We start from the raw sequence: 72,089 nt of genomic DNA on the forward strand, positions 1-72,089 counted from the left end.
TGGGGCGTAGAATATACCAACGCCTGGTGTGCGGCGGGGAGTATACGTTCGCTCGGTGTAGAAAAAAAAATAAAAAGAAAAAAGAAAAAAAGTGGGGCGGAGGTATTATGCCCGCCCCATGCATTTGAAGTTTGTAAAGAGTGGGGCGGAGGTATTAAGCCCGCCCCACACAGAAGAAAAAAAAAGACGGGCGTGCATTATACGTTCGCCAGGTGTGGGGCGTGTACTATACGTCCGCCTGGGGTGGGACGTGGACTATACGTCCGCCTGGTTATGGGGCGTGGACTATATAAACGCCCGACTATATTTGAGTTTGGTCTTGGTCGCGGACCAAATTTGGTCTGGATTTTAATCTTTGATCAAATTTTGATCGATGGTCTGTCCCACTACGCCTATCAACTGGACACTATATTTGGGTTTAGTCGTCCATTGTGGACGCTCTGAGGAATGATGATGAAAATTATTGTTGAGCAGAGTCTGACATTCGCAAATAATATCTTGATTTTTGAAGACAAATTAATAAAAGCAACTCATCAAAATATCTCTAAACTTCCTGATGAATGATGATGACAATTATATTACCGACTGTTTGTTCGAATTTTTGAATAGAAATCAGTTATTTGAAAGTTAGGGATGGCCATGGGGAAGTAAGCAAATCCCAGTCACTACATCGTAAAAATAAAAATACTCTCCTTATTGTACACATGAATTGGGGCGGATAGCTATGGGGAAATATCTATAGAGAAAATGGATCATTTGCCCAGAAATATTCAAATTCAGGATAATATGGACGACTACGATTTTGGTCTGGGTCAAATGGACGAAAACATTTAAATATGAAAACTGTCTATTTTATCCATTCAACTGTCGGAGATTAGATTAGAATCACTGCCAACATTAAAAGCATGTGATATCCTTCACTAATAACACGACGAACACTAACAACACCATATCTTACGGTTAATCCACCATCATGACCTCCAAAAACCTCCACTAAGAGAAGAAAAAATAGAAGAAGAACACTAAAATTCAAATTAAGCTTAAACTGGATGCACCTAGTTGCATCTTGTGTTATTCTTGGATGAAGTCAAGCTTAATCTGAATTGCATCTTGTGTTATTCTTGGATGAATTTAAATTTGTAGAATATTAAGCTGAATGAAACTGGTCGCATCTTGTGTTACTCTTGGGTGAATCTAAAACTGAATGAAATTGGTTGCATCGTGTGTTACACTTGGGTGAATCCAAATTTATCCAACTTCAAACGGAATGAAACTAGGTTGCATCGTGTGTTACACTAGGGTGAATCCAGATTTTATCCAACTTCAAACTGAATGAAACTGGGTTGCATCAAGTGTTACTCTCCAAATTCAAACTGAATGAACCTGGTTGCATCTTGTGTTATTCTTGGATGGATCTGGACGCATTCAGTTTAAGCCAAGATGATCCTGATTTCATCTAGCTAGCTTTAAAAACAGATCCATAATTCATTGCAACCAACTAATCTCCGTGTCTTCTTATGCAATACTCAGACAAATTAACACAACCACAACCATTTCTCTTCCTTTTGAATCAACAACTACAGCTAAATCGGACCCATTGATAACAACGTCATCTTTTATTATTGCACAACACATCAACACCACCATCTTCAAATCCAAATCATCTTCTTCTTTGTAATACAAACTCAATATTCAGCAAAAACCCTAGTTCCAATTTCTTCCCAATTTAACAGCAGCATACAAACCTCTTCTTCTTCTTCTTCCTTGTTTTCCAGCTCAAGAACAAACCCGATTTAATCTCCTTCTCCATCTTTGCATCACTGCCAACATCAAAACCCTAGATGCCAACTTCGGACATCAACAAACCCGTTTTCCTACTCAAAATCGAATTGGATTGCATTTGATTGGATTACAATTAATTTTTGATTCAAAATCAACTCAAAACCCTAGAAATTAATCTTACAAGATTGAACAAAAGATTAGAGAAGATTATGATGATAAATAGGAATACGAATTCTAATAACAATAACCGAAGCTAACTTCAGATCCGATATTGAATCTCGTTTTTTCTCAGTCGATGATGGAGAAGAACAATGAACGATTTTTAGATTTTAACTATTTAATTTAGGGGCATATAGGTAAACTTTCAAAAATTATGTTGGGAAAAATACCCAAAATGGTTAATAGAAAAGTATCTTTTTGATTCCCGTCCATTTAAACAATATCAAATTTTACAAGTCTTTCTCACCCAGGAATTGTTGTTTTAGGGATAATTGACCAATTTTGTGATATCTATATATGGGGCGGATTTTTTCTGGGTTACTAATATAGTAGAATCTCTATGTAAGAATATCCTAGGGACCATAGAAAAATATTCTTATACATAGGTTATTCTTATTTAGGGGTCTATCTTAAAAATATGAAAGAAAAATTTCTTATACGTGTACCTAGAAGAAATAAGTACATTTATACATGTAGGAAACACCAAAATGTATTTAGGTGAGTCCAAATTTGTGCACCCCTCTAAAACCGGGTGCACATTCCTGCCCTCCTTATTGGACGAAATTATTAAGTAAACAATCTACCTTTAATCAAAATATCAAGCGAAATTTTTGTTATTTCTCTCTCCACTTGTTTTTCTCTCTTCGCAATTCGCTCATTACCCTTCTTCTTCCAATTTCTTCAACAAATCCACTTAACTTATGTTCTAAAGAAAATAGGAACTATGAATTTTAAAGTTGATTAAAACTCAAAAACCCTTTATGGAGTGTTTTAATCAAAATTGGATTTATGATAAGCTTGTACATAATTGATAATGATTTTCTTTAGAAATTAGGGATACTTCGTATATATGTTAAGATATGATTTTGTTTTGATATTTTTTTTTCGTTTTCATTGTCAAAGTGTTGCTGCAAAATTATTTAGGAAGTCTAATTTCACTTTAGGGAAATATTTATCATTGAAGATCTTCTTCTTGATCACTCAACAACATGATCATCATAAACTATTTAAGTAAGAGTATTCCTTAGGATCTCAAAACATAAACCTTTCACATACCAAGTTCGTTCTTTTTTAAGCTCAATTTTTTTAATAATCTAAACCCTAATTCATCATAAACCAACACCCAAATCTTGAAATTGCTTACAAACTACAAAATAATATATATATATATATATATATATATATATATATATATATATATATATATATATATATAAAATGAAGAATGCAAATTTAGGAGTGATCAAGATTTACGAAGGAGGAGGAATATATTCGTATTAAGGAACAGAGAGAATGTATTCGTATTATATGGAAAACAGTTTTTATTAAAGTACAAAACCAAAAGTAGTTTTCCACCGAAAAAATCCTCTAACAGCGAGGGGAGGAATGTGCACCCCGGTTTTTAAGGGGTGCACAAATTTGGACTCTATTTAGGTAATACAAACATTAATTTAACTTTGTTAATGAAAAAGTGGGGGTACAACAACCTCACCCAATATTTCGCTTAGCAATCTGTATGGACTAACTCCAATATACTTTTAAGAGAATCAACAAGACAGTTAGACTCAATCTTAATAAAAAGTATGTCAACGAGGTATATTTCAATTTCTCGATTCAATCCTTACTCAAACAAATAGAAATCTGCTAGCCTGATTGAATACAAGAGAAATAACTTGAACGCCACCAAAGACCAATGTTCAAGGATCAATCAATTTCAATCAACAACCAAAGGTTGGATTTACCAATTGATCAATTCAACGCACAACATGTGATATTTCAATTATATAACGAAATATAATGCGGAAAAGAAATAACACAGACACCAGAAGTTTTGTTAATGAGGAACCGCAAATGCAGAAAAACCCCGGGACCCAGTCCAGATTGAACACACACAGTATTAAGCCACTACAGACACTAGCCTACTACAAACTAACTTCGGTCTGGACTGTAGTTGAACCCCAGTCAATCTCACATGGATCCATGGTACAGTTGTGCTCCTTACGTCTATGATCCCAGTAGGGTACTACACACTTGATTCACTTAGCTGATCTTATCCATAACTAAGAGTTGCTACGACCCAAAGTCGAAGACTTTAATAAACAAATATGTATCACACAAAAAAGTCTACATGAATAGATAAATCTGTCTCCCATAGAAATACCTACGAGTTTTGTTCCGTCTTTTGATAAATCAAGGTGAATAAGAACCAATTGATATACCGGACTTATATTCCCGAAGAAAAACCTAGAAATATCACAATAATCATAATCGACTAGCGAAAAAAATATTGTGGAATTACAAACGATGAGACGAAGGTGTTTGTGACTATTTTTCTATCTTGCCTATCGGGGAAATTAATCTCAAGCCAATCCTACGATTGTACCCAATCGCGATAGAAAAAGCAAGATCAGATCACGCAACTATAAAGAAAATAGTTGGGTCTGGCTTCACAATCCCGATGAAGTATTTAAGTCGTTAACCTATAGGGTCTCCATAGAAACCTAAGGTTAAAGTAGAATCGACTCTAGCTTACACAACTAGTATCACACAAGACGTGTGGTGATTAGGTTTCCCAGTTGCTATAGTTCTCCTTTATATAGTCTCCGAATCAGGGTTTGCAATCAATGCTACCTTGGTAACAAAGCATTCAATATTCATCGTTAGATGAAAACTTGATTAGATTCAAGCTAATATCTTTCAACCGTTAGATTGAACATAGCTTGTTATACACACATGAAATGTGACTTCATTTAGGTTTGAGTAATTGTACCTAAACGTGTACAAGTCGTTGGTTCAACAGTAGTTAACAAGTGGTTAGCCATATGAGCACTTTCATATCAACCTTATTCATCTTCACCATAACTAGTTCGAATGACTCAAAAGAACTAGTTAGAGAGTTGTTCAATTGCTTAGATCTCATAGAAGAATACAAGACACAATCGAAGCAAAAACATTTTTGATTCAATCGAATCGATTCATGAACATTACAACCACAGTTTGCAAAGATTGCATTCCTTAATTTATAAATGTATTAGTTCACGAACTAAGATGTTTTTAGAAAATAACCCACTAAAGTATGCATACCGGTACGCATGATAGACACATTTTTGTGTTTAATTTGATCTCAATACTATATATTATTGGCACTCGAGTTTGTACTAATTTTGGTGTTTTATGTGTTTGTAGGAACCTTTGGAAAATAAACATTTTTTAGAAAATTCGGCTCGAAAAGTTGGTAAAAGCCCCGGAGGACACGTGTTATCCGGACTCTCACTGTTGGATAAGGGGCACCTCAATTACTAAGGGGTACCCCAGGTCACCCCAAAAGGCATCTTCTATTCGCACCCCAGTACAGGATTAGGGGGAGGTCATCTTCTCCATTTGAATTTTGTTTTTTGCGGGAAAATGGATAACACTTCTGCAAATTTTTGATCGAATTGTTGAACGTGTTCTAGGGAGATCCAATGGCTGATTTTTGGTAGATAGTTGTGATATGGCCTATTAAACACACTGTGGGCGTTTGGTTCGACCAGAATTGGCTAGAATCATCTAAACAATTCACGGGCTGAAAACAGGGCAGTTCATGTATATCACGGGTTTCACGTGATTTGGAGAAGATTCAACGTGTTTTGTGCGTGCATGGAAGACCCTCACAGCCTGTTGGAGCGTGAAGGAGTCAAATATGGTAATTTTGAGGCTTGAAAAAGCGTGAGAAGATGAAACAGGAAAGAAAATATTCCCGGAAATATTTTCTTTGCTGCCGAGTTAAAGAGAATTATATGGAGTGAATGAGCGAGATTCGATGGGTCTGTTGGCTATAAATAGGTTGCTGGGGTTGAGTAGAAAGGGTGTCGAGAGTTTGGGGTCGAGAGAAGGTCCATAGAAGCAGAAATCAAGAGTTGATGAAACTCTGTTTCTGCTGCTGCTGCTGATGAAGAACACCAAGAACACGAAGAACAGACTCGCAAGGACAGTGGTTTATCAACAGTGTCTAAGACGCAGAGCCGTGGGTCGCAGTGCAGTATAAACATCAGCAGCACTTGTGTTTTATCGTTCACTGTGACGCTTTTTGTGCGTCGCAGATTACAGTTTTACACCATTTTCTCCTTTTCTCTCCATTGTAAACACCATTTGAGCTATAAAAATATACTTTGAGCGTGTTTTCATTATGAGGAGCTAAAACCCAACACTAGGATGACGGAGGAGGCTGAATTTCATCCTTGGGGTAATTTATTTTATTCTTTTTTATGAGTTTTGCATTAATCTAAAATTGAAATATGATTTGAATTAATTGGTTGTTATTTAATTTGATGATGTATGCTTAGCTTAGTTGTTTTGATACATCATGCTTAGGACTTACAATCAATGTTTTAAGAACCTATCTTGGCAAAATCAGAGTCTATGTTAATTTTATTGAGTTTTATTTGTCAAAGAATATATGAATGAACCTTGTGTAGTGAATTCAGCCAAATCCTTAGTCCCAGTACCTCTCACCCATTGTTAATATTTTTGTATATATATTTTTATTAAATCTAAAAATTCCATTTCCTTCACAAGTCTGAAGCGAATCCTATTTACTACAACCTCAAAAAAAATATTTAATCATTTTGGCGCCGCCGACGCGGATTTGTGCTTAGGTAGAATTCTTAGGTTTTTATTATTTTTTATTATTCCATTTGTTCTTTTTACGTCTCTTTGGTCGTGTCTTTGTATTACAGGTTTGAAGTTGGATACTAAAGACCTTGGAATCAAAGCTTAAAGCTAGAAGAGAAGGAAAAAAGACAAAGCAAAAAAAAAAAGAAAAAAAAGAGAAAAAAAAAAGAGAGATTTATTTATTTTTATTTTTTTTAATAGACTTTCCATTTTTTTTGTAATTATTATTATTATTTTTTGTATTTCTTTTCATTGGAATGGACTTTGGACAATTTATTTTAATTTTAAACCCTACAGAAGGGTTATATAAAAAAAAAATAATAAAAAAAATATAAACTGTTTGCAGGGAAGGACGACGATTACAATATCGTCTCGGCCCCTCGGGTTCGCACACTGACACCGGAGTCAGTGGCCCGAGTCGACTAAAACGGTTCTTCGCCCGTCTGGTACGGGAGGTAAACTTCTAAACACCCGCGAATCTCCTGTCAGCGGGTTTACTGTCTGCCTTAAGGTGATTATATGTTGAGGACTGAACCGACTGCTTTAATTTCCTAGTAAAGGGCAAGAACTGGCCATATAAGTTAAGGGTTCGGATTTCATCACCGTTCCCTTCTTGCCCGCCTTAGGTAAACGAAACCTAACGTGAACCCAAGCTTAAAATTTGATTAGAACGAGACCGATAGGGTAACGAGTTTGGTAGGAAAATCTTTCGAAAAATATTGGTTACTCTTTTAAGCATACTTCAAAGTTCTTGATGGTTTCTGTAAGTTGAATGCGTGACTGCGCCGCCTTGTACCGGTGAGGCTTTGGGTATCAAAGATCCACTAAGATTCCCTCGCCTCGATTCAACTTACTTTAATTCGGATTGATTCCAGAGGGGTTTGCTTAAATTGTAACGAATTCCCTATCGAAGGATTAGAAGTTGGTCTAGAAACAATCTAAGTGGAGCCATCATGCTTTTTTTTTTTGCTAGAAATCAGTAGGTTTGATTTGGTCGAGTCAGCCTTGTTTGTGATTGTGTAGAATTCCCTTGCAATTAAGAATGTCGAACTGGTATGACAGAAGCCAATACAATGAGTATCGATCTGAATTTGAATATGTACATTATCATTTTTATGACCATGGTGGGAATATTAGTTGGGAACGCCAACCTTTTCAAGGTTATGGTTCATACCATGGTGAGCCCAATTACTATCCACACGCGAATTGGTCTTACGAGCAAGAAAAATGTAGTACTGGTTACTCGTTTTTGGAAACTAGTCCTGATTATGATATTTCTGAACCTGTTCCATCTCTAGAAGAGACCCAACAACGGATTGAAAGGACGTATAAACGTTTAGTTGCAATGAATAGTTCAAAAGAAGAGTGTACACGATATTCTGAGATGATAAACGAGAGTGGTAAACGTATAAGTGTTATGCTCAGTGAAATTCAGGCACGTCTAGAGGCAGAAAATGAATAGTTGGCTAATGCTGCTCGAAATAATCTAAATTTCCAAAATAGGGTTTCTAATTCTACCCTTGATATCAATAGTGAATATTTGCCTAATTTAGAGGACGAGGCTAGAATAAAAGACACTACTTATTTAGATAAGGTTAAATCATCTTTGTACTATTATGATGATGAGGATAGTAGTAATGAAGAATCTGAAATATGTAGGCCTAGTGATCAGGAATCTATTAATCCAATTGAGCTTTATAATGATTATATTATTTCTAGTTCAAATCCAAATAATTTTTATGATTATTCACCTATTCAAAAGGACGAGGATTTGATTAGGGATACCACCGTTTTAGACGATGTAGTTTTTCCTTTTGATTACGAAGCCGATAGTGGTTTAGAGGAACGGGTTTATTCCGAAAATGTTGTTTTAGAGTCTAGCGACTTAGAAACAATAGTATTAGATGAAGAAGATATACCCGTAGAGATGAGTAAAGATGCACTACCTGATAATAAATTAGAAGAATCAATTGACCATTTTCAAGAATCTAATGATCCAGAAATTAGGGAGATTGTAACTAGTCTATCTAGAGACACTGAAAACTCTAAGTTTGGGGGTGATTATCACCTTCCTAGTGCCTTACCTTTAACTCTCAGAAAGTCCCTTCACTTAGGACTTGATATCTCTGCCTCGACAATTTTACAAGATTACCTTCATACTCGTTTTCCCGAACCTAATGCTGTCCAGGAAGAAGTTCAGTCGTTAGAAACCCATCCTCCGGATGATATGGTTTTCCAAGGCTATGATCCCCAGATTGACTTTGTTTTCCCACCAAATAGTTTTCTTGCAAATGTAGGAACGTTTATATTCCAAATGTGTCGAATATTAAGTTGTGAGACTAAACCTAAATGCTTTAGGAAATTAGAATCGACACATTTGCTTAAGAATGACCACTACTCTCATTGTGGTCAATTATGTAAGTCAAATATTATTGACTTAGAGGATCCTCGGTTATTTAGGTTATTATTGTGCGCTTCTAAGATCATATTTGAGTTTTTCCATACTTTAGGACCTAATGATTCGGATCCCACCTATGAAGAAACGCAACCAATGAAAATTTCTATTTAGACCCTTTGATAGAACCTGAACCTGAACCACAATTAGATATAAATTTCTTAATCAGGAAACTAAGTAAGGGCATGCTATTCTTGTTCACTTTCTTGGTTCATTACAGTTTCTTTTGGTCAGCTCTATTTAGTTTTGAAGACCCACAGTTATTTCGGCTGTTACTTTTTGATTCTATGAGGTGACTAATTCCTTCTGATGTCTGGCTGAAGACTTTAAACTTAGCACTTCTTGGGAGGTAACCCAATCTCATGTATCACGGTAATATCTTTCCTTAACTCTTTTGCTTCAAATGGTAACAGTTTCTCCTTGTTCATATGCTTTTAATTTGATCTTTAGAACATTGAGGACAATGTTAGATTTAAGTTTGGGGGTATGGGAGAAACTTTTTAGTTGCACTTTTGAAACTTCTAGCGTCACATGGTATCCGGTTAGCTAAGTTTACATACTGTTTCTCACCGAAAAGATAGAACTTGGAATGCTAGAGATAACAACTTATTGAGACATTAGAGAAAAAGACATTGAGATCCTTGAAATTCAGGAGAGAACTTGTTCCTTTTAGAGGGTAACCGTTATGGACCTAACCATACATGATGGAAAGGCAAGTAGGTCAGGGAAATGCCAGAAAGACAAAGCAACCTCACAATGTAGTCTTAGTTACTGGATTGCGACTCTCTCTCAGTAGAAACTTATCATCATCAACAAGCAGAGGGACATCAAAATATATGAAGAAAGTGAAGACGTTTAGGTTTAGAAGCAACAATAGAAGAGAATAATTCAAAAATCAAAGTTGAAGTTATAAGAGAAAATGGTTATGGGAGAAACTTTTCAGTTGCAGAATAAATAAATAAACTCCAGAGCCTAGAAATTTATGCTTATTAAGGTTGGCACTAACCAATCTAAGTGGATGGGAACATCTTGGTTATAGGAGTTGAGGAACCAATCTGATTAGATGGAAACATCGAAAGAGTCTATTCATAAAAGCACAGAGCTCAGGTGTTAGTAATAACATGATAGTTTCACCATATCTTGTTGAGTCCTTTTCACTTTTATTCTTATTTTGTTTTGTTTTTAAACTATGTTTTCCTAAGAGAGTAGGTGGGGCCCACGATTCAAGTTGTTACCACTGCTAGGGTGGAATAGAGTGATTGAGATACCAAAAAAAAAAAAAAAAAAAAAAAAAAAAGAAGACCATACCAATTAGACCAATCGGAATAAACATTAACACTTGGATAGCAATATGTGTGTGTTCTCCCTGTCTCCGTCGCCTAAGCAAGCGTGGAATGCAGGACCCGTGGGAACTATCATGTAATCTGTTGACAAGAAGCATGCGCTTGGATCCAAAAGATCTATTCATGCCGTTAATCAAAAAAAATAAAAATTGTTCTATGTAGTCAATCACTGGTTCCCTTGTATATGCCAGTGTGCTGATATTAGTCAGACCGGTATCTCAGTCCATTAGGATAGGTTCATCCTAGTAGTGACCTTCAGAAAGATATGGGAAACACCGTTCACGTAGTAAACATCAAAACCATCTATGTTTTTCTATTTCCTTCTCATTATCTATCTATGTGATTAGTTTTGACTCCGGATATGATGTCCATAGTGAAACTATCTGAGTAGAGTTGTGTCACTTATATATGAATTTTGGAATTTCGCATCAGGGTACTTCCTCTTATAGTCAATGTTTGTATGCCAACCAAGGAGATTCTTTAATGCATTCCAAGGTTCTGCGTAGATATCTAGGTTTTGGAGTAAATGGTTTTTTGTGGGTACACCTCTGATAAACCCACCCGAGATTAACTCGGTCACTTTTCAAAAATAAATTTTGCTCGAGGACTAGCAAATAATAAGTTTGGGGGTATTTGATAGACACATTTTTGTGTTTAATTTGATCTCAATACTATATATTGTTGGCACTCGAGTTTGTACTAATTTTGGTGTTTTATGTGTTTGTAGGCACCTTTGGAAAATTCGGCTTGAAAAGTTGGTAAAAGCCCCGGAGGACACATGTTATTCGGACTCTCACCGTTGGATAAGGGGCACCTCAATTGCTAAGGATCACCCCAGGTCACCCCAAAAGGCATATGCTATTCGCACCCCAGTACAGGATTAGGGGGAGGTCATCTTCTCCATTTGAATTTTGTTTTTGGCGGGAAAATGGAGAACACTTCTGCAGATTTTTGATCGAATTGTTGAACGTGTTCTAGGGAGATTCAATGGATGATTTTTGGTAGATAGTTGTGATATGGCCTATTAAACACACTGTGGGCGTTTGGTTCGACCAGAATTGGCTAGAATCAGCTAACCAATTCACGGGTTGAAAACAGGGCAGTTCGTGTATATCACGGGTTTCACGTGATTTGGAGAAGATTCAACGTGTTTTGTGCGTGCATGGAAGACCCTCACAGCCTGTTGGAGCGTGAAGGAGTTAAATATGGTAATTTGGAGGATTGAAAACGCGTGAGAAAATAAAACAGGAAAGAAAATATTCCCAGAAATATTTTCGTTGCTGCCGAGTTAAAGAGAATTATATGGAGTGAATGAGCGAGATTCGATGGGTCTGTTGGCTATAAATAGGTTCCCTGGGTGTCTTAGAAGGGGTGTCGAGAGTTTGGGGTCGATAGGAGAGCTCAGGAGCGAGAAATCAAGAGTTGATGAAACTCTGTTTCTGCTCCTGCTGATGATGAAGAACACCAAGAACACGAAGAACAGACTCGCAGGGACAGTCGTTTATCAACAGTGAAACAGACTCACAGGCGTGGGTCGTAGGTGTGGGTCTTAGAACCACAGCGACAATAGCACTTCTCTTTTATCGTTCTTTTGTGACGCTTCCTGTGGTTCGCACATTAGCTGTTTATACCATTTTCTCTTCTTCTCTTCATTGTAAACACCATTTGAGCAATAAATAAATATTTTGAGCGTGTTTTTATCATGATGAGCTAAACCCAACACTGGGACGACGGAGGAGGGTGAATTTCATACACGGGTAAATTTATTTTATTCTTTCTTATGACTTTTGCATTAATTTAAAATTGAAATATGATTTGAATTAATTGGTTGTTATTTAATTTGATGATGTATGCTTAGCTTAGGTGTTTTGATACATCATTCTTAGGACTTACAATCGATGTTTTGAGAATCTATCTTGGCAAAATCAGAGTCCATGTTAATTTTATTGAGTTTTAAATTGTCAAAGAATATATGAATGAACCCTGTGTAGTGAATTCGGCCAAATCCTTAGTCCCAGTACCTCTCGCCCATTGTTAATATTTTTTGGTATATATATTTTTTTTATTAAATCTAAAAATTCCATTTCCTTCACAAGTCTGAAACGAATCCTATTTACTACAACCCCATCAAAAATCTTAATCATTTTGGCGCCGCTGCCGGGGAGAGAACTTGTTCCTTTTAGAGGGTAACCGTGATGGACCTAACCATACATGATGGAAAGGCAAGTAGGTCAGAGAAATGCCAGAAAGACAAAGCAACCTCACAATGTAGTCTTAGTTACTGGATTGCGACTCTCTCTCAATAGAAACTTATCATCATTAACAAGCGGAGGGACATCAAAATCTATGAAGAAAGTGAAGACGTTTTAGGTTTAAAAGCAACAATAGAAGAGAATAATTCAAAAATCAAAGTTGAAGTTATAAGAGCAAATGATATAAGTTGTTAGAATCCATGATACCAAGACATCACAAGTTGCGAAGATCCAAGTTTTGAAAGTCCTTCTCTCATGGCCATGTAAATTTTTGTCTTGTAATTTTTTGTTTTCAAAAAAAAAAAAATGAAAAATGAAAAATGAAAAATGAAAAAAAAAATAAAAAAAAAAATAAAAAAAAAATGAAACATCATTACATTCTTTTTGTTCAGTAAGGCCATTGGAAGAAGAAATTTATAAGTCAAGCAAGAAATCGAAGAGAATAGTTAATTGTCAAGGTTATATGAGGTTCGAGAGTTTATCATCAACAATTGAACACCGAAGAAGGCGTTGTTTCTACTGAGCACTGTGAGAGAGTCGAAGGAAGATGCATTTTGGTTGCTTTGTTAGTCTGCTTTCAATCTGGCACAAAATCTTTCTAGCACTGGTTTAACTCATCACACGTAATTAGTCCAGCTGTGTAGCAGATGTCCCTCTCATTTTTATCTCTCTCCTAATCTTATCCAGCTGTAAAGCAGCGGACGCATCTTACAATGTTTATCTAGCTGTGTAGCGGATATCTCTTTATCTAGCAGTGGTGTGGATGTGTCTCCCCTTTTCTTCAGTCAGCTTTAGAGCTGACACCTTTAATTTCTCTGGCATTCTACTTACTTGGAGATAGGTTGAGAATATGTATGTCCTCATAGCTCTTTGGATACTTGTGACCAATTAGGAGTAAAGCTTTTGTGGGTACACCTCTGGTAAACCCTCCGGACACAACACTCCGCCGCTAGGGCCACCTAGCGGTTTAACGGCCTGTTGCACGTGCTAAGTGTAGTCTTTTTATCTTTTCAAAAATAAATTTTGCTCGAGGACTAGCAAATAATAAGTTTGGGGGTGATTGATAGACACATTTTTGTGTTTAATTTGATCTCAATACTATATATTGTTGGCACTCGAGTTTGTACTAATTTTGGTGTTTTATGTGTTTGTAGACACCTTTGGAAAATAAACATTTTTTGGAAAATTCGGCTCGAAAAGTTGGTAAAAGCCCCGGAGGACACGTGTTTTTCGGACCCTCACCGTTGGATAAGGGGCACCTCAATTACTAAGGGGAACCCCAGGTCACCCAAAAGGCATCTTCTATTCGCACCCCAGTACAGGATTAGGGGGAGGTCATCTTCTCCATTTGAATTTTTTTTTTGGCGGGAAAATGGAGAACACTTCTACATATTTTTGATCGAATTGTTGAACGTGTTCTAGGGAGATTCAATGGCTGATTTTTGGTAGATAGTTGTGATATGGCATATTAAACACACTGTGGGTGTTTGGTTCGACCAGAATTGTCTAAAATCAGCTAAACAATTCACGGGTTGAAAACAGGGCAGTTCGTGTACATCACGGGTTTCACGTGATTTGGAGAAGATTCAACGTGTTTTGTGCGTGCATGGAAGACCCTCACAGCCTGTTGGAGCGTGAAGGAGTTAAATATGGTAATTTAGAGGCTTGAAAACGCGTGAGAAGATGAAACAGGAAAGAAAATATTCCCAGAAATATTTTCTTTGCTGCCGAGTTAAAGAGAATTATATGGAGTGAATGAGCGAGATTCGATGGGTCTGTTGGCTATAAATAGGTTGCTGGGGTTGAGTAGAAAGGGTGTCGAGAGTTTGGGGTCGAGAGAAGGTCCAGAGAAGCAGAAATCAAGAGTTGATGAAACTCTGTTTCTGCTTCTGCTGCTGATGAAAAACACCAAGAACACGAAGAACAGACTCGCAAGGACAGTGGTTTATCAACAGTGTCTAAGACGCACAGCCGTGGGTCGCAGTGCAGTCTAAACATTAGCAGCACTTATGTTTTATCGTATATTCTGTGACGCTTTTTGTGCATCGCAGATTACAGTTTTACACCATTTTCTCCTTTTCTCGCCATTGTAAACACCATTTGAGCTATAAAAATATATTTTGAGCGTGTTTTCATTATGAGGAGCTAAAACCCAACACTGGGATGACGGAGGAGGCTGAATTTCATCCTTGGGGTAATTTATTTTATTCTTTTTTATGACTTTTGCATTAATCTAAAATTGAAATATGATTTGAATTAATTGGTTGTTATTTAATTTGATGATGTATGCTTAGCTTATTTGTTTTGATACATCATGCTTAGGACTTACAATCAATGTTTTAAGAATCTATCTTGGCAAAATCAGAGTCTATGTTAACTTTATTGAGTTTTATTTGTCAAAGAATATATGAATGAACCTTGTGTAGTGAATTCAGCCAAATCCTTAGTCCCAGTACCTCTCACCCATTGTTAATATTTTTGTATATATATTTTTATTAAATCTAAAAATTCCACTTCCTTCACAAGTCTGAAACGAATCCTATTTACTACAACCTCAAAAAAAAAATAATTTAATCAACGCATACTTAAGTACCCGGACTGATCTTGTTTTTAGTTCACAATCTCCAGCAGAAATTCACGGGATGTGAACTTCCGACAGTACGCGTACAGGTACACGGACATAGCTCCGGTCATCCTGAACAAGCAAAGTACGCATACTTTGGTTCAAGGATTTTGGACTTACACAAGTATGAATACACATACAATGTTTATATCCAAGCATGGTTATATATTCTAAACTCTCATTTCAATTATTGAAACATTCTTAGAGGATGTTATATAGTTGCTATTCACAAACTATTTTTCATCAAAGCGATTTTCAAGTAATTGAAATAACCATCATGACTTTCGTCACGGGTAAAGATGAACTTGGCCAAAGAGAAAGCTTACCAATACATATTTCGAGAAATAGATAAGCGACATAAACTCGGCTCGAAATAGTTGATCTACATCCACGAAATCCTACAACACACACCTTGTAATAATTTGTAGATCTAAACATAAAATGATGATAAGAATGCTAAAATTGTAAAGAGACACAAGGTTTACGTGGTTCGATCAATTTGATCTACATCCACGAGGTTAGGTCTTACTATGATTATTTGTAATTACATCTTGATTACATAGAGACTCCATTAATGAGTATTTGGAGCTCTAGGTTCTTGATGGAGGAAGAAGAAGGAGATAATAATAATACAACCAATTATACTTTCTCTCTCTACAGAATGTATCCTCTCCTAAAGTCTGTCTCTCTTTCTGATTATCTATATCCTTTCTCTCTCTTGCCTTTCTCTTTATATAGGTATTTTACATAGTGGGTGACAGTTCATGTGTAGTGGAGTACAACTCATATTCCCCCATTTTCGGATCCCGTGCTACGTTCTCTCAGGATCTCATTACAATTTCGCAGGCTCTGCTACATTCTCGCAAACTCTCTCTATAATTTCGCAAACTCTTACTGTTGTGCGATATTTGGATCCTACATCTTGCCTCTTTTTCCTTGAATATTGCTTGAAGAGCGATCTTTAAGGAAAAATCCGTTTTGTTGTAGTTGTTGGAGGAACGAGAGAAAGAATATTGGACTTGAAAAGTACGTACTTGCATTTATTCTTTTGTGAAGTTCCGAAGCGTTGCGAAGTAAATAAGAAGTATCAACCCTTGAAGTATGCGAAGTATGAAGTATCCTTGAAGAAGTATAAGAAGTACTCAATCCTCGAAATATAAGAAGTATCTTTCCTTGAATGAGAATAATAAGTATTTCCTCTATTCGTGCGAAATTATTATTCCATTTTTTGTGAGGATTCTTGTTGTTCATTAGTGAACGTCCACTTTGGAAATGATTCTTTCCGAGGAGATAAAGAACATAGAATGTTTTCTTGGTATCCATAGTTGCCTCTGTTCTTTATCTATGAGGGTAGAATTTTTGAGAAAATGTTGAATGTGCGAATTGTTTCCTCATTCTTATCTTGCCTCTGTCTCATGTTTTGTGTTCATGCGATAGTATAATCTCTTCAAGTTGCTTATAATTGTGCGAAATAATTGAGCGAAATGATCATATCGTTCGGAATAATCATATTCTGCGAAATAATCACATTCTGCAAAATTCTGACACATTCTGCGAAATTCTGACACATTCTGAATAATCCTACGAAATTCTGACACATTCTGCGAAATTCTGAATAATCTTGCGAAATTCTGAATAATCCTGCGAAATTCTGAATAATCCTGCGACATTCTGCGATATTATTCTGTAAAGTTTTGTAAAATACTTGTGCGAATATAATGCTTATGTGATGATTATGTTATGAAATGTGTATGCGATGTTTATGCCATGAAATGCTTATGCAATGCTTTTATGATGCGAGTATGATGCTTGTATGATGAGAATGCTTATATATTTCAATGTAGAGCTAATGTTTGTGTTACATAGCTCATTTTGCATGCTAAAATTGATGTAGCTTTAAATTGCCTCCATTCTCCATTTCTCTGGCTTTTTCTTTAGCGTATGCATTCCTCTTCGTGTAGTTATTGTTCCTCATAAGTTCTTACTTGTGTTTCATCATTCCTCTTTCCTGCACTATTAGTATCTCATAACAGTATGATCATAATATCAAGTCTTCGGCATTGTCACTGCCTCAGTTTCATTTCCATATACATATTCGCAAGCTTATTTGATTACTAATTTTCTTATGTGGTCTTATTTAGCCTTCCTAGTTAAAGGTCTTATTTTGCCACCTCTTGTCATTGCGATAAAATCGCAGGACGTCTTTGCACTTTCATGCAAAAACCCATTGATTTTTCCTTAACTTTTTCTTTTGTATTATTGCCTCTTCAGGATTGTTGCGGCAATATGACAGGCCTAAATATTCTTGCGAAAATAAATCCCCATGACATTGCCGTCTTGCGACGAAATCGCAGGACGTCTTTACACTTTCATGTAATGACCCATTGATCTCGTCTTATCTTTTTCTCTAGTATTATTTCCTCTTCAGGATTGTTGCACAAATATGACAAGCTTTAATACCCTTGCGAGTAAAAAGCCTCATGACATTTGCGTCTTAAGACACTTATCAGCTCCCTAATGGAGGGTGCCGCCCTTATCTCCCCCCTGGTTGCCCCTTCAAGGAGGCGTACTACTACCATACAAGGTTAGATCCTCCCATCCGGTCTTAACAACAACCAGTTGTTTTCGTAGCCTCTTATCCCTTTTTCCTATATGGCTTATGGTTACGAGACTACACCCTAAGTGGGGTTTTCTTCGGGCCGAGTGCAGTATAAGCCAAGACTTGTCAAGAATGGAAAAGACGCTTCAAACGCCCCTGGCACTCTTGACTCAACCGTGTACCTCGGCGCCTTGATCAGATTCTGCAGTCCTTGGGAGAGTCCTTATTACCTTAGTAGCCCAACCTAAGTCATATGCTTAAGCTGAGAATCCAAGGTGCCTCTTCCGGATGGGCTTTATTGACCCTAAATCTCCATGACTCAGGTTCCGAGGGAGGTGTAACCTTTCCCTGAGCCATGCAACAGGTACCCCCTTATATGACGTACTTTAGGTCTTACATTTTCCTCTTGCGAAATTTTATTCGCGAACTAGGGTGTACGCCATAAAGGTTCGCCCCATTCTAATCTTAGATTTTTATGGATCTTAGATTGTCTCTTGCGAAATTTTCGCGTTTCTTTGTTCTTTTATTCTTTCATTTCTTTCATCCACTCTTTCATTGTCATAATATAATATCATTTGAAGCAAAGTAAATATTCAAGAGAAATTCTAATACATTATAATTCTGAAATCTTTGTAATTGTGAAATCTTTGTAATTCTGCGATTGTTTCGCATTTTGTAAATCAAATCAAAAATATTTTTATTCTCTGCAAAAGAAATATTCTAGAGAAACATAGAAATTGAATTTTCTCAGTTTTCTGTGATTTTGAAATCTCGCAATCTTTGTAATTTTGAAATCTTTGTAATCTTGAAATCTTAGAAATCTTTATAATCTTTGAGATCTTGAAATCTTTGTAATCGTGCGATTGAATCGCTTTTTGTAAATCAAATCAAAAATCTTTTTATTCGTTCTTAGTATAAAGTAAAATGTTCAAGGAAGTGGTACTTATCTTTCATGTGAGTCACTATTGTTGTCAGAGAAGTGAATAAATGCCTTAAAATGTATGAATTTCGTGCAGCAAAAAGAAGTGAGACTTGAACCCTTGATCTGCTTCTTGGATTTTCTCGCACCATACCAACTGTGCTAAGCCTCTTTTGCGAAATAATCAAATTCCAACTGTGTAAGAGGCAATTCTGTATAAATTTCGCATAATAAAAATAAACATGCGAGAAGCAAGAATTGATCCCGTGACCTGCTGCTTGCATTCAAGCCTCCTGACCAACTGTGTTAACCCTCTCTTGCGAAATAATCAAAGACTGTGCGAAGTAATCAAATATCAACTCTGCGAAATGAATATTTGCGAAGCAAAAATTATTTGGTCGCAGGGAGAATCGAATCCATGTCCTCTAGTTTGCATACTCCTTCTCTGACCATCTGCGCTACTTATTGCTTGCGAAAGAAACACACAATGTTGTACTTTATTCTATTTCTTCGCCTTTAGGATTTCAAAAATGTGCGAAAAATTAAGCTTGATGAGGGATTCGAACTCAAGTCTTACAACTCACTCTAGCGAAGCTTGACCAACTGTGCTACCTCTTGTTTGCGAACTAATGAAACAATATTGCGAAATTATTCATTTTTCGCTATCTGTAAAAAGAAGAAAACTATGCTCACTTGCGACCACAAAGGTACATATTGTTCTCTTGACCAACTGTTCAAGAATCTCTTTGCGAAATAAACGCACAATGTTTTTCTCTTATTCTTTTATTATCCCATGCAAATGAGAAGAAAATGAAAAATATGTGTCTCTGCGAAATTCGAACCCGTGACCTATCGCTTACTCGCTCCAGCTCAGACCATCTGTGCGAATTTCTGTTTGTGATAGAAATTGCAGCATCTGCCTCTTATTTATTCTTCGTCCTTCCTTAACTTCTTTCATATTTTCCTTCTTCTCCTGAACATGAAAATCTTCCACTGAAACTTCCATTTTTTCCTTAAATTTCACCACAACAACTAATTTTTTTCTTTCACTCTTTTCATTTCTTTGAATTGTTGATGATGTTTACTCCCTGAAAGTGTGATTTCTTCCATAAAATTTCCATTTTTGAACTTAAATTTTGTAGATTTAGAAAAATATGACAGTAGATAATCTTCATGAAAATTTCTTGAATCAACAAGTTACAGGAAGGATAAATCCTTTACTCGTTCCCTGTTTCTAGCGCCGAAATGTAGTTGCAGGAAATCCTACAACACACACCTTGTAATAATTTGTAGATCTAAACATAAAAATGATGATAAGAATGCTAAAATTGTAAAGAGACACAAGGTTTACGTGGTTCGATCAATTTGATCTACATTCACGGGGTTAGGTTTTACTATGATTATTTTTAGTTACATCTTGATTACATGGAGACTCCATTAATGAGTATTTGGAGCTTTAGGTCCTTGAAGGAGGAAGAAGAAGGAGATAATAATAATACAACCAATTATACTTTCTCTCTCTAAAGAATGTATCCTCTCCTAAAGTGTGTCTCTCTTTATGATTATCTATCTCCTTTCTCCCTCTTGCCTTTCTCTTTATATAGGTATTTTACATAGTGGGTGACAGCTCATGTGTAGTGGAGTACAACTAATATTCCCCCATTTTCGGATCCCGTGCTACGTTCTCTCAGGCTCTCATTACAATTTCGCAGGCTCTGCTACATTCTCGCAAACTCTCTCTATAATTTCGCAAACTCTTACTGTTGTGCGATATTTGAATCCTACATAGACAACAATACTATGGTGATATGTATCATTCCCCCTTAGTCAATACTTCATCTCTCATGAAAACCACTCCCCCTTACATAATGATCCGGAAACCATATGTATTTGTAGTGTGAACTACACATTAATTCTCCCCCTTTTTGTAAAAAAAATTGGGAAAGGTACGACAACTAGTGAGATCCTAATGAAATTTCCATAGAGACATTTCATGACCAAAAGAAAGTACATATCAACTTTTTAGATGTAATCATATAGTCGAAACTAAATGCATTCATCAAGGAGTTTATAAAGATACAAGATAACCCCTATAATATTCCACAACCTCACTCCCCACAAAGATTTGGCAATTAAGCACAAGTTCAATTAAGAACTCTCCCCCATAAAATGTCATTCCCGAAAGAATAACAAGGGCGACCTTACTTTCACAAGAAACGAAGGATTTCTTTGGACATTAACAAATCACATAAGAATATGAATTTGTATCCAAAAATCTCAATTAAATTAACCACAAGCGAACCCATGATTAATTTAATCGGAAATGCTCACATAAGAGAACTTACGGAGCCGCACAGTATTTACATAAAAATTATGGATCAGGGAAGATCAATACTGCGGAATAAACAAAGATTCATTCCACTTCTCATCATCATTTTCACAATGACATATAATAGACTTAATATTTGTAAACAAAAGTTCATCCTTTCTATCATCAATATTTGCATAATGACATAAAAGGCTTAACTTTTGTTTGTCAAAAGTTCATTCAATCTTTTATCAATATATGCATATCGACATATGAAAGACTTAACTTTTGAACACGTATGGGACACTCATAGTTCACGGACGTAAACACACATATCCCATAAAAAGTTGCAATATAAAGATTAATACTGCAAAATCATCTTCCAAATAAACTTTAGAATTTAAACAAATAAATCTAAAAACATTGAAGATGAAAATCATTGGACATAGATATGTGTAATCACAATAATGGCTATTCCAAACCCTAGTTATCCTTCTTAAAAACACAAGAATAAAATTCTCATAAGAAGTTTCCTAAACATAAAAGAAAATCAACAAGCCAGAAAAACAAAGAAAGACTCATAAACCACCAAAACCGAACTCGAACTGTAGTCAAATAGATGTTTCGGAATCCTCACGAGCATTGAGATCTTTGATCTTGTGATTGACATCATTCACTGTTTCTTCATAGAAGATATCCTCATTAAGAAGTTCTTTATCATGTGTCTTCATGATAACAAGGTCAGAATTACCTTTTTCAAATCAGTTCTTAACATATCAAGACACTTCATAGTATTAACGAGTTGCAGTTTTGCTTCCTCAAAGTTTTTAAGAAAATCAAGAACCAATTCATTGGAAATCTCTTTATCGTCCTCAATATCTGAGTAGTTATCAGGAGACTGAGAAAAAGAGTCCTCAACTTCTACAAAGGTTCCCTTCTTTACATCGAATTCGAAATATATAACATTATCAACAAAATCTTCTGTAATATCCCAAGAGCAAGAAGAAGAAGTCATTTTTGATAATGGAATACCTAAAGTGAGATATCTTCAACTCAATAAAAAAGGTATATAAACGATTTTGAAAGACTTAGGGTTTTCTAAGTTGGTTTGTGATGAGTGGCACAAAAACCCGTACAAAAACAAGTACGATTCAAAGAAGGGACAAAGCACCCTAGAACCAGAGAAGCGAAGCACGAGGTTTGTTTGCACCACTTTATTTTGCTAAGTGAATAAATTCACACATATTAGCTCTCATAAATTTTATGTTCTCATAAGAGAAAAATTTAGAGCATAAGCATAACAATTTTGACATATAAAAAAAATAGACAAAAATACCCATGCAGAAGTGTTTGTGACTGATAAACCACCTAAGACTGATAAGAAAAAGCTAGATAATCAGAAAACATTTTGATATCAAGTATACCTGATCATTTCTCACTCAACCAGGATTTTTGTGAGTGAGATTTCAACCTTGTGATTAATTAGCACAAGTATGAGCCTTGAGCTCATCAAATGAACGTTGTTTCCAGTTAAACCTCTTACTCCTGAACTTTTGAGGAAACCTATTATGATATGAAAAGTTATCATAAAACTTTCTATCATCAAAATACGATGCAAAGAATGAATTCTTACCTAAGAGCGTCCACAATCATACGAGTAAACTAAAGACTAAAACCAAACTATAAACCAAAAAAACAAATTGGTTTGCTCAGTGGTGGAGAATAAGGGGAACGATTAAAATTTGGTCAAGCGGATATTAAATGTCCGTTGAAGTGAGGAGAACTTTATAAGTTCGCTTGGTGATGATTCACTACATGTGCCATAACCGCATGTCACTTAATATATTGGTTAATATTAAATGGGAGTACTTTATATGTTCCCTCCATCATCGTGCGCATATTTAATCTTTGTCCCACTCCAAACGGTTATTATACCATCGCCCCACTTCAGGCGAACTCTTAATCTCCGCTCCACCATATATAGTTTTTCTCCACTCTACTTCGATTGATTTTTTGACCAAATATAGTTTTACTCCATCTTTTGCTCGTCCATTGTGGACGCTCTAAAGGATTTTGTCTAGCGGGAATTGACAGCCAGATGATAATTTATTTATATCCTTCAATTATCCTTTTTAGGTTGGTTTCTATCTCTCTATTGCTTCCTTCTTCTGGTATCTTTTTAACATCTTCAACAACATAATATCCCTTCTTAATTGAAGAATATCCATGAGTTCTTCTTCAGTGAAGTGGTTTAGGAAGGATGTTTCGCATTTGAACATTTGAAGGATACATTGAACTGACTTTCCTAGTGGGGTACACAGGGTGAGTACTAAAACCAATTGTTTTAGACATACGAATGTCAGTTACACCTTTGTGAATCAAATCTAAGGTGTGTTGAAGACGAATAGTAGAATTGTCACTCAACCTAGAAGTCCTCTTTTGTTCACAAACCCCATTTACAAAAGAGACGCACTTTCTGATCACCTGAGTGATTAGACAGGACAGTCTTAACACCGTTGTTGAGAGATTTCTTCCTTCCATGTGATGTGAAACATCCTTGATTAGAGGAGGCTATAAGTACATTTTTTCCAATAGGAAGGGTCGGATTCTAGTTTTACTTCTGGAACTGGAACTCCTTCAGTTATGATAGAAGTAAATGGTATATAGGACTTTTTGGAACATCCTTGAATTGAGAGTTTACTCAAGTGATGTTCAATTTCCAAACCATCCTTTTTGAGGCTCGCCTCAAGTAAGATACGTGAAGACTGAACTTCGGCATTTTCTTTAGAGTCACAGTCTCTTACTATACCAAGAAGAACATTGACATTATTTTGAAGGGTAATCGGGATAACACATGTCAGTGTCTGTCTGTCTCGTCAGAACACTAGGTTCGTCTATATTTGAGATTTACGAATCTTTCTCTTTAATAGACATTGTCGAAATAGGACCTTTGTTTCTGGTGATGCGTTTATCAGAGATATTACTTCCTTCCATAGATTTAGATCGCTACAAACACAAACTTATGAGGTCTTTAAACGTGTTTTCATGCTATGATACCAATTGAAAAAGTGGGGTTACAATAACCTCACCCAATATTTCGCTTAACAATCTGTATAGACTAACTCCAATATACTTTTAAGAGAATTAACTAGATAGTTAGACTCAATCTTAATAAAAAGTATATCAATGAGTTATATCTCAATTTCTCGATTCAATCCTTACTCAAACAAATAGAAATCTGCGAGCCTGATTGAATACAAGAGAAATAACTTGAACGCCACCAAAGACCAATGTTCAAGGATCAATCAATTTCAATCAACAACCAAAGGTTGGATTTACCAATTGATCGATTCAATGCACAACCTGTGATATTTCAATTATATAACAAAGTATAATGCAGAAAAGAAATAACACAGACACCAGAAGTTTGGTTAACGAGGAAACTGAAAATGCAGAAAACCCCGGGACCTAGTCCAGATTGAACACACACTGTATTAAGCAGCTACAGACACTAGTCTACTACAAACTAACTTCGGTCTGGACTGTAGTTGAGCCCCAATCAATCTCACACTGATCCAAGGTACAATTGCGCTCCTTACGTCTCTGATCCGAGTAGGATACTATGAACTTGATTCCCTTAGCAGATCTCACCCACAACTAAGAGTTGCTACGACCCAAAGTCGAAGACTTTAATAAAAAAATCTGTATCACACAGAAAAGTCTACAAGAATAGATAAATCTGTCTCCCACAGAAATACCTACGAGTTTTGTTCCGTATTTTGATAAATCAATGTGAACCGGAACCAATTGATATACCAGACTTATATTCCCGAAGAACAACCTAGAAATATCAATCACCTCACAATAATCTTAATCGACTAGCGAAACAGGATATTGTGGACTCACAAACGATTAGACGAAGGTGTTTGTGACTACTTTTCTATCTTGCTTATCGGAGAAATTAATCTCAGGCCAATATTACGATTGTACTCAATTACGATAGAAATAGCAAGATCAAATCACGCAACTAAAGAGAAAATAGTTAGGTCTGGCTTCACAATCCCAATGAAGTCTTTAAGTCGTTAACCTACAGGGTCTCGAAAGAAACCTAAGGTTAAAGGAGAATCGAGTCTAGCTTACACAACTAGTATCACACAGGCTGTGTGTGGATTAGGTTTCCCATTTGCTAGAGTTCTCCTTTATATAGTCTCCAAATCAGGGTTTTTTATCAATGCTACCTTGGTGACAAAGCATTCAATATTCACAGTTAGATGCAAGCCTGATTAGATTCAATCTAATATCTTTCAACCGTTTGATCGAACCTAGCTTGTTATACACACATGAAATGTAACTTCATTTAGGTTTGAGTAACCATACCTAAACGTGTACAAGTCGTTGGTCATATGAGCACTTTCATATCAACCTTATTCATCTTCACCACAACAAGTTCAAATGACTCAAAAGAACTAGTTAGAGAGTTTTTCAATTGCTTACATCTCATAGAAGTATACAAGACAAAATTGAAGCAAAAATAATTTTAATTCACTCGAGTCGATTCATGAACATTATAGCCATGGTTTGCAAAGATTGGATTCCTTAATTTATAAATGTCTTAGTTCACGAATTAAACTGTTTTTAGAAAATAACCCACTTAAGTACGCATACCGGTACGCATACTTAATTACCCAGACTGATCTTGTTTTCAGTTCACAATCTCCAGCAGAAATTCACGGGATGTGAACTTCCGACAGTACGCGTACAGGTACGCGGACTTAGCTCCGGTCATCCTGAACAAGCAACGTACACATACTTTGGTTCAAGGATTTTGCACTTACACAAGTATGAATACACATACAATGTTTATATCCAAACATGGTTATATATTCTAAACTCTCATTTCAATTATTGAAACATTCTTAGAGGATGTTATATAGTTGTAATTCACAAACTATTTTTTATCATAGCTATTTTCAAGTAATTGAAATAACCATCATGACTTTCGTCACGAGTAAAGATGAACTTGGCCAAAGCGAAAGCTTACTAACACATATTTCGATAAATAGATAGGCGAGATAAACTCGGCTCGAAATAGCAAATGTGTATAATCGAAGTCTATATAGCAATAAGACTTTTGTCTCAAGATAGGAGATAGAGTAGATAGACTTTCGAGTGATAGATAAGTATAAGTTTCCACATACCCTTTTTGTCGATGAAGTTCCACCAGTTCCTTGAGTAGTTTTTCGTCTTTGCATGATGAACGCCATGGAATATAGAGCTCAACTACACTTTTTATCCTGGTTCGAGACTTAGCTATAAGTAGACTATAAATCAAGACTTATAGTTTTGGCAACTAAACTTGACAAACAAGCTTGAGATAGCAACGCTTGTGAGTTCGACCAAGCAGTGATCTACTGAATCCACAGTTAAGTTACATTTATGAATGTCTAAGTTAAGCATGGAAAAACTGACAAAGGCCTCTAACCAAAAAGCGGATATCACCCGACTACAGTCTTTGCCTCTTAGAGCATCCACAGTCATGACCAAATTCGGGGACTATACCCAAATTTGGTCCAAAAACCAGCCACAGTGGAAGGGACTAAAGCTATATATGGTATGGAAAATTAGGGTTTGAGACTAAAACTAGTCGTCAACCCAGACCAAACCCAAGTATAGTGGGACGAAGATATAATGAGCGTATGGTTTAAGCGTAAGTATAAGGGCCGCTTGACAGTGGGGCGTTTATTAAAAGGGCGCTTGAGATGGGGCGGTGATATAAAGGGCGCTTGATTGAGGCGAGAGTATTATCAGCGCCTGATTGGGGCGAGAGTATTATTAGCGCCTCACATCAAGCGCATATACTATCACCGCCCAACATATACAATAATTACTCCCCCAACAAGACGTTTGCTATAAGTCCGCCTGCTGATCGGGCGTAGTATTTCATTTCCGTCTGCTGATTGGGCGTAGTCTTTCATTTCCGTCTGTTGCCAGGCGTTAGTAATACTCACGCCCAACACCAGGCGTTCAAAATACATTCGTCCCATACATACGCCCACAATACCAACGCCTGACCATTGTACGCTCATTGTATATCCGTTCCATTTCATACGTTGTTATTTTGTTCGCCTGACTAAATTTTAGTCTTTCACCACTACGCTTGACCTCTGAAAATGCCAAATAAATTTAGCTTTTGGTATGGCGTTTGGTCTTTAGTCCCGTTTATGATTGTGGTTGCTCTAAAAATAATATATCTCCCAAAAATCTAATTTCCTGATAATGATTGACGAACAGTCACTTGGAGATTATAATATCTTTCTCCATTGCTAGCGAAGAGAACCAAAAATGAATAAAAGAAGAAGAAAAATTAATGGTAGGAGGATTAAATATCAATAAAACTCTATTTAATCCCATCCACAAGAAATTATCACTATGAATTAGTAGGAGGTCCATAAACTGCTGTCCACGTTGCTTTCCACGTCGTCGTCGTAATAGTAACCCTCTTGTGGTGGATCAAGCAACATCCCTTCCGCCATGCTGGCAATCAGAGCTGGCATGTAATACAACGCTTCTTCATCGAAAAACGTCGCTGAAACTTCTTCCGCTATTTTAACCGTGTGTTTGGCTGATTTAGATGTAACGGATTTAAATGATTTTTTTGCAACGGATGAAGATTTCTTAGAATTAGTGAATGGAAATGCACGAACGGCTTGGGCAGCAGCCAATTGAATATCGTTAGCAGATGATGACTTAGCACGAGGTAACAACCACAATGAATCTTCGAAATTTAACGGAGCTGATTTTCCTCGCAGAGCTATTGCGGCAACATCATAAGCTCTAGCTGCAATTTCAGCACTAGAATGTGTACCAAGCCAAATTCTTGATTTACTGTTGGGTTCTCTAACTTCACAAACCCATTTATCATTTTTCCTTGCTCTTACTCCTCTGTAAATTGGATGTCTAGTTTCCTTGAACTTCTTTCTTCCTGATGTTTTCTTATGTGACCCTAATTGTTTTAGTGACGATGACGATGATGATGAAGTACAATCAGTTTCTGAGCTAAATATATCTGTACTGTATGATGAGGATGAAGGTGATGAAAGCGAACACCCGAAAGAGTCCTCAAAATTCATTGCAGTAACTGAATGAGTGCTAATTTTGTTTAAATGAAGAAGTTTAGAGTAGACTGTGTTTAGTTCAGTTTGAAATTGGAAGGAAAAGAGAGTTGGGTTTGAAAGAAGAAAGACAATCTGTTTGGTATTTATAGATTTGGGGATAAAAAAGGAAAGTGCTGAGTCCACCAAAAAGCACACGTTAAGAATAGTGAGTTATCTTAGTAAGAGGTTTACAGTTTACACCCCATGAAATTTGACACGTTTGATGCGGGAATTTGTTGTGTCATCAAAAATGTCCAATAGACATTTGGAGAAAGATGCTGTGGGTCAGCTTAAAAAACAAAAGTTCAATATCTTATTTTCCTAGTGTATGTTTATTTGGAAAATGTAGCTTATCTTTATAGGGGCTCGACTAGAGTCTAGTAATGGAACCATAGTGCCGTAATGTCGTAATTGCTAAAGCCTGTCCAAAGGGAATACTATACAGTGATTCTACGTTGATGCTCAAATAAACAGTGAAAAATCTGGTCGGGATGATTAAAGGAAGGATTGCAGTTTTGCATTTGGATTTGGAATGTGCAAAGTAGGTCTCATGTTTTCTCTTACATGATTTTTTTTTGCGAGATTTTTTCATGACAAGGGAATTATTGTCGGTATTTATATGGGTTTAAATTGCATCATGATACGATAACCACACCAAAAATGCCAATTTATCTCACTATAGGCTTTGTTTCTTAGAGCTAATCTAACGATGGAAGCCAAGCCATTTGAAGCTTGGAAATAGTGTAGATGCCAAGTGTAAGAACAAGTTTCATGATAGAAGAATTTACATCATCTAAGTTCCATGACACTTTAGCACGTGGATCACATATTCGACGATCAGAAACTGAATATCCAATTTGGATACAAAATCAAACTTTTTTGGAGCTTGGAATAGCTTGTGTTCCACTATCGGACTTTTTATAATGGTTTCCAAGCGGGGATCATCCACAATTCCCAAATTGCTATAATAATAATTTACATTACCTTAAAGTGGGTGCAATGCCCATCCCTCCATCGATATTGTCCTCACTTAGCCACTGCGGACATCCTGTATTGTGGAGTTTCAACAGGCACCACTGCAGCAATTCAGAAGCAGCTTCCCGGGAGGTCACAGATTATTCCTGCATGATCACGCTTAACTGCAAATTTTTTGCCAACTATGAAGTCAATTGTGCTGAAAAGGCCGCGGTGTTAGGAAAGGACAAACCATTACCTATATTCTATTCGGAAAACACTACCTCAAAGAGATTTTACTTACAGTCGTACTCCTTACGTCTCTTGAACCTCGTGAGGTTCTACGCACCTGATTCCCTTAGCTGAAGTCCTTTACATCCTAAGAGTGGCTTCAGTCGAAACGAATACTTTTGATACCAATCTGCCTCTAACAAATAAGCGTATTTGATTTCCGTTTAAATCAAAGATCGAGGTGTAGAAATATGTCTCCAATAGACAAAGCTAGCAAACCTCTAAAATCTGAAACTTACGGCTCCCGAAGAGCAGCCTAGATTCTTAACCACCTCTCAAGAACAATCTTCGAAAGATCAACTAAAATCGGTCTTTAGATATCTATCTTGAGGAATCACAACGTATGAGACGAAGAGAACTTTGTGATTACTATCTATCTTGCCTGTAAGAGATTACGAAAACCTCGATAACAAAAAAGAATGATCAGGATTCACAAACTTTAAAGGTAAAGATGGTCGGACCTGGCTTCACGAATTCCCAAAGCGTAGTCTTTTAGTCGTAGACCCGATAATATTCCACAGAGGAAGCCTAGGTCAATAGAGGACGACCCTAGAATCATCTAGGACACAAAGTATCAAGGATTGATTTTCCTAGTTGAAAGAGGATCTCTAATTATAGTTTTCAAAGACGATGGTTAGCTTAGAATTCAAAGCTAAGATAACTTGAGAATCAAGCAAACACTTTAGGTCTTCACAATACAATATAAAAGTATACACATAGGTTCGGTTACTGAACCGTGTATAATGATTGTTCGGTTTGGCAAGTTAGCCAAAGAACTGATAGCTATTTGATTTTCATTTAAACACCTAAAAAATTAATCATGATACATAGGTGTTTAAGTGATCAATGGAGTATTAGAAGTGTTTAAGAGAGTTCTAGAAATGCAAAACATATTAAAATAATACTCCCCACGTCCTAGTTTAGATGCCTAAATTGAGGATTTTTTTTGTCCTAAAGAAGTGTTTAAGAGAGTTCTAGAAATGCAAAACATATTAAAATAATACATCCCTCCGTCCTAGTTTAGATGCCTAAATTGAGGATTTTTTTTTGTCCTAAAATACTTGCTATATTTCATATTTTTCCACCTTTTATCCTTATTTGCACCTATCTTGGAATCAGGTCATAACATCAAGAGTTGTGTATTTCAATTTTCTAGACACACTTTTAATACTTCTCTCTATATATTTCCTTTAATTTGAAAATTTTCCAAGTAAACAACAAAAACCAAGACATCTAATAAAAAATAGGAACTTTAAATACTAACCTGGGTAATTATGGAAAAAAAAAAACTATTCTCTTTGTGTTTCTTAATCTCTGTGAAAAATCTTATTTAGGCATCTAAACTAGGACGGAGGGAGTAAGTCTTTAAGAATCTGCTAAACATTGTCGGGACAGTTGGTACAACGGTTCGCCAACCGTAGGGCTTGTTCAATAGTCAGGGTGCTACGGTTCGTGAACCGGGTTCGGCAACCCTACTAGACTACGGAACTCAGTTGACCAAATTTCGAGAACTGGGTTTGCCAAGTGCTAACCTATTTATCCAACTTAAATTCAGTTCACCACGGTTCGCCACCGGGATCATGATTTGTGTCCAACTGAACTTGCGGTATTCGAACTGGTTCGCCAACCTTCCTGTATTTCTGCAACTCATATATCTATGGTTTTGGAACTGGTTCGCCAACCTACCCTAAGTAGAAATATTATCTAGTTCATAGTTCTCTCTTATGATGTTTGAATCATTCCCAAGTGATATAATCATTTACATGGGAAATTTTCAATTGATTCACAAATTAACTCATAGAACTAATATTGTTAAGGACTGTTGAACATCTTATTTTCTAAATCATATTTCGAGATTTTTCACAAGGCAAGCTTGACTTGAAACTTCTTTTTTGTAATTCTACTGAAGTCATACTACATAGTATCAATATATATAATAATGGCATGGTGAGTAAAATAGAATGGTAAAGTTTTTAATACTTGATACAGAAGTTCTCCAAATATCTTCGTCGATCCCCAGTCTACTAGGGTGATCTTTGATACTCAACCACAATTCTAACCTAGTCCGAGACTTGACTTAGTAGACTAGAAATCAAGATATAATTTTGATCACCTAACATTGACAACAATCTTGAGATAACAAAACTTGTGGGTTCACTAGAAAAACTCACGCTAACAAATAGACATGGAACAAACTTGTGTAAACGTTTTATATCCAATTAGTTTTCACACGTTTTGCTGGGATAAGAGCAGTTCTTATTGACTCAACAAACTTGTAGTTTTTTCATTTTGCTCCCTATATGGACTCGACAAAAATGAAAAACGGATGGGAAAACCAACAAATTCAAGGATTTGTTGAGTGCGGAAATAAACTAAATGTGTTCTTGATGAAAACCCGTGCGACGACACCAAACATACTGGCGTGTGATCCAAAACAGCTGGCATGTGATCCAAAATCACTAGTTTTCCCTTCAAACGTCATAATCTGAAGTGAACCTACCAGCGTGTGATCCAAAACCACCAACAACTGAAAATATTTTTATCCAACGACTATAATTTTGATATCTATAAATACTTCTCATTTCAACTCCAAATTCACACATTCTACACAATTTAAATATTTTCACTCACAAATCATCTACAAAAATTCCTTCCAGAGTTCGTGGTAATAGATTCACTCAACAAGAGGGTTTAGCTATTTGTAGAGCCTTTGTTTTTCACACAGAAGATGTTGTCGATAGGAATGTAGTCGAGTCGACGATGTGTTTCTAGGAGAAAGTTTATAGAATGTTCACCGCTGAAATGGGGAATTTATGGGTGTGATTCTTACGGATTGTCGCATCATTTTTAGTGTTATTGGTCGCCATGTATCGGAATTCGTAGTCGTACTAGTGCACAATCACAAAATAAACTCGACGGTGAAGCTGTAAATGAAGTGGAACCGAGAACACTAGCGATGTGGGAAGTATCCCACGACGGACGTACTTTCGACTTCCAAGTTTTTTCAACATTCTTAGGGTGCTCAACAGATTTGATCCCTACATCGCCCTAGGAATTCCACCACCCGACGAGAATTGACGTCGATGTAGTAGTTGTTTTAATCTAACGTATTTCCTTTATTCTCATGAACGATGTAGTTGTTTAATCCAATGTAGTATGTTTTTATTTATGATATTGATGGTGCAATGTTTAATCCAACAAAGTCTTAAATTAGTTATGACATTTATGGGGCAAATGTGAAGATATTAAAATGTTTGGTTTAGATAATCATAATAACACAAAATAAACACCAAACTAAATAACATAATACCATATTGAATCGATTTATCCTTTAACTTTAATCATCTCACTCCACCAAAAAACACCTAGGACAGTTCCATATGTGTCTTCTTCAGTAGAAGTGCACAAATGCATAAAAGTTCTGCAACCGGGCTTTGAGCATCCATTGATTCTCTGTGGACAATGTTTGTATTTGTGATCTCCATCTCTACTATGCTTGTAGTGTAATAACTTCTTCTTCAATTTGGATTTAAGTTTGAAGTTTTTGCAGAGTGTTGCAAATTTTTCTTTTTCTTCTTTAATCTTCATAGCATCATCTAGCTTATGTGGTTTCTCTGGAAAGTTGGGATCTTGACATTGCAAATATCTGAGCTTTTCCGATTGTGATTGAATCGCCATTCTGATGCGTGAACCACCTTCCCCTGGACACTTTGAATACACCCAAGGGGATTGCATAAGAATATGGTTATCCATGAAACATAATGGAAAAAACTCTTTTGCTTCGACACATAATATCTGCTTCACTTTTCCTTTAGAAAACATGGTGGATGTTGTTGGCTAAGAAAGAAATATGTTGGTTTGGTTGAGAATCAAACCTAGTATTGTATTTATAACAAAAAAAAATAGTTGTTGGTAATTCAAACGGCGGTCATGCTAAACCCGCAAGGTTTTACTTTGACCGCCAACGCTAAATTTCCAACGACTCGATTTTTTTTCTCACCCTATAAATTTTATTCTTCCTATCTCAAAATTCACATCTTCTTCTTTCATTCTAAAACTCTTAATCTTTATCACTCTGCAGAAATGTCTACTAGAATTCGTGGTCCCAAGTTTACTGAAGAAGATGATATATAACTATATGCAAAGCATATTTTTCCATAGTGTAATCGCTGGTATAGGCTATCAAAAGAAACTGGAAGAGAGTTTAAGCATTTTGAATGTTATGAACTCTATAGAGATAATGTCGCTGGATTTGATGTAGTTTGATATTATTGTTTTCGTTTAATATATGTAGTTTGATGTTATATGCAAGTTTAAAATGTAATAAATATTTCTTAATCTGCAGCGGAAATCTATCTTAAAATTTAAATATTTTCAATCATTGATATTACTGTGAATTCTTTTACAAGATATAAACTCATACTATAATAAAAGTCAAGTACAAGCTTTGGCCTCCTGTTTATCTTCATTTGACGTATCTTCTATTCAACTCGCTTTTTGACAGTTTCGCCTTTGTTTTTGATTTTTTTTGTTGTTAACTTTCAATACTGGAGCTCTTCTCTGCCTTTTAGCGGAACATTTTCTTGGAGAAACTTCAAAAACTTGCACTTCCCTTGTACAATTTTCAATCTACTTAAAACTTTCACATATCTTACGAACATCAGCTTCAAGTTTTGCATCGCAAAAAAGTGTGATCGCCTTTTCAGCCATTTCACCAAAAATAAAACTAAAAAATTGAAATAGATTTAGAAGAGAAAATTCAAGAGAAGTGAATTCTGGTGTGAGTGAATTGTTTGAAGCTGGTGGTAATTTATAGAGGTAAATTTGAAAAAAAAAAATGGCAGTTTTTTAAATTTGAAAAACTAGCCGTTGACGGTTGTGCATCACACGCCAGCGTTTTTAAATAGACCGATCGTTTTTCTTAAACCATGCACCGACGTTTTTATTTGACACGCGCGTTTGATGATTAGCCACCCACTTATTTTCCCACATAGCATGTATTTGACCATCCACCTGGCTCGACAAAAGTTTTCATTTGGCCATTGTCATAGGAATTGCCGCAAGTTGTTGTTGCTAGGAGCAATTAGAAGTGCCATAGATTTGTTCAATAAGAAGCCCACATGTGTTACTTACTTGCATAGAGTTATTTTTTCACTCTCACAGTCCGATTATTGAAACAAATATCTCAACTACCAAAGATGCTATAAGGTCACTCTATTGGTTTTGAATATTTTGATACAACTACCGTAAAACCAAAACAGCAGGAATATGAAGTATCTCAACTAAACAGCAGAAAATATCTTACAAATGATGATGACTTCTTTTGTCTATTCAAAACTAATTATATTGGGGAAACATATTGATTGGCTTAAAAGCAAAAGACCAGTGAAACCAAAAAAAAAAGCCAAATGAGTAGACCCATAAGTGTCCGCACGAGGAAAGGGTACCAAGGCCACAAGCACAAGGTGAAGGTAAGCTTCACAGAGACGCTGGTATTATATTTTTCTTGAATTCTCTTTCACTAAGTGACGTTTGATACATTTTTAGCCTTGAAAACTTTTTTTCTTTTTTTTTTTTTTTGGAAGAAAACTTTTTATGGATTCCAACAACTTACACCAGAAAGATACAGAACTAATACCAAACAAACACAAACAAACTTGCTCAAACTAGAGCACAAACAACGGGAACCAGACCAACCTTAGATTTATATATTACAACAGCAAACCACTAATCAACATCAGCTAAGGCATTAATCCTCCTCCTGAACAACTTCCTTCAAGGCTATACCGAAATGTTTGGAAATTGAGTGACAACTAATGCCTAAAAAATCGCCATCTAATCGGACCATTTAAGCCGAGGAAGAAAGTTTTTAGTTTTTGCTTAGCAGCGCATCACGAATATCTCATTTACATGAACATGCAATTTTTAAAGTCGAAACAAACATAAAACATCGATTTAACAGTTGTTGATGATTCACATAAAACATCGATTTAACAGTTGTTGATGATTCTGCAGATAACAGTCGAAAGTGGTTTGGCATCGGACAATTTGGAAGCACTATATTTTTATTTTTTAATCAGTAACTTAAGAATTTGATGTTGACAATTTTTGAATTTGGATCACTCATATCATCACGCAATGACTTTCTCATTGTACCACAGTGACATCAACCACTTCATTAATTTATTTTTTATATATATTTTTCTATTTTATCGGATGCCAGGTGTTTGTGCTTGTCTATATCATTTTACAATAAAACCATTGTTTGCCTCAAAGGAAAAGAAACATCAACATAAAAAAAAAACCTCACTACCGATTTGAGACCACAAGTCCTTAATAACTACAAAGATTCCAACAGATCCCGCAGGCGGCCATCCAACACAACTACAAAGAAGGAAACCAGGCAGCCGACGGATTGGCCAATCACGCGGCAGATGGAAGTCAAACAGGAAACTCGTCAACAAATTATAAACTAATTTCAATTAATGAATTACATGCTTCAAAAAGAAGTCCTTAATAATAATATATGGGAAGCGTGGAGCTCTGATCCTCTCTCAAATAATATCTATTGAACATAAACTAAAAGGAAATTATTATCAAAAATAAAACTAAAAAGAAATAAAGAAGATAAAACTTTAGTCAATTCATAAAATAGGGAATATTCGAATACATAAGGGAGAAGAACAACAAATATATCTGTAGTTGCAGGAAATCCTACACTACACCCCTCATATGATTTCGTTATTATTCAACTCATTTTTAGATTTACACTCTTAATTTTATTGATCAATCTTTGAATGTTCTTACAAGAAAAGATAAAGGAATCAAGAATGACCTCTGCTCTAGACTTTCTCTCTCCTATTTACTTGTTTCTTACTCAAAAAGATCTCTCTCTCTTCTTTACAACTTGAACGACTACTTATAGGGAAATACATAGTGGATGACAGTTAATATGTCCTTTATTTTCGGGTATGGTCTGCGATATTCTCGCAACCTTACAAATGTTAATTTCGCAAGCTCTCTAATTTTCGCAGGACTATCACATCTTTCTCGTGATCCTAGCTGACGTCGTTTATCGTATCATTTCTGAAATTGTTCTGCGACGCTGTTGTGTTGTGTTGTTGATAATTTCGCTGAGACATTATCATTGCGAGATTCTGATCCTACATCTTGCCTCTTCTCATATCTTCTCTGCAAAGTAGAGAATGATGTGAGAAATGCCGCAGCTGTTCATCTCTTCATATTCTGCATTTATCACACGTATTCTTTCTTCTATTTGTTTCTTGACACGTCTTCTGTAACCGCTGCTTTTCAACCTCTCACGTCTTTTCGTCTTAATGGTGTTTATTTCTTCGATTAAAAAAAATCTCCTTTATATACTCTTCTTACTCTTCTTTCCACTTTCTTTTTACTTTCTCTTCTATTTTTATTCTCTCATCTCTGCAACTTTGTTATTCTTCTGCAAGTTCTGCTGCTGTAATTTTTCCCCCTTCAATCCTCTTAATTTTTATTCATTCTCATACTCTATATTCAAATATGGATCCAAGTGGTCATAGACATGAGAAGAATTTAAAAGATGTCCAAAAAGATCTTCCTGATAAAGGTTACACACTCTCTACCATTCGTGGTGAAAATGCCAAATCAATTCTTTCTGTCAAACTTTTCTCTGATCAATACGGTGATGATCAATCAATCATAATTTCTCTAGGTCAGGTTCTCGCAGGTCTCCCTATTCCTCTTTATGACCCAGATCTTCCTTTATTCTATGAAATTCTCGCTCACTCGGGATTTTCGCGAGCTATCTTCCAACTGAGTGGGGACTGCATCCGTCTGATGCTAGAGTTCGCTAACCGTGGTGCTGGTAAAGGATCTCTGTACTCCAAAGAACTTAGGGATCCTAAATTCGCAGACCTAGAGATAATTGCTGATAAATACACAGTAGCGAGTTTCTTTGAGAACTATGAACTTATCTCCATGAAGAAAGAGAATACTCGCTGGGGTATTCGCTTAAAAAGGAAAGATAACATTGATGAAACTAAAATTATCATGCAAGATATTGACTGGCATTATGGTAAAAAAAAAACTCCTCGCCAATCCAAAGATGATAAATGGTGTGTTTTTCCTTTAATGCTAAAAGGACCTTACATTGCCGGGTCAAATAGTCTTCCTGCGAATCTCGCTGCTTATCAACCTTGGGTTTTCTCTTGGCCCGAGAAGGAGAAAGAGGTATGTTTCTTCCCATTTAACTCACTTTATATTTCTATTTTTTTATTATTTTGTTCGCTAACTCTTGCGACATTCTGCAGATAAAAAAACTGAAAGATAGTTATAACATGATTGGGAAAGCTAGTACTCTGTTGGCTCTTCGCTCATACACAGATGAGGTAACAAATTTTCTCTTATGATTTTAAATTGTATATTGTTGCTTCCATTTCTTATTTCTATCTGTGTGTGAAGATTATTGTTGAAATAGCAGAACCTGCTGATGTTGCGAAGACTGGTGATAAAAGTAATGGTGCTCTTCGCAGAGAAAAATCAACTGCTCCTCCTTCAAAGAAAAGGAAAGTCCGTTCTTCTTCCCCTTCAAATATTCCTCTTCAAGAAAATTCCGAAAGTGACAAGGATGATGAGGACAATGATGATCTTGCCGCAAGTGTATATTTTCCACCTGAATCTTCTATGGCTAAGCTCTCTGGCCTCTTTTCTGATTCTCTGCAAGGAATGGGAGATAGCCAATTCGCTAACACCTGCAAGGATCCCGCTACAATTTGCGATGTCACTTTGCTGGATGGTGATAGTTCTCTTCGTGGAGTTTCTAGATCAGTGACTCCCGACTTCTTGCATTCCGTCAATAGTTTGGTATATTTTTATCCTTTCATTTCTTCATTGTCATAACTCAAAATTTCTTTCTATATTAATATTTTTTATATTTTCTCGCAGGCTGGAAAAGCTTCTTTCGCTGTTGCCTCGGATCTAGAGAGGAGACGCGAAAATCTTGAAAAGAAGAATCTTCAATTTCGCACAAAGAATGAAGAATTGGAAGCTGAAGTTAAAGGTCTTCGCGAGAAAAATAGACATCTAGAAATTGATTCTTCTTCGTATAAGAACAAAATATCTAGTCCTCAGCAAGCTCATAATCAACTTTACGGTATGTTACTTTTCTCTTTTCCCTTCATTCATTCATCCTGTTGTTTTATCTTATTTAAATGATCTTTTTTGCAGACATTTATGGTCTTTCTGATGAAGCTACTCTTCTTCGTTCATTTCCTAATGCCTTGGATAATGATACCCTTCTTGAGCGTCTTAACAATTCCTTAAATAGATTCTCAAATGATAGAATTTCATCTCTTTCTCTAAATGAGCTTAGATCTAAATTTCGCCTCTTAGAAATTGACCATAGATCTAGTTTAGGCTTCGCCAACCGATTTAAGCGTCTCCTTCTTGATTCTAAAGGAAAAACCAATGAGTTAAGAACCAAAACTAGAGGTCTCATAGATGATAAGGATCGCATCTCTGATCAAGGTGCTAAGGCTTTGGCGAAATTCCAAGAGACTCTTCTTGAAGTTCAACTTGAACGAGATGAAGCTAACCGCAAAAACATCGAACTCTGCGAAAGGGAAAATCAAATTCGTTCTCGTCTTCTTATAAGTAATGAGGATGAATTTTTTTGGGCTGCGAAAATCTTAAATGATGCTAGAAAATATTTAGTTGTAAATGTTAGTCTCCAAGTTGAGCATACAGCCTTGATTAGAGATATGATTTTTGACAGAGAAGGTTACTAACTGCGCTTCTTTACTAATCTTTTGCTTCTTATTAATTTTCATCAAGTTAATAATTGATTGTCTTTTGCTTGCAGATTCTGAAAATAGATATCGTGAAAAGATTGAGGAACTCGAAGCTGAAAATGAGGAACTCGCAAAGAATCTTTCTTCTCGCAACGACAAGTATTCTAGATTAAAGAATCTAATCAAGATCACTGTTGCGAATTTTAAGAATGATGCCATGCATTTTTGCAATCAAACTATCCAAATGGTTTGTGACAATCATAATATTCCTCATTCTGATTATCCTTGTCTCTTGGAAGAGATCCCACAGAATACTCCCAGTCTGATTATTTCTGATAGCGAAGCTGATGATGAAGAATCCGATGGTGATGAAAGTTCTAATGGTGATGAAGATTCTGACGCAGACAAAGAAGGGAACAAGTCTGATGAAGATAATCAAGGATCAACTAAGAAGTAGTCTTTTTTTCTTTCTTTGATTCTCTGTAATACTTGTACATTTATTCCTTCTTTCTGTATATTTGTGTTTCTTTCATTTTGACATGCATTCATTAAAACAATTCTTCCTTGCAATACAGTTAATCAATATAATCATTAATTTTTGAATCTTTGAGTAAATCTATTATATGGAGACAAATAACATTTTCTAATTTCATTCATTCCCATACTTGCCTCTGTTATTTGTATCCAAATGAGAGATTTTATTTTATGCCTCAATTTCGCAGTTAATTATGTATAATTTCCCTATCTTATGCGAACTGAATTTTGATTCTTTTCAAAATCTCATTCCTGTGTGGTCTTATTTTTCCTTCCTAATTAAAGGTCTTATTATGCCACCTCTTGTCATTGCGACAAAATCGCAGGACGTCCTTGCACTTTCATGAAAAAACCTATTGATCTTGCCTTAACTTTTTCTTTTGTATTATGGCCTCTTCAGGAATGTTGCGACAATATGACAGGTCTAAATATTCTTGCGAAAATAAAGCCCCATGACATTGCCGTCTTGCGACGAAATCGCAGGACGTCTTCGCACTTTCATGCGAAAACCCATTGATCTCGTCTTATCTTTTCTTTTGTATTATTGCCTCTTCAGGATTGTTGCACAAATATGACAAGCCTTAATACCCTTGCGAATAAAAAGCCTCATGACATTTGCGTCTTAAGACACTTATCAGCTCCCTAATGGAGGGTGCCGCTTATCTCCCCCTGGTTGCCCCTTCAAGGAGGCGTACTTCTACCATACAAGGTTAGCTCCTCCCATCCAGTCTTAACAACAACCAGTTGTTTTCGCAGCCTCTTATCCCTTTTACCTATAGGGCTTATGGTTACGAGACTGCACCCTAAGTGGGGTTTTCTTCAGGCCGAGTGCAGTATAAGCCAAGACTTGTCAAGAATGGAAAGTACGCTTCAAACGTCCCTGGCACTCTTGACTCAACCGTGTACCTCGGCGCCTTGATCAGATCTGCACTCCTTGGGAGAGTCCTTATTACCTTAGTCGCCCAACCTAAGTCATATGCTTAAGCTGAGAATCCAAGGTGCCTCTCCCGGATGGGCTTTATTGACCCCAAATCTCCATGACTCAGGTTCCGGTGGCGGTGTAGCCTTTCCCTGAGCCATGCAACAGGTACCCCCTTATATGACGTACTTTAGGTCTTACATTTGCCTCTTGCGAAATTGTATTCGCGAACTAGGGTGTACGCCATAAAGGTTCGCCTCTTCTCTTTTGTCATTTTTCTCTGATTATTTTCTGTAAAATTCATTATCTCTGCGAGAGTCTCGCACATCATCATATTTGATTTCGCAATCTCAATTTTGTCATTCAATAAATGTATTTTTGAGAATTTTACTTATTGCGAGAGTGTCGCAACAACTTAATCATTCATACATTTTGTTTTTATTACCTTTGCCATCTGCTTCTTTATTATTTTCTTGCTAGTATGTTTCTTTATTCTGAGCTAGCATTAGTTTCGCAACTCTTCTTCTTTTCTTTCGATTGCATCCACCATCAACCTCTCACTTCTTGTGTATCTTTGATTTTGTGTCGCCATTTTCCTTCTTGTTTGCTCTTCCTTCGCAAGATTCTATCTCAGTTTCGTAACACCTCTTTCCTTCAACCCAATCTCCCTTTATGATTCCTACACCACTGGGGTGAGGGAATTTGATGCACTGGTGGAAAGTTGAAGCTACACCTAGAATCCCATGTAGCCAAGGTCGACCAATTAACGCATTGTAGGGTGATTCTACATCAACGACACAGAATAAGATTTCGGAAGATATTCCCTTCAATGGAATTCGCATAGTAACCTCCCCTTTAGGCTTGTTAGCAGTACCATTAAAACCATATATCTTATATGTTGATGGTATAAGATCATCATCTCTTCCTCCCATAGTTTTATAAGTATGATAAAATAAGATGTTCACAGAGCTTCCAGTATCGATTAGAATTCTATTAATTGCCCATGAATCTTCAGCTTCATCATCCTCATCTTCTTTCGGTTTTGGATTAATTTCTAATTTTACTACCAATGGATTATCATGCACCTCTTCTCCTTCGGGAATTTCTTCTGCGGTAAAAGAAATGATCGTTTCTGCCATTCCTCTAGTGGCGAGATTTTCGCAATATTCATAATTTCTCTTCCATCGTTATCTCTTGCGAACACTCTACTCAAAACATTGTCATGAAAATCTTCAATTGTCTTATATGAATGTACGATAGAGTGACAGAATAGATTTTTTGCTTTTGCACCAACTTCTATGAAGAATGTTTCCTTCTTTTTCATCGTGTTCACTTTGTGATGCTCTGGTGGTGGTGGAAGTGGTTGAGATTGTGGATGCCCTACCAAAAAGTGGTTTAGTTTTCCTTGATCTATCATTCTCAAAATAATTCTTTTTACATTTCTGCAATCATTTGTTGTATGTCCATGAAAATGATGATAAGAACAAAACTCATGGCTTCTGTGGTTTGGAGGTGGTTCCGTTCCCATGTTCCATGGTGTTGGTATATTCTCATAAAATTATAGCTTCCCATATTTCTCCACACTTGCATTTAGAGGTGGCATCTTGATTTCTTCCCATACTACCTTGTGACCTCCTTGTCCTCTATTATATTTTGTCTTTGACCTCCATAAGTTTCTTGTGGTTGATCGAGTCTTTGAATCTTGTTATTTCCACCAGATTGTAGAAATTTCTTTCTCTTTCATACTCCTCTTGATCTCGGCTTCCCATAGCCACCAGTTTCTGTTGATTGTTACCCGTCACCTTCTCTTGTTGTACTTGCGAAGTATTCGCTGTTTATTAGCTTGGGTAATAAGCTTGCATTCGCTGTTTGTGAGTGGTGTTCGCAACTGGATATGATTCCATTTCATTTTGCCTTTCCTCTAGAGCAATATTCTTCTTGAAGTTCTCGCAATTCAGTCATTGTGATCGTATTCTTGACTCTGAAAATTTGGACATACAATAGGTTTGTTGCAAACATAGCATTGATAAATGATAATATAAGATATCTCTCATCTACACGGCCAGCCATTTCGCTACACATAGTTCTCCATCTTTTAGTCAGGTGTTTCAAACTTTCGCCAATCCTTGTTTTAATCCAAACACATCTTCTATACCAGGTCGCGAAGAATTATTACTTATATATGCCCCTAGAATGTAGTCTGCAAATGATTGAAGGATGTTATTGTTCTTTGGTAGACCTTCAAACCATTTTAACGCCTCTCCTGTTAAGCTGGATGCGAAATATTTGCACAATACGCATCATGATTTTCCCATTGTAACATGCACCTCACATAGGCTTTAATGTGTTGAATTGCACAAGTTGTTCCATCAAAAATGCTGGTTAATGCGGGCAAATTGCATTTCGGTGGTATTCCTCCTAATTGTACTTCCCTTGTAAATGGAGTTTTCGCAGCTTCTTCTATTGCTTCATCCAATTGTCTTCTGCCTACTTCTCCTCTATTATTTAGCATTCCTCTCATTTCTTCTAATTCTTTCAAGATTTGTTTATTTACACCTGAATTTTGATCCATTGGTTTTTTAATTTCGCCTCTCTTCTTCTGCGTTCATGTCTTCTTCTCTCGCGAAATTTTGCATTTCTTTTCATTATCCTCATCTCGTCTTCTTCTGCGATTCTCTTCTCATCTTATCTTGAATTCGCATATGATGATGCTTTCATTTTCCCCTCCATGATTTTGTTCATTTCTTATCAATTCCATTGTCTTTCAGCCATCCTCTGTACTCTATCATACTCTTCATTGAGATTACCGTTATTCCGGTTTTGTGTACGCCTTCTTTCTCGATTGTCGTGATTGTTCTGGCGAATTGTCTCCTGAAGCTCTTGTTCTTCCATTTCCGCTCTCAATCTTTCACGTTCGCAATTAAACGTGCTTGTTCAGCATAATGTCTTTCAATTTCTTCTTCAATCGTCTGTTGATTTCTTTGAGTTTCTCTTTCATGTAAAATTCTTCCTTCCTCTCGATTTCCTTCGCCATCTTGGTCATTTCGTCCCTGACGTTGTCCGTTCTCTTGATTTCCACCATTTTCCCATCATCAAAAGTTTCATTTTGTGGAACGTAACGATCATCAGCTCTTTCTCTATTTTCGCGATATTCTTCATTAGGATTTGATATTTCTTCTTGAATATTGTTTCCAGCATTGATTGTGGGTGAGTTTCGCCTCATTTCTCTTCTAGTCGATCTTGAATATGATTTTGTAATACTTCTCGATCTTCTATTCTGTAGTCTTATATTCTCCATCCTAATTCGTGATTTTGCCTTGTTAGATTTGCACGTTCTTCTGCCTCAGCTCTTCTTTCTTCATGTATTCTTCGTCTCAACGTTTCTAACGCTCCAATTTCCTCATCTCCATGAATTATTCCTTCATCTGCTTCTTGATTTCTCTCTACCTGTCTATGGTTTCTGTTTTGTTGCTCTTCTTCTACTTCTTCTGCCGAATTTGATTGCCAAGTGTGTATACTCACCCTATCATAATCTGTATTCCTCCCTTGTACTAGTGTTTGTTGAATTGGTGGTTGAATTTGATTTTCTCTATTACTTCTCATTCTAGTAGATTCTCCCATTTCACTTCTTTCTCTCCCAGCAATTCTCTTGCTTCTTCTAACAGTAGTCGGTTGTTCGGATGTATTTCTTCTTCTAGCCATTTCTTCAATGTTAACAATATTGCAAGAAATTATGTAAAACTCTTAATCAATCACTCTAAATTTTCACAAATCTCAATATCAATCTTCAGCTTTTTCTAGAATAATCTTCAATCTATCCCTGTTTCTAGCGCCATTATGTAGTTGCAGGAAATCCTACACTACACACCTCATATGATTTCGTTATTACTCAACTCATTTTCAGATTTACACTCTTAATTTTATTGATCAATCTTTGAATGTTCTTACAAGAAAAGATAAAAGAATCAAGAATGACCTCAGCTCTAAACTTTCTCTCTCTTATTTACTTGTTTCTTACTCAAAAAGATCTCTCTCTCTCTTCTTTACAACTTGAACAACTACTTATAGGGAAATACATAGTGGATGTCAGCTAATTTGTCCTTTATTTTCGGGTATGGTCTGCGACATTCTCGCAACCTTACAAATGTTAATTTCGCAAGCTCTCTAATTTTCACAGGACTATCACATCTTTCTCGTGATCCTAGCTGACGTCGTTTATCGTATCATTTCTGAAATTGTTCTGCGACGCTGTTGTGTTGTTAATTAATTTCGCTGAGACATTATCGTTGCGAGATTCTGATCCTACAATATCTATAAAGATGACCAATTATGACGACAAAGATTACCGCGGAGATTTATATTTTTATCCATAAAAGTATATGAGACTAATTCCTGTTGTCCAAAAAGAAACCTCGTTATAGTGGATCAAGTAGGATCCCTTCTGCCACGTTGGCAACAATTGACCAATATGTTAGACAAGGACTTTTTGTTCAAACTTCAAAACATTGCTTTCCAACAAAAGCAACTTCTTGTAGGGTATCACGTAGCTTCCTTCTGCCATGCTGGCAATTAAAAGACGGCATATTTAGTAACATATCTTAATTTATCCGAAAACTAGATATTTGTAGTAACATATCTTAATTTATCCGAAAACTAGATATTTTGTAATAAACATATATTAATCAATTGTAAAACTGTGGATCCCAATGCTTGCCACAAAAGGAAAAGAAATATCAACATAAAAAAACAAAAACAAAAAAATTAACCTCACAAACGATTTGAGACCACAAGTCCTTAATAACTACAAAGTTTCCAACAGATCCCGCAGGCGGCCATCCAACACAGCTACAGAGGAGGAAACCAGACAGCCGACGGATTGGCCAATCACGCGGCAGATGGAAGTCAAACAGGAAACTCGTCAACCAAAATATGGGGCCAGGCAATCCCATCTTTTATTTCTCAAATCTTATTTTCAGACTCAGTGGGTACACATACTCACGACAAATTATAAACTAATTTCAATTAATAAATTACATGCTTCAAAAAAAAGTCCTTAATAATAACATATGGGAAGCGTGGAGCTCTGATCGTCTCTCAAATAATATCTATTGAACATAAACTAAAAAGAAATTATTATCAACAATAAAACTAAAAAAAAATAAAAAAGATAAAACTTTAGTCAATTCATAAAAGAGGGAATATTCGAATACATAAGGGAGAAGAACAACAAATATATCTATAAAGATGACCAATTATGACGACAAAGATTACTGACGAGATTTATATTTTTATCCATAATAAGTATATGAGAGTAATTCATGTTGTCCAAAAAGAAACCTCGTTATAGTGAATCAAGTAGCATCCCTTCTGCCACGCTGGCAACAATTGACCAATATGTTAGACAAGGACTTTTTGTTCAAACTTCAAAACATTGCTTTCCAACAAAAGCAGCAACTTCTTGTAGGGTATCACGGAGCTTCCTTCTGCCATGTTGGCAATTAAAAGACGGATATTTAGTAACATATCTTAATTTATCCGAAAACTAGATATTTGTAATAACATATCTTAATTTATCCGAAAACTAGATATTTGTAATAAACATATCTTAATTAATTGTAAAACTGTGGATCACAATGCTTCCAGTATCTCAACAACTCTAACTGGAACAACTTTAACAAAAGTGATGCGGCATATAATTAATTAATTATGCTATTAGATAAAACGATTCACTGCAGCTAAAAAAAATCCAACATAGTGCCTCTTTTGTCTTTAGTTGGAATTTTTTGAAAGTGCATGACAAATTTGGAAAAAAAGTAGTATCATTGATTGGCCAATTTTGGCAAAGGAATATAAAACAAGAAAAACAATATCTACAAAAATATCTCCCAAAAATCTAGTTTCCTGATAATGATCGATGAACAAATCACTATAGTATGGAGATTATAAATATCTTTCTCCATAGACAAATGAATAAAAGAATAAGAAAAAGAAAATGGTTGGAGGATTAAATATCAAATAAAACTACATTTAATCCCATCCACGAGAAATTATCACTGTGAATTAGTAGTCGCTCCATAAACTGCTCTCCACGTTGCTCTCACGTCGTCGTCGTAATAGTAACCCTCTTGTGGTGGATCAAGTAACATCCCTTCCGCCATGCTGGCAATCAGGGCTGGCATGTAATACAACGCTTCTTCGTCGAAAAACGTTGCTGAAACTTCTTCGGCTATTTCAACCGTCTGTTTGGTTGATTTAACGGATTTAGATGATTTTTTTGCAACGGAAGAAGGTTTCTTAGAATTAGGGAATGGAAATGCCCGGACGGCTTCGGAAGCAGCCAATTGAATATCTTTAGCAGATGATGACTTAGCGCGAGGGTAACAACCACAATGAATCTTCGAAATTTAACGGAGCCGATTTTCCTCGCAGAGCTATTGCAGCAACATCATAAGCTCTAGCTGCAATTTCAGCACTAGAATGTGTACCAAGCCAAATTCTTGATTTACTGTTGGGTTCTCAACTTCACAAACCCATTTATCATTTTCCTTGCTCTTACTCCTCTGTAATTGGATGTCTAGTTTCCTTTGAACTTCTTTCTTCCTGATGTTTCTTATGGACCCTAATTGTGTTAGTGACGATGACGATGATGATGAAGTACAATCTGTTTCTGAGCTAAAGAAATCTGACTGTATGATGAGGATGAAGGTGATGAAAGCGAACACCCGAAAGAGTCCTCAAAAATCATTGCAGTAATTGAATGAGTGCTAATTTTGTTTAAAGGAAGAAGTTTAGAGTAGACTGTGTTTAGTTCAGTTTGAAATTGGAAGGCAAAGAGAGTTGGGTTTGAAAGAAAGACGATCTGTTTGGTATTTATAGATTTGGGGAAAAAAGGAAAGTGCTGAGTCCACCAAAAAGCACACGTTAAGAATACAGGTGTGTATCTGCAGCCTGTATCTGCAACCAGACGATCTGTCTGGTTGTATCTGCAGCCTGAGTTTCAGAAAATTTCTCTTAAGCAGTTCATGATCAATTGGAAGACGGTGGTTTTCGAACCACCATGAGAAAATCACCTCGCATATATTTATGTGTTTATTGTTGTCGTTTTCTTTTGGTTGCTTGATTTTCTTTTTTTTCCAGGTGGATTCCTTGTCCTACCTTGGTCGGTGACTAATTCCTTGTATTTGTATTTTGGTGGCTTAAGTCTCAAAAAATAATTTATTTACCGATCAAAAAAAAAAAAAGAATACAGGTGTGTAAGAAGACACTTGAGTGGGTGAGTGTGCAAATAGTGAGTTATCTTAGTAAGAGGTTTACACCCCATGAAATGAACACGTTTGATTCGGGAATTTGTGTGTCTCAAAAATGACCAATAGACATTGGAGAAAGATGCTGTGTGTCAGCTTAAAAACCAAAACTTCAATGTCTTTTTTCCTAGTGTATATTTATTTGGAATTTTATAGAGGCTTGACTAGTCGCCAGAGTCTAGTAATGGAACCATAGTGCCGTAATGTCGTAACTGCTAATACTTATACAATGATTTACATGCATTGACGCCCAAATAACAAATAAACAGGAAAACATCGCGTGGAGAAAATCAAAGGTAGGATATCAATGACTCTACAATTTGGATTTGGATGGGTAAAGCAAATCTCATTTCTTCTCCCACATGGATTTTACGCCGAAACTTTTTCTGGTGATAGATTCGTTTTCGATACTCATATGGGCCTAAACTGCATCACGGTATAATAACCACTCCTTGTATGCCAATTAATCTTAATATGGGTTTTGTTTCTTTGAGCAAATTTAATAATGGAATCCAAGCCATTTGAAGCTCAGAAAGAGTGTAGAGTCTTATCTTCAATGTCTTATTTTCCAAACCAAAAGTTCAATGTCTTATTTTCAATGTCTTATTTTCCTAGTGTATATTTATTTGGTATTTTATAAAAATAGGAAAATGTAGCTTATCTTTATAGCGGCTTGACTAGTCACTAGAGTCTAGTAACGGAAACCATAGTGCGGTAATATTGTAAATTGCTAAAGTCTGTCGAAAGGGAATACTTATACAGTGATTTTACATTGACGCCCAAATAAACAGTGAAAAATCACGTCGAGAAAATTAAAAGCAGGATTGCATTTTAGCATTGGATTTGGATTTGGAATGTACAAAAAATAGGTCTCATTTTTTCTCTTACGTATTTTTTCTTCGATTTTTTTCCCGATGACGGAATTATTTCAGTACTTATATGGGACTAAATTGCATCACAGTACAATAACTGCTCCATAAATGTCAATTAATCTCACTATAGGTTTTGTTTCTCAGAGCTAATCTAATGATGGAAGCCAAGCCATTGGAAGCTCGAAAATAGTGCAGATGCCAAGTCTAAAAACAAGTTTCATGATAGAAGAATTGCATCATCTAAGTTTCATGACACTTCAACACATGGATCACAGATTCTACAATCAGAAACTGAAAATCCAATTTAGAAACAAAATCAAACTTTTTGGGAGCTTGAATAGCGTGGGTTCTACAATCGTACTTGCTCTAATGGCTTCCAAGTAGGGATCATCCACAATTCCCAACTTGCTATAATAATTTACATTACCTCAAAGTGGGTGAAATGACCCATCCCTCTACCGATATTGTCCTCACTTACCCACTGCGGTCATCCTACAGTGTGGGGTTTTCAACGGCACCACTGCAGTCATTCAGAAGCAACTTCACGAGAGGTCATTCATCCCTGGATTACTCTTGCATGAGCACGCTTAAATGCAGAGTTTTTTTGCCAACTATGGAGTCAATTGTTCTGAAAAGGCCACGGTATTAGGAAAGGACAAACCATTACATGTATTCCATTCGGCAAACCCTACCTACCGAGTCGGCTTATTACAGTGGGTCCTACTTAATTGAATGGATGGCTAAAGAGTGAATGGATGGCTTCGCAAAAATAAAAAACACATAACATAAGAAGTAAAGATGTTTTTTTAAAAACACAATGAGTTTTCATAATTAGTAATGCTTTGATTTTTCTTTTTACTATGCATGATATACATGTGTGTTAGGGCGCTGCTCGGTTGATCCTAGTAGGCGTTGATATGTCAAGTCATGGGTTGAAATTTTGGTGTCAAAACTTACCCCTTAAATTACTTACAAAAGCTAACTATAATTGCAGTGGATACCAGATACACCCAACTTTTTCGTTCGGCAACATGTATGGACAAAACTTAATACAATAACAAGTACACCATTTGAATGATCCTTGACAATATGTATATAAACCTTAATCTATACTCAATCAGTATGTACATAGGCTTAGAGTCTGTGAACCTGATTGTTAAGAAGAGTACTTGGACGATCTCACAAATCAATATCCAAGATCAATCTAGTCGTATCCAAATAATCTAATCAGAATTCTGCCAAGTGATTAAACTTGTTATCTATCTTTCAAGATACGAATTCTACAAGAAACAATTCTCGCAATCGATTAATAATAAACAGACGTATCTACTTAGATTGAAGAAGTACAAACCTGTGTAAATCAAAATATAAGAAACAATTTATGCGGAAAATGAAAAACACAAGACACCAGAAATTTTGTTAACGAGGAAATTGCAATAGCATAAAAACCTCGGGACCTCGTCCAGAATGAACACCACATTGTTTTAAGCCGCTACAGACATTATCCTATTATAACACTTCAGACTAGAAGGTAGTTGAAACCGAATCCACCCTCAAAGAGATTTACTTACAGTCGTACTCCTTACGTCTCTTGAACCTCGTGAGGTTCTACGCACCAGATTCCCTTAGCTGGCGTCCTTTTTATCCTAAGAGTGGCTTCAGTCGAAACGAATACTTTTGATACCAATCTTCCTCTAACAAATATGCATATTTGATTTCCCTTTAGATCAAACATCGAGGTGTAGAAATATGTCTCCAATAGACAAAGCTAGCAAACCTCTAAAATCTGAAACTTACGGCTCCCGAAGAGCAACCTAGATTCTTAACCACCTCTCAAGAACAATCTTCTAAAGATCAACTAAAATCAGTCGTTAGATATCTATCTTGAGGAATCACAAGTATGAGACGGAGAGAACTTTGTGATTACTATCTATCTTGCCTGTAAGAGATTACGAAAACCTCGATAACAAAAAAGAAAAATCAGGATTCACAACTTTAAAGGTAAAGATGGTCGGACCTGGCTTCACGAATGCCCAAAGCGTAGTCTTTTAGTCGTAGACCCAATAATATTCCACAGAGGAAGCCTAGGTCAATAGAGGACGACCCTAGAATCATCTAGGACACAAAGTATCAAGGATTGATTTTCCTAGTTGAAAGAGGATCTTTAATTATAGTTTTCAAAGACGATGGTTAGCTTAGAATTCAAAGCTAAGATAACTTGAGAATCAAGCAAACACTTTAGGTCTTCACAATACAATATAAAAGTATACACATAGGTTCGGTTACTGAACCGTGTATAATGATTGTTCGGTTTGGAAAGTTAGCCAAAGAACTGAAAGTTATTTGATTTTCATTTAAACACCTATAAAATTAATCATGATACATAGGTGTTTAAGTGATCAATGAAGTATTAGAAGTGTTTAAGAGAGTTCTAGAAATGCAAAACATATTAAAATAATACTCCCTACGTCCTAGTTTAGATGCCTAAATTGAGGATTTTTTTTTCCTATAGAAGTGTTTAAGAGAGTTCTAGAAATGCAAAACATATTAAAATAATACACCCCTCCGTCCTAGTTTAGATGCCTAAATTGAGGATTTTTTTTTTGTCCTAAATACTTGCTATATTTCATATTTTTCCACCTTTTATCCTATATGCACCTATCTTAGAATCAGGTCATAACATCGAGAGTTGTGTATTTCAATTTTCTAGACACACTTTTAATACTTCTCTCTATATATTTCCTTTAATTTGAAAATTTTCCAAGTAAACAACAAAACCAAGACATCTAATAAAAAATAGGAACTTTAAATACTAACCTGGGTAATTGTGGAAAAAAACTATTTTCCTTGTGTTTCTTAATCTTTGTGAAAAATCTTATTTAGGCATCTAAACTAGGACGGAGGGAGTAAGTCTTTAAGAATCTGCTAAACATTGTCGGGACGGTACAACGGTTCTCCAACCGTAGGGCTTGTTCACAAGTCGGGTGCTACGGTTCGTGAACCGGGTTCGGCAACCCTACTAGACTACGGAACTCAGTTGACCAAAGTTCGAGAACTGGGTTTTCCAAGTGCTAACCTATTTATCCAACTTAAATTCAGTTCACCACGGTTCGCCAACCGGGATCATGAATTGTGTCCAACTGAACTTGCGGTATTCGAACTGGTTCGCCAAGCTTCCTGTATTTCTGCAACTCATATATCTATGGTTTGGGAACTGGTTCGCCAACCTACCCTAAGTAGAAATATTATCTAGTTCATAGTTATCTCTTATGATGTTTGAATCATTTCCAAGTGATATAATCATTTACATGGGAAATTTTCAATTGATTCACAAATTAACTCATAGAACTAATATTGTTAAGGACTGTTGAACATCTTATTTTCTAAATCATATTTCGAGATTTTTCACAAGGCAAGCTTGACTTGAAACTTATTTTTTGTAATTCTACTGAAGTCATACTACATAGTATCAATATATATAATAATGGCATAGTGAGTAAAATAGAATGGTAAAGTGTTTAATACTTGATATAAGTTCTCCAAATATCTTCGTCGATCCCCAGTCTACTAGGGTGATCTTTGATACTCAACCACAATTCTAACCTAGTCCGAGACTTGACTTAGTAGACTAGAAATCAAGATATAGTTTTGATCACCTAACATTGACAACAATCTTGAGATAGCAAAACTTGTGGGTTCACTAGAAAAACTCACGCTAACAAATAGACATGGAACAAACTTGTATAAACGTTTTATATCCAATTAGTTTTCACACGTTTTGCTGGGATAAGAGCAGTTCTTATGGACTCAACAAACTTGTAGTTTTTTCATTTTGCTCCCTGTATGGACTCGACAAAAATGAAAAACGGATGGGAAAACCAACAAATTAAAGGATTTGTTGAGTGCGGAAATAAACTAAATGTGTTCTTGATGAAAACCCGTGCGACGACACCAAACATACTGGCGTGTGATCCAAAACAGCTGGCATGTGATCCAAAATCACTAGTTTTCCCTTCAAACGTCATAATCTGAAGTGAACCTACCAGCGTGTGATCCAAAACCACCAACAACTGAAAATATTTTTATCCAACGACTATAATTTTGATATCTATAAATACTTCTCATTTCAACTCCAAATATTTTCACTCACAAATCATCTACAAAAATTCCTTCCAGAGTTCGTGGTAATAGATTCACTCAACAAGAGGGTTTAGCTATTTGTAGAGCCTTTGTTTTTCACACAGAAGATGTTGTCGATAGGAATGTAGTCGAGTCGACGATGTGTTTCTAGGAGAAAGTTTATAGAATGTTCACCGCTGAAATGGGGAACATTTATGGGTGTGATTCTTACGGATTGTCGCATCGTTTTTAGTGTTATTGGTCGTCATGTGTCGGAATTCATAGTCGTACTAGTGCACAATCACAAAATAAACTCGACGATGAAGCTGTAAATGAAGTGGAACCGAGAACACTAGCGATGTGGGCAGTATCCCACGACGGACGTCCTTTCGACTTCCAAGTTTTTTCAACATTCTTAGGGTGCTCAACAGATTTAATCCCTACATCGCCCTAGGAATTCCACCACCCGACGAGAATTGACGTCGATGTAGTAGTTGTTTTAATCTAACGTATTTCCTTTATTCTCATGCACGATGTAGTTGTTTAATCCAATGTAGTATGTTTTTATTTATGATATTGAAGGTGCAATGTTTAATCCAACAAAGTTTTAAATTAGTTATGATATTTATGGGGCAAATGTGAAGATATCCACATGTTTGGTTTAGATAATCATAATAACACAAAATAAACACCAAACTAAATAACATAATACCATATTGAATCGATTTGTCCTTCAACTTTAATCATCCCACTCCACCAAAAAACACCTAGGACAGTTCCATATGTGTCTTCTTCAGTAGAGGTGCACAAATGCATAAAAGTTCTGCAACCGGGCTTTGAGCATCCATTGATTCTCTGTGGACGATGTTTGTATTTGTGATCTCTATCTCTACTATGCTTGTAGTGTAATAACTTCTTCTTCAATTTGGATTTAAGTTTGAAGTTTTTGCAGAGTGTTGCAAATTTTTATTTTTCTTCTTTAATCTTCATAGCTTCATCTAGCTTATGTGGTTCCTTTGGAAAGTTGGGATCTTGACATTGCAAATATCTGAGCTTTTCCGGTTGTGATTGAATCACCATTCTGATGGGTGAACCACCTTCCCGTGGACACTTTGAATACACCCAAGGGGATTGCATAAGAATATGGTTATCCATGAAACATAATGGAAAAACCTCTTTTGCTTCGACACATAATATCTGCTTCACTTTTCCTTTAGAAAACATGGTGGATGTTGTTGGATAAGAAAGAAATATGTTGGTTTTGTTGAGAATCAAACCTAGTATTGTATTTATAACAAAAAAAATAGTCGTTGGTAATTCAAACGGGCGGTCATGGTAAACCCGCAAGGTTTTACTTTGACCGCCAACGGCTAAATTTCCAACGACTCGATTTTTTTTTCTCACCCTATAAATTTTATTCTTCCTATCTCCAAATTCATATCTTCTTCTTTCATTCTAAAACTCTTAACCTTTATCACTCTGTAGAAATGTCTACTAGAATTCGTGGTCCCAAGTTTACTAAAGAAGATGATATATAACTATGTGCAAAGCATATTTTTTCATAGCGTAATCGTTGGTATAGGCTATCAAAACAGTTCTTTTTGGGATAACATTTTTACAATGTTCGTCTCACTGACGGGGAACCTGAGAAACCGAGATGCTCGTCGATTGTATGCTCGTTTCAATTTATTAGGCTTGTAGTCAAGCCATTTCTTGCTCTGGTAAGGAAAATTGATCGAGAAAAGTTCATCGGTGTAACTAAAGTTGAAGTGATCCAAACAACTCTTGATAATTTGGAAGAAGCTCACGGTAAACCTTTTCTTTACGAAGCATGTTTCAACATTCTTAAAGATGGTCATCTCAAGCACATCTTTACTGCACTTGAATGCCTCTCCCGGTCTTTACAATGGAAGAAGATGTTACTCTTGTTCGATGTTGGTTACATCATATGATGAAACCAATGAACAATGACTATTTATGGGAAGGAGTATTGGAACATTTTGTAATGTCGCGAAATAAAACCATAAGAAACAGTAAGAGCCTAGAACTATGATTTTCATTCATCACTATTGATGTCAAACATTATACAGAAATTTTGTGCATGTTTCATCGTCGCAATTCTTGATTATCCAACAAAGAACTGGTGAGTATCTTGCGTTTGTCCTTACTGATCAACTGCGTCATAAATATCTAAACTTGTTGTTTATCTGTTTTACAGGAAACCATCGCTCAGACCAAGTTTACCGAAGAAACTGGAAGAGAGTTTAAGCATTTTGAATGTTATGAACTCTATAGAGATAATGTCGCTGGATTTGATGTAGTTTGATGTTATTGTTTTCGTTTAATAAAATGTAGTTTGATGTTATATGCAAGTTTAAAATGTAATAAATATTTCTTAATCTGAAGTGGAAATCTATCTTAAAATTTAAATATTTTCAATCATTGATATTACTGTGAATTCTTTTACAAGATATAAACTCAGACAATAATAAAAGTCAAGGACAAGCTTTGGCCTCCTGTTTATCTTCATTTGACGTATCTTCTATTCAACTCGCTTTTTGACAGTTTCGCATTTGTTTTTGATTTTTGTTGTTGTTAACTTTCAATACTGGAGCTCTTCCCTGCCTTTTAGCGGAACATTTTCTTGGAGCAACTTCAAAAACTTGCACTTCCCTTGTACAATTTTCAATCTACTTAAAACATCCACATATCTTACGAACATCAGCTTCAAGTTTTGCATCGCAAAAAAGTGTGATCGCCTTTTCAGCGAATTCACCAATGATAAAACTAAAAAATTGAAATAGATTTAGAAGAAAAAATTCAAGAGAAGTGAATTCTGGTGTGAGTGAATTGTTTGAAGATGGTGGTAATTTATAGAGGTAAATTTGAAAAAAAAAAATGGCAGTTTTTTAAATTTGAAAAACTAGCCGTTGACGGTTGTGCATCACACGCCAGCGTGTTTAAATAGACCGATCGTTTTTCTTAAACCATGCACCAACGTTTTTATTTGACACGCGCGTTTGATGATTAGCCGCCCACTTGTTTTCCCACATAGCATGTATTTGGCCATCCATCCGGCTCGACAACAGTTTTCATTCATAGGAATTGCCGCAAGCTGTTGTTTCTAGGAGCAATTAGAAGTTCCATAGATTTTTTCAATAAGAAGCCCACATGTGTTACTTACTTGCGTAGAGTTATTTTTTCACTCTCACAGTCCAGACCCATAAGTGTCCGCACGAGGAAAGGGTACCCACAAGGCCACAAGCACAAGGTGAAAGTAAGTTTCACAGAGACACTGATTTTATATTTTTCTTGAATTCTCTTTCACTACTAAGTGACGTTTGATACATTTTTAGCCTTGAAAAGCTTTTTTTTTTTTTTTTTTTTTTTTTGGAAGAGAACTTTTTATTGATTCTAACAACTCACACCAAAAGATACAAAACTAGTACCAAACAAACACAAACACAAACAGACTTGCTCAAACTAGAGCACAAACAACAGGAACCAGACCAACCTTAGATTTATATATTACAACAACAAACCACTAATCAACATCAGCTAAGGCATTAATCCTCCTCCTGAACAACTTCCTTCAAGGCTATACCGAAATGTTTGGAAACAGAGTGACAACTAATGCCTAAAAAATCGCCATCTAATCGTACCATTTAAGCCGACGGAAGAAAGTTTTTAGTTTTTTCTTAGCACGTAAACTCTTAGGACGTTAGGCGCATCACGAATATCTCATTTACATGAACATGCAATTTTTAAAGTCGAAACAAACATAAAACATCGATTTAACAGTTGTTGATGATTCGCATAAAACACCGATGTAACCGTTGTTGATGATTCTGCAGATAACAGTCGAAAGTGGTTTGGCATTAGACAATTTGGAAGCACTATATTTTTATTTTTTAATCAGTAACTTAAGAATTTGATGTTGACAACTTTTAAATTTGGATCACTCATATCATCACGCAATGACTTTCTCACTGTACCACGTGACATCAACCAGTTCATTAATTTATTTTTATATATTTTTCTATTTGTCGGATGCCAGGTGGTTATGCTTGTCTATATCATTTTACAATAAAACCATTGTTTGCCACAGAAGGAAAAGAAACATCAACATAAAAAAACAAAAACAAAAAAATTAACCTCACAAACGATTTGAGACCACAAGTCCTTAATAACTACAAAGATTCCAACAGATCCCGCAAGCGGCATCCAACACAGCTACAGAGGAGGAAACCAGGCAGCCGACGGATTGGCCAATCACGCGGCAGATGGAAGTCAAACAGGAAACTCGTCAACCAAAATATGGGGCCAGGCAATCCCATCTTTTATTTCTCAAATCTTATTTTCAGACTCAGTGGGTACACATACTCACGACAAATTATAAACTAATTTCAATTAATAAATTACATGCTTCAAAAAAAAGTCCTTAATAATAACATATGGGAAGCGTGGAGCTCTGATCGTCTCTCAAATAATATCTATTGAACATAAACTAAAAAGAAATTATTATCAACAATAAAACTAAAAAAAAATAAAAAAGATAAAACTTTAGTCAATTCATAAAAGAGGGAATATTCGAATACATAAGGGAGAAGAACAACAAATATATCTATAAAGATGACCAATTATGACGACAAAGATTACTGACGAGATTTATATTTTTATCCATAATAAGTATATGAGAGTAATTCATGTTGTCCAAAAAGAAACCTCGTTATAGTGAATCAAGTAGCATCCCTTCTGCCACGCTGGCAACAATTGACCAATATGTTAGACAAGGACTTTTTGTTCAAACTTCAAAACATTGCTTTCCAACAAAAGCAACTTCTTGTAGGGTATCACGGAGCTTCCTTCTGCCATGTTGGCAATTAAAAGACGGCATATTTAGTAACATATCTTAATTTATCCGAAAACTAGATATTTGTAATAACATATCTTAATTTATCCGAAAACTAGATATTTTGTAATAAACATATCTTAATTAATTGTAAAACTGTGGATCACAATGCTTCCAGTATCTCAACAACTCTAACTGGAACAACTTTAACAAAAGTGATGCGGCATATAATTAATTAATTATGCTATTAGAGATAAAACGATTCACTGCAGCTAAAAAAATCCACAACATAGTGCCTCTTTTGTCTTTAGTTGGAATTTTTTGAAAGTGCATGACAAATTTGGAAAATAAAGTAGTATCATTGATTGGCCAATTTTGGCAAAGGAATATAAAACAAGAAAAACAATATCTACAAAAAATATCTCCCAAAAATCTAGTTTCCTGATAATGATCGATGAACAAATCACTATAGTATGGAGATTATAAATATCTTTCTCCATAGACAAATGAATAAAAGAATAAGAAAAAAAAATGGTTGGAGGATTAAATATCAAATAAAACTACATTTAATCCCATCCACGAGAAATTATCACTGTGAATTAGTAGTCGCTCCATAAACTGCTCTCCACGTTGCTCTCCACGTCGTCGTCGTAATAGTAACCCTCTTGTGGTGGATCAAGTAACATCCCTTCCGCCATGCTGGCAATCAGGGCTGGCATGTAATACAACGCTTCTTCGTCGAAAAACGTTGCTGAAACTTCTTCGGCTATTTCAACCGTCTGTTTGGTTGATTTAACGGATTTAGATGATTTTTTTGCAACGGAAGAAGGTTTCTTAGAATTAGGGAATGGAAATGCCCGGACGGCTTCGGAAGCAGCCAATTGAATATCTTTAGCAGATGATGACTTAGCGCGAGGTAACAACCACAATGAATCTTCGAAATTTAACGGAGCCGATTTTCCTCGCAGAGCTATTGCAGCAACATCATAAGCTCTAGCTGCAATTTCACAGCACTAGAATGTGTACCAAGCCAAATTCTTGATTTACTGTTGGGTTCTCTAACTTCACAAACCCATTTATCATTTTTCCTTGCTCTTACTCCTCTGTAAATTGGATGTCTAGTTTCCTTGAACTTCTTTCTTCCTGATGTTTTCTTATGTGACCCTAATTGTGTTAGTGACGATGACGATGATGATGAAGTACAATCTGTTTCTGAGCTAAAGAAATCTGTACTGTATGATGAGGATGAAGGTGATGAAAGCGAACACCCGAAAGAGTCCTCAAAAATCATTGCAGTAATTGAATGAGTGCTAATTTTGTTTAAAGGAAGAAGTTTAGAGTAGACTGTGTTTAGTTCAGTTTGAAATTGGAAGGCAAAGAGAGTTGGGTTTGAAAGAAGAAAGACGATCTGTTTGGTATTTATAGATTTGGGGATAAAAAAGGAAAGTGCTGAGTCCACCAAAAAGCACACGTTAAGAATACAGGTGTGTATCTGCAGCCTGTATCTGCAACCAGACGATCTGTCTGGTTGTATCTGCAGCCTGAGTTTCAGAAAATTTCTCTTAAGCAGTTCATGATCAATTGGAAGACGGTGGTTTTCGAACCACCATGAGAAAATCACCTCGCATATATTTATGTGTTTATTGTTGTCGTTTTCTTTTTGGTTGCTTGATTTTCTTTTTTTCCAGGTGGATTCCTTGTCCTACCTTGGTCGGTGACTAATTCCTTGTATTTGTATTCTTTGGTGGCTTAAGTCTCAAAAAAATAATTTATTTACCGATCAAAAAAAAAAAAAAAAGAATACAGGTGTGTAAGAAGACACTTGAGTGGGTGAGTGTGCAAAATAGTGAGTTATCTTAGTAAGAGGTTTACACCCCATGAAATTTGACACGTTTGATTCGGGAATTTGTTGTGTCATCAAAAATGACCAATAGACATTTGGAGAAAGATGCTGTGTGTCAGCTTAAAAAACCAAAACTTCAATGTCTTATTTTCCTAGTGTATATTTATTTGGAATTTTATAGAGGCTTGACTAGTCGCCAGAGTCTAGTAATGGAACCATAGTGCCGTAATATCGTAACTGCTAATACTTATACAATGATTTTACATGCATTGACGCCCAAATAACAAATAAACAGGAAAACATCGCGTGGAGAAAATCAAAGGTAGGATATCAATGACTCTACAATTTGGATTTGGATGGGTAAAGCAAATCTCATTTCTTCTCCCACATGGATTTTACGCCGAAACTTTTTCTGGTGATAGATTCGTTTTCGATACTCATATGGGCCTAAACTGCATCACGGTATAATAACCACTCCTTGTATGCCAATTAATCTTAATATGGGTTTTGTTTCTTTGAGCAAATTTAATAATGGAATCCAAGCCATTTGAAGCTCAGAAAGAGTGTAGAGTCTTATCTTCAATGTCTTATTTTCCAAACCAAAAGTTCAATGTCTTATTTTCAATGTCTTATTTTCCTAGTGTATATTTATTTGGTATTTTATAAAAATAGGAAAATGTAGCTTATCTTTATAGCGGCTTGACTAGTCACTAGAGTCTAGTAACGGAAACCATAGTGCGGTAATATTGTAAAATTGCTAAAGTCTGTCGAAAGGGAATACTTATACAGTGATTTTACATTGACTCCCAAATAAACAGTGAAAAATCACGTCGAGAAAATTAAAAGCAGGATTGCATTTTAGCATTTGGATTTGGATTTGGAATGTACAAAAAATAGGTCTCATTTTTTCTCTTACGTATTTTTTCTTCGATTTTTTTCCCGATGACGGAATTATTTCAGTACTTATATGGGACTAAATTGCATCACAGTACAATAACTGCTCCATAAATGTCAATTAATCTCACTATAGGTTTTGTTTCTCAGAGCTAATCTAATGATGGAAGCCAAGCCATTGGAAGCTCGAAAATAGTGCAGATGCCAAGTCTAAAAACAAGTTTCATGATAGAAGAATTGCATCATCTAAGTTTCATGACACTTCAACACATGGATCACAGATTCTACAATCAGAAACTGAAAATCCAATTTAGAAACAAAATCAAACTTTTTGGGAGCTTGAATAGCGTGGGTTCTACAATCGTACTTGCTCTAATGGCTTCCAAGTAGGGATCATCCACAATTCCCAACTTGCTATAATAATTTACATTACCTCAAAGTGGGTGAAATGACCCATCCCTCTACCGATATTGTCCTCACTTACCCACTGCGGTCATCCTACAGTGTGGGGTTTTCAACGGCACCACTGCAGTCATTCAGAAGCAACTTCACGAGAGGTCATTCATCCCTGGATTACTCTTGCATGAGCACGCTTAAATGCAGAGTTTTTTTGCCAACTATGGAGTCAATTGTTCTGAAAAGGCCACGGTATTAGGAAAGGACAAACCATTACATGTATTCCATTCGGCAAACCCTACCTACCGAGTCGGCTTATTACAGTGGGTCCTACTTAATTGAATGGATGGCTAAAGAGTGAATGGATGGCTTCGCAAAAATAAAAAACACATAACAATAAGAAAGTAAAGATGTTTTTTTAAAAACACAATGAGTTTTCATAATTAGTAATGCTTTGATTTTTCTTTTTACTATGCATGATATACATGTGTGTTAGGGCGCTGCTCGGTTGATCCTAGTAGGCGTTGATATGTCAAGTCATGGGTTGAAATTTTGGTGTCAAAACTTACCCCTTAAATTACTTACAAAAGCTAACTATAATTGCAGTGGATACCAGATACACCCAACTTTTTCGTTCGGCAACATGTATGGACAAAACTTAATACAATAACAAGTACACCATTTGAATGATCCTTGACAATATGTATATAAACCTTATATCTATACTCAATCAGTATGTACATAGGCTTAGAGTCTGTGAACCTGATTGTTAAGAAGAGTACTTGGACGATCTCACAAATCAATATCCAAGATCAATCTAGTCGTATCCAAATAATCTAATCAGAATTCTGCCAAGTGATTAAACTTGTTATCTATCTTTCAAGATACGAATTCTACAAGAAACAATTCTCGCAATCGATTAATAATAAACAGACGTATCTACTTAGATTGAAGAAGTACAAACCTGTGTAAATCAAAATATAAAGATAAACAATATTATGCGGAAAATGAAAAACACAAGACACCAGAAATTTTGTTAACGAGGAAATTGCAATAGCATAAAAACCTCGGGACCTCGTCCAGAATGAACACCACATTGTTTTAAGCCGCTACAGACATTATCCTATTATAACACTTCAGACTAGAAGGTAGTTGAAACCGAATCCACCCTCAAAGAGATTTACTTACAGTCGTACTCCTTACGTCTCTTGAACCTCGTGAGGTTCTACGCACCAGATTCCCTTAGCTGGCGTCCTTTTTATCCTAAGAGTGGATTCAGTCGAAACGAATACTTTTGATACCAATCTTCCTCTAACAAATATGCATATTTGATTTCCCTTTAGATCAAACATCGAGGTGTAGAAATATGTCTCCAATAGACAAAGCTAGCAAACCTCTAAAATCTGAAACTTACGGCTCCCGAAGAGCAACCTAGATTCTTAACCACCTCTCAAGAACAATCTTCTAAAGATCAACTAAAATCAGTCGTTAGATATCTATCTTGAGGAATCACAAAGTATGAGACGGAGAGAACTTTGTGATTACTATCTATCTTGCCTGTAAGAGATTACGAAAACCTCGATAACAAAAAAGAAAAATCAGGATTCACAAACTTTAAAGGTAAAGATGGTCGGACCTGGCTTCACGAATGCCCAAAGCGTAGTCTTTTAGTCGTAGACCCAATAATATTCCACAGAGGAAGCCTAGGTCAATAGAGGACGACCCTAGAATCATCTAGGACACAAAGTATCAAGGATTGATTTTCCTAGTTGAAAGAGGATCTTAATTATAGTTTTCAAAGACGATGGTTAGCTTAGAATTCAAAGCTAAGATAACTTGAGAATCAAGCAAACACTTTAGGTCTTCACAATACAATATAAAAGTATACACATAGGTTCGGTTACTGAACCGTGTATAATGATTGTTCGGTTTGGAAAGTTAGCCAAAGAACTGAAGTTATTTGATTTTCATTTAAACACCTAAAATTAATCATGATACATAGGTGTTTAAGTGATCAATGAGTATTGAAGTGTTTAAGAGAGTTCTAGAAATGCAAAACATATTAAAATAATACTCCCTACGTCCTAGTTTAGATGCCTAAATTGAGGATTTTTTTTTCCTATAGAAGTGTTTAAGAGAGTTCTAGAAATGCAAAACATATTAAAATAATACACCCCTCCGTCCTAGTTTAGATGCCTAAATTGAGGTTTTTTTTTGTCCTAAAATACTTGCTATATTTCTATTTTTCCACCTTTTATCCTTATATGCACCTATCTTAGAATCAGGTCATAACATCGAGAGTTGTGTATTTCAATTTTCTAGACACACTTTTAATACTTCTCTCTATATATTTCCTTTAATTTGAAAATTTTCCAAGTAAACAACAAAACCAAGACATCTAATAAAAAATAGGAACTTTAAATACTAACCTGGGTAATTGGGAAAAAAACTATTTCCTTGTGTTTCTTAATCTGTGAAAAATCTTATTTAGGCATCTAAACTAGGACGGAGGGAGTAAGTCTTTAAGAATCTGCTAAACATTGTCGGGACGGTACAACGGTTCTCCAACCGTAGGGCTTGTTCACAGTCAGGGTGCTACGGTTCGTGAACCGGGTTCGGCAACCCTACTAGACTACGGAACTCAGTTGACCAAAGTTCGAGAACTGGGTTTTCCAAGTGCTAACCTATTTATCCAACTTAAATTCAGTTCACCACGGTTCGCCAACCGGGATCATGATTGTGTCCAACTGAACTTGCGGTATTCGAACTGGTTCGCCAAGCTTCCTGTATTTCTGCAACTCATATATCTATGGTTTGGAACTGGTTCGCCAACCTACCCTAAGTAGAAATATTATCTAGTTCATAGTTCTCTCTTATGATGTTTGAATCATTTCCAAGTGATATAATCATTTACATGGGAAATTTTCAATTGATTCACAAATTAACTCATAGAACTAATATTGTTAAGGACTGTTGAACATCTTATTTTCTAAATCATATTTCGAGATTTTTCACAAGGCAAGCTTGACTTGAAACTTTTTTTTGTAATTCTACTGAAGTCATACTACATAGTATCAATATATATAATAATGGCATAGTGAGTAAAATAGAATGGTAAAGTGTTTAATACTTGATACAGAAGTTCTCCAAATATCTTCGTCGATCCCCAGTCTACTAGGGTGATCTTTGATACTCAACCACAATTCTAACCTAGTCCGAGACTTGACTTAGTAGACTAGAAATCAAGATATATTTTGATCACCTAACATTGACAACAATCTTGAGATACAAAACTTGTGGGTTCACTAGAAAAACTCACGCTAACAAATAGACATGGAACAAACTTGTATAAACGTTTTATATCCAATTAGTTTTCACACGTTTTGCTGGGATAAGAGCAGTTCTTATGGACTCAACAAACTTGTAGTTTTTTCATTTTGCTCCCTGTATGGACTCGACAAAAATGAAAACGGATGGGAAAACCAACAAATTCAAGGATTTGTTGAGTGCGGAAATAAACTAAATGTGTTCTTGATGAAAACCCGTGCGACGACACCAAACATACTGGCGTGTGATCCAAAACAGCTGGCATGTGATCCAAAATCACTAGTTTTCCCTTCAAACGTCATAATCTGAAGTGAACCTACCAGCGTGTGATCCAAAACCACCAACAACTGAAAATATTTTTATCCAACGACTATAATTTTGATATCTATAAATACTTCTCATTTCAACTCCAAATATTTTCACACTCACAAATCATCTACAAAAATTCCTTCCAGAGTTCGTGGTAATAGATTCACTCAACAAGAGGGTTTAGCTATTTGTAGAGCCTTTGTTTTTCACACAGAAGATGTTGTCGATAGGAATGTAGTCGAGTCGACGATGTGTTTCTAGGAGAAAGTTTATAGAATGTTCACCGCTGAAATGGGGAATTTATGGGTGTGATTCTTACGGATTGTCGCATCGTTTTTAGTGTTATTGGTCGTCATGTGTCGGAATTCGTAGTCGTACTAGTGCACAATCACAAAATAAACTCGACGTGAAGCTGTAAATGAAGTGGAACCGAGAACACTAGCGATGTGGGCAGTATCCCACGACGGACGTACTTTCGACTTCCAAGTTTTTTCAACATTCTTAGGGTGCTCAACAGATTTGATCCCTACATCGCCCTAGGAATTCCACCACCCGACGAGAATTGACGTCGATGTAGTAGTTGTTTTAATCTAACGTATTTCCTTTATTCTCATGCACGATGTAGTTGTTTAATCCAATGTAGTATGTTTTTATTTATGATATTGAGGTGCAATGTTTAATCCAACAAGTTTAAATTAGTTATGATATTTATGGGGCAAATGTGAAGATATCCAATGTTTGGTTTAGATAATCATAATAACACAAAATAAACACCAAACTAAATAACATAATACCATATTGAATCGATTTATCCTTTAACTTTAATCATCCACTCCACCAAAAAAACACCTAGGACAGTTCCATATGTGTCTTCTTCAGTAGAGTGCACAAATGCATAAAAGTTCTGCAACCGGGCTTTGAGCATCCATTGATTCTCTGTGGACAATGTTTGTATTTGTGATCTCATCTCTACTATGCTTGTAGTGTAATAACTTCTTCTTCAATTTGGATTTAAGTTTGAAGTTTTTGCAGAGTGTTGCAAATTTTTCTTTTTCTTCTTTAATCTTCATAGCTTCATCTAGCTTATGTGGTTTCCTTGGAAAGTTGGGATCTTGACATTGCAAATATCTGAGCTTTTCCGTTGTGATTGAATCGCCATTCTGATGGTGAACCACCTTCCCTGGACACTTTGAATACACCCAAGGGGATTGCATAAGAATATGGTTATCCATGAAACATAATGGAAAAACCTCTTTTGCTTCGACACATAATATCTGCTTCACTTTTCCTTTAGAAAACATGGGGATGTTGTTGGATAAGAAAGAAATATGTTGGTTTTGGTTGAGAATCAAACCTAGTATTGTATTTATAACAAAAAAAAATAGTCGTTGGTAATTCAAACGGCGGTCATGGTAAACCCGCAAGGTTTTACTTTGACCGCCAACGCTAAATTTCCAACGACTCGATTTTTTTTCTCACCCTATAAATTTTATTCTTCCTATCTCCAAATTCACTCTTCTTCTTTCATTCTAAAACTCTAACCTTTATCACTCTGTAGAAATGTCTACTAGAATTCGTGGTCCCAAGTTTACTAAAGAAGATGATATATAACTATGTGCAAAGCATATTTTTTCATAGCGTAATCGTTGGTTAGGCTATCAAAACAGTTCTTTTTGGGATAACATTTTTACAATGTTCGTCTCACTGACGGGGAACCTGAGAAACCGAGATGCTCGTCGATTGTATGCTCGTTTCAATTTATTAGGCTTGTAGTCAAGCCATTTCTGCTCTGGTAAGGAAAATTGATCGAGAAAAGTTCATCGGTGTAACTAAAGTTGAAGTGATCCAAACAACTCTTGATAATTTGGAAGAAGCTCACGGTAAACCTTTTCTTTACGAAGCATGTTTCAACATTCTTAAAGATGGTCATCTCAAGCACATCTTTACTGCACTTGAATGCCTCTCCCGGTCTTTACAATGGAAGAAGATGTTACTCTTGTTCGATGTTGGTTACATCATATGATGATGAAACCAATGAACAATGACTATTTATGGGAAGGAGTATTGGAACATTTTGTAATGTCGCGAAATAAAACCATAAGAACACAGTAAGAGCCCTAGAACTATGATTTTCATTCATCACTATTGATGTCAAACATATACAGAAATTTTGTGCATGTTTCATCGTCGCAATTCTTGATTATCCAACAAAGAACTGGTGAGTATCTTGCGTTTGTCCTTACTGATCAACTGCGTCATAAATATCTAAACTTGTTGTTTATCTGTTTTACAGGAAACCATCGCTCAGACCAAGTTTACCGAAGAAACTGGAAGAGAGTTTAAGCTTTTGAATGTTATGAACTCTATAGAGATAATGTCGCTGGATTTGATGTAGTTTGATGTTATTGTTTTCGTTTAATAAAATGTAGTTTGATGTTATATGCAAGTTTAAAATGTAATAAATATTTCTTAATCTGAAGTGGAAATCTATCTTAAAATTTAAATATTTTCAATCATTGATATTACTTGTGAATTCTTTACAAGATATAAACTCAGACAATAATAAAAGTCAAGGACAAGCTTTGGCCTCCTGTTTATCTTCATTTGACGTATCTTCTATTCAACTCGCTTTTGACAGTTTCGCATTTGTTTTTGATTTTTGTTGTTGTTAACTTTCAATACTGGAGCTCTTCCCGCCTTTTAGCGGAACATTTTCTTGGAGCAACTTCAAAAACTTGCACTTTCCCTTGTACAATTTTCAATCTACTTAAAAACATCCACATATCTTACGAAATCAAGCTTCAAGTTTTGCATCGCAAAAAAGTGTGATCGCCTTTCAGCGAATTCACCAATGATAAAACTAAAAAATTAAATAGATTTAGAAGAAAAAATTCAAGCGAATTGAATTCTGGTGAGTGAATTGTTTGAAGATGGTGGTAATTTATAGAGGTAAATTGAAAAAAAAAATGGCAGTTTTTTAAATTTGAAAAATAGCCGTTGAGGTTGTGCATCACACGCCAGCGTGTTTAAATAGACCGATCTTTTCTTAAACCATGCACCAACGTTTTTATTTGACACGCGCGTTTGATGATTAGCCGCCCACTTGTTTTCCCACATAGCATGTATTTGGCCATCCATCCGGCTCGACAACAGTTTTCATTCATAGGAATTGCCGCAAGCTGTTGTTTCTAGGAGCAATTAGAAGTTCCATAGATTTTTTCAATAAGAAGCCCACATGTGTTACTTACTTGCGTAGAGTTATTTTTTCACTCTCACAGTCCAGACCCATAAGTGTCCGCACGAGGAAAGGGTACCCACAAGGCCACAAGCACAAGGTGAAAGTAAGTTTCACAGAGACACTGATTTTATATTTTTCTTGAATTCTCTTTCACTACTAAGTGACGTTTGATACATTTTTAGCCTTGAAAAGCTTTTTTTTTTTTTTTTTTTTTTTTGGAAGAGAACTTTTATTGATTCTAACAACTTACACCAGAAAGATACAAAACTAGTACCAAACAAACACAAACACAAACAGACTTGCTCAAACTAGAGCACAAACAACAGGAACCAGACCAACCTTAGATTTATATATTACAACAACAAACCACTAATCAACATCAGCTAAGGCATTAATCCTCCTCCTGAACAACTTCCTTCAAGGCTATACCGAAATGTTTGGAAACAGAGTGACAACTAATGCCTAAAAAATCGCCATCTAATCGTACCATTTAAGCCGACGGAAGAAAGTTTTTAGTTTTTTCTTAGCACGTAAACTCTTAGGACGTTAGGCGCATCACGAATATCTCATTTACATGAACATGCAATTTTTAAAGTCGAAACAAACATAAAACATCGATTTAACAGTTGTTGATGATTCGCATAAAACACCGATGTAACCGTTGTTGATGATTCTGCAGATAACAGTCGAAAGTGGTTTGGCATTAGACAATTTGGAAGCACTATATTTTTATTTTTTAATTAGTAACTTAAGAATTTGATGTTGACAACTTTTAAATTTGGATCACTCATATCATCACGCAATGACTTTCTCACTGTACCACGGTGACATCAACCAGTTCATTAATTTATTTTTATATATATTTTTCTATTTTGTCGGATGCCAGGTGGTTATGCTTGTCTATATCATTTTACAATAAAACCATTGTTTGCCACAGAAGGAAAAGAAACATCAACATAAAAAACAAAAACAAAAAAATTAACCTCACAAACGATTTGAGACCACAAGTCCTTAATAACTACAAAGATTCCAACAGATCCCGCAAGCGGCATCCAACACAGCTACAGAGGAGGAAACCAGGCAGCCGACGGATTGGCCAATCACGCGGCAGATGGAAGTCAAACAGGAAACTCGTCAACCAAAATATGGGGCCAGGCAATCCCATCTTTTATTTCTCAAATCTTATTTTCAGACTCAGTGGGTACACATACTCACGACAAATTATAAACTAATTTCAATTAATAAATTACATGCTTCAAAAAAAAGTCCTTAATAATAACATATGGGAAGCGTGGAGCTCTGATCGTCTCTCAAATAATATCTATTGAACATAAACTAAAAGAAATTATTATCAACAATAAAACAAAAAAAAATAAAAAAGATAAAACTTTAGTCAATTCATAAAAGAGGGAATATTCGAATACATAAGGGAGAAGAACAACAAATATATCTATAAAGATGACCAATTATGACGACAAAGATTACTGACGAGATTTATATTTTTATCCATAATAAGTATATGAGAGTAATTCATGTTGTCCAAAAAGAAACCTCGTTATAGTGAATCAAGTAGCATCCCTTCTGCCACGCTGGCAACAATTGACCAATATGTTAGACAAGGACTTTTTGTTCAAACTTCAAAACATTGCTTTCCAACAAAAGCAACTTCTTGTAGGGTATCACGGAGCTTCCTTCTGCCATGTTGGCAATTAAAAGACGGCATATTTAGTAACATATCTTAATTTATCCGAAAACTAGATATTTGTAATAACATATCTTAATTTATCCGAAAACTAGATATTTTGTAATAAACATATCTTAATTAATTGTAAAACTGTGGATCACAATGCTTCCAGTATCTCAACAACTCTAACTGGAACAACTTTAACAAAAGTGATGCGGCATATAATTAATTAATTATGCTATTAGAGATAAAACGATTCACTGCAGCTAAAAAAATCCACAACATAGTGCCTCTTTTGTCTTTAGTTGGAATTTTTTGAAAGTGCATGACAAATTTGGAAAATAAAGTAGTATCATTGATTGGCCAATTTTGGCAAAGGAATATAAAACAAGAAAAACAATATCTACAAAAAATATCTCCCAAAAATCTAGTTTCCTGATAATGATCGATGAACAAATCACTATAGTATGGAGATTATAAATATCTTTCTCCATAGACAAATGAATAAAAGAATAAGAAAAAGAAAATGGTTGGAGGATTAAATATCAAATAAAACTACATTTAATCCCATCCACGAGAAATTATCACTGTGAATTAGTAGTCGCTCCATAAACTGCTCTCCACGTTGCTCTCCACGTCGTCGTCGTAATAGTAACCCTCTTGTGGTGGATCAAGTAACATCCCTTCCGCCATGCTGGCAATCAGGGCTGGCATGTAATACAACGCTTCTTCGTCGAAAAACGTTGCTGAAACTTCTTCGGCTATTTCAACTCTGTTTGGTTGATTTAACGGATTTAGATGATTTTTTTGCAACGGAAGAAGGTTTCTTAGAATTAGGGAATGGAAATGCCCGGACGGCTTCGGAAGCAGCCAATTGAATATCTTTAGCAGATGATGACTTAGCGCGAGGTAACAACCACAATGAATCTTCGAAATTTAACGGAGCCGATTTTCCTCGCAGAGCTATTGCAGCAACATCATAAGCTCTAGCTGCAATTTCAGCACTAGAATGTGTACCAAGCCAAATTCTTGATTTACTGTTGGGTTCTCTAACTTCACAAACCCATTTATCATTTTTCCTTGCTCTTACTCCTCTGTAAATTGGATGTCTAGTTTCCTTGAACTTCTTTCTTCCTGATGTTTTCTTATGTGACCCTAATTGTGTTAGTGACGATGACGATGATGATGAAGTACAATCTGTTTCTGAGCTAAAGAAATCTGTACTGTATGATGAGGATGAAGGTGATGAAAGCGAACACCCGAAAGAGTCCTCAAAAATCATTGCAGTAATTGAATGAGTGCTAATTTTGTTTAAAAAGAAGTTTAGAGTAGACTGTGTTTAGTTCAGTTTGAAATTGGAAGGCAAAGAGAGTTGGGTTTGAAAGAAGAAAGACGATCTGTTTGGTATTTATAGATTTGGGGATAAAAAAGGAAAGTGCTGAGTCCACCAAAAAGCACACGTTAAGAATACAGGTGTGTATCTGCAGCCTGTATCTGCAACCAGACGATCTGTCTGGTTGTATCTGCAGCCTGAGTTTCAGAAAATTTCTCTTAAGCAGTTCATGATCAATTGGAAGACGGTGGTTTTCGAACCACCATGAGAAAATCACCTCGCATATATTTATGTGTTTATTGTTGTCGTTTTCTTTTTGGTTGCTTGATTTTCTTTTTTTTCCAGGTGGATTCCTTGTCCTACCTTGGTCGGTGACTAATTCCTTGTATTTGTATTCTTTGGTGGCTTAAGTCTCAAAAAAATAATTTATTTACCGATCAAAAAAAAAAAAAAGAATACAGGTGTGTAAGAAGACACTTGAGTGGGTGAGTGTGCAAAATAGTGAGTTATCTTAGTAAGAGGTTTACACCCCATGAAATTTGACACGTTTGATTCGGGAATTTGTTGTGTCATCAAAAATGACCAATAGACATTTGGAGAAAGATGCTGTGTGTCAGCTTAAAAAACCAAAACTTCAATGTCTTATTTTCCTAGTGTATATTTATTTGGAATTTTATAGAGGCTTGACTAGTCGCCAGAGTCTAGTAATGGAACCATAGTGCCGTAATGTCGTAACTGCTAATACTTATACAATGATTTTACATGCATTGACGCCCAAATAACAAATAAACAGGAAAACATCGCGTGGAGAAAATCAAAGGTAGGATATCAATGACTCTACAATTTGGATTTGGATGGGTAAAGCAAATCTCATTTCTTCTCCCACATGGATTTTACGCCGAAACTTTTTCTGGTGATAGATTCGTTTTCGATACTCATATGGGCCTAAACTGCATCACGGTATAATAACCACTCCTTGTATGCCAATTAATCTTAATATGGGTTTTGTTTCTTTGAGCAAATTTAATAATGGAATCCAAGCCATTTGAAGCTCAGAAAGAGTGTAGAGTCTTATCTTCAATGTCTTATTTTCCAAACCAAAAGTTCAATGTCTTATTTTCAATGTCT

General features: G+C 35.9%; 1 protein-coding gene and 3 pseudogenes across 1 annotated transcript; all 4 read right to left on the reverse strand.

Moving 5' to 3' along the window:
- Positions 1–27,587: 27,587 nt before the first annotated feature.
- LOC113337527 (dehydration-responsive element-binding protein 1A-like) lies at positions 27,588–28,283 on the reverse strand. The gene has a single exon (XM_026583194.1). It carries the CDS (start codon positions 28,281–28,283, stop codon positions 27,588–27,590), a length of 696 nt encoding a protein of 231 aa, XP_026438979.1.
- An 18,557-nt stretch (positions 28,284–46,840) lies between these two features.
- Positions 46,841–49,417, reverse strand: LOC113337528 (annotated as a pseudogene).
- Positions 49,418–58,536: 9,119 nt separating this feature from the next.
- On the reverse strand, positions 58,537–59,228 carry LOC113337529 (annotated as a pseudogene).
- Positions 59,229–70,222: 10,994 nt separating this feature from the next.
- Positions 70,223–70,910, reverse strand: LOC113337530 (annotated as a pseudogene).
- Between the last annotated feature and the right edge of the window lie 1,179 nt (positions 70,911–72,089).

The sequence above is a fragment of the Papaver somniferum genome, unplaced genomic scaffold, assembly GCF_003573695.1.
Source record: "Papaver somniferum cultivar HN1 unplaced genomic scaffold, ASM357369v1 unplaced-scaffold_160, whole genome shotgun sequence".
Classification (NCBI taxonomy): Eukaryota; Viridiplantae; Streptophyta; class Magnoliopsida; order Ranunculales; family Papaveraceae; genus Papaver; species Papaver somniferum.

What these genes read in the sequence shown, in the direction of transcription:
- LOC113337527 (XM_026583194.1), bottom strand. Translation starts at nt 28,283, where the DNA reads ATGAATTTTGAGGACTCTTTCGGGTGTTCGCTTTCATCACCTTCATCC.